Source organism: Phascolarctos cinereus, unplaced genomic scaffold, assembly GCF_003287225.1.
Source record: "Phascolarctos cinereus isolate Bilbo 61053 unplaced genomic scaffold, phaCin_HiC Scaffold_5;HRSCAF=322, whole genome shotgun sequence".
Classification (NCBI taxonomy): Eukaryota; Metazoa; Chordata; class Mammalia; order Diprotodontia; family Phascolarctidae; genus Phascolarctos; species Phascolarctos cinereus.
In genome coordinates, this window is record NW_027555958.1 from 295285041 (window position 1) to 295357129 (window position 72089).

Here is a 72089-nt window from a genome sequence, read left to right on the forward strand (position 1 = left end):
AAATATGGCATCCAGAAGATCCTATCATGGACCCTAGACCTCTGCGTTATGATGTCTTGCTCTTCTGACCTTTTAAAGAACACAAGATCAGGGCCATCTCCAATCTCCATCACCTAAAATCATGAAGGAATATACACAACAGACAGAAACAACATGCTCACAAGCCATATGGTCCCCACGGGGAGATAAAGGCCTGAGGCCTTCCCCCTCCCCCCCACTGAGGATTTGCCTCCTCATTTAATGGTAACCATGCTGGAATGAGGACCACAAAGTTACCCAAATTATTAAAAATTCCCCTCTATTGTTCCAAATCTTATCATCTTTCCAGGCCCATCTCCTTCCTGAAACCTTCACTGATCCCCTAAGCCCACAGGCATCTCTTTTCTGAACACCATTGCCCTCACTGCTCAAATCATCCTTTGAATCCCCCTGGTCCACTTCTAGACTCCACTATTTCTTCACTGTGCTAGTGTGCTCTCCCCAGTTATGCTGTGAGCTCTTGGAAGGCAGACACAATGTACAAAGCTTCTTGGTATCCACAGCACCAGAATGATTTTGCTCATTGACTTCTCAGGACAGTAGCATGGTCTCAGACTCACATTTCTCCTTGAGGGCACCGTGAAAACTCCCTTACTTTAGACTCCATGACACATGAAGAGACAGACAGTTTAGAGTGACATAATCTCATCTATAGAGAAGAGAGGCAAAACCCAGCCCCGCTTTGGAAATATTTTTCACTGCCTTTCTTTCTTATGAATATCTTTGTCCTTGAGTGAATCCTGATTTCTAATTCCTAGTTCTCTGAGCAGTCCGTGTTTTTCCTTTTAGTCTCTCCATGTCTCCGTTTCTCTCTCTACTGTATCTCTGTCTGTCTGTATCTCTCTCTCTCCCTGTATGGGGAGGGGGGGACTCTGGCTCTATATGTGATCTCTCCTTCTGTCTACATCTCTCAGTATCTCTGCCTGTATCTCTTCCTTATTGTCTCTCTTTGTACCTCCAGACCTGTCTTGTCCCTCTTTGTTTTGGTTTTTCTGCATTTCTACCTATTTGTTTCTGCCTTTCTCTGCTTCTCTATCTCTCTTTTTCTACCTGTCTTTGTCTTTCTCTGTTTCTCCTTATATTCCTGTCTTTCTCTCTGTCTCTTTGTGTTTTCCTCTTTCTCTTTTTCTTTTTGTCTCTCCTATTTATGGAGAACTTAGGTTTGCCTGAGGGCACTATATTGCCATGACTCTCTTCCTTATAGGACTTTCAGAGAAGCTCCTTGTCCACTCCTCCCATCCTATGCCTCAGCTCAAGCCGAAGCAGGGACAGCAACCATCTCTAAAAGCATCAAAACCTCTTATCAAATCTCTACCCTTGCCATAATTAAACATAGGATTGAGGACCAGGCCTGACTCAGACTAGTCCAATGTTTCAGAGTTGAGATCAGAGCAAATGAGATACACATACCACCCAGCAGTTCACAAAAGAAGGGTTTACTTAACCATAGCATGGAAAGGATTTTCAGCAAAGATACAGCATTGATTCAGTTGAGCACAGCTCCTCTGACTGTGACTGCCATTCTGAGTTACTAAGTCTTTCACAGTTTATTATCTTTATAATATTGCTGTTACTGTATAAATCGTTCTGCTCATTTCACTTTGCATCAGTTCATACAAATCTTCTCAGGTTTTTCCGAAACCATTCTTTTCATCATTGCCTCTACCACAATAATTTTCCATTACATTCATATATCATAACTCATTTAGTTATTCTCTAATTGATGGGCATCCACTTATTTTGTAGTTCTTTGCCACCACAAGAAGTATACACACACACACACACACACACACACGTATATATATATGTATGATTGCATATGTATGTACATGCATGTATATATGTATGTATATGTGTGGGTACATATGTATACAGGTACATATGTGTGTATCTATATGTACATGTGTGTGTGTGTACACACATCTGTACCCTTTTCTTTCTTTGGTATCTTTAGGATACCTAAAGCAGTATCAATGGATCAAAGGGTATATACAGTTTAATATCTTTTGGGGCATAGCTCCAAATTTCTTTCCAGAATGGTTAGATGACTTCACAGCTTCATCAACAGTGCATTAATGTACCTGTTATCCCACATCCCCTCCAACAGTTGTAATTTTCTCTTTTTGTCATCTTAGCCAAACTAATGGGTATGAGGTGGTACCTTGGAGTTGTTTTCATTTACATCTCTTCCTCTGAAAACTGCCTATTCATATACTTTGACCGTTTATCAATTGGAGAATGACTTTTAATATTGTAAATTTTACTCAATTTTCTATATATTCTAAAAATAAGACCTTTATCAGAAAAACTTGATGCAAAGACATTCTCTCAGTTTCCTGCTTTTCTTCTCATTTTAGCTTCATTGGTTTTGTTAATGCAAAACCTTTTTTTAATTTTATGTAATCAAAATTATCCATTTTGTTTCCTGTAAATCTCTCCAACTTTTGTTTAATCATGACATAAACTCTTCTTTTATCCTTATCTGATAGGTAATTTCTTCACTGTTGCCCTCGTTTGCTTATGATATCACCCTTTATGTCTAAATTATGTATGCATTTTGAGCTTATCTTGGTATATAGCGTGAGATGTTGGTCTGCCAGACTACCCATGAGCAATTAATATTCCTCCAGTTATTTAGATCTGTCTTTATTTGTGTGAAGAATGTTTTGTAATTGTGTTCGTAAAGTCCCTGTTCGTATCTTGGCAGGTAGCCTCTCAAATATTTTATATTGTCCAGTTATTTTAACTATTGTCTAGTTTTATTTTTTTTATGGAATTTTTCCTTCTATCCCTTCCTACTGGGATTTGTTAGTAATATACCGAAATTCTGAAGATTTATATGGGTTTATTTTATATCCTGCAACTTTGCTGAAGTTGTTCATTGTTTTGATTAGATTTTTAGTTGATTCTCTAGGGTTCTCTAAGTAAACTATCACATTATTTGCAAAGAATGATAATTTTGTTTCCTCATTGCTATGTTTAATCCCTTAATATCTTTTTCTTGTCTTACTGCTAATACTTAGCATTTCTAGTATAATATTGGGTAATAATAGTAATAACAAATATTCTAATTTTACCCACGATTTTACCGCAAAGTTAATTAGTTAATGCTTGCTTTTAGCTTCAGATAGATGCTACTTAATAATTTTAAGGAAACTTCCACCTGTTTCTGGGTTTTCTAGTGCTTTTTAACAGAAAGGGTGCTATATTTTCTCAAAAGCTTTTTTCTGTATCTATTGAAATAATCATGATTTTTGATGTTAACATGGCCAATCATGCTTATAATTTTCCTAATATTGAACCAGTTCTGCATTCCTGATATAAATCCATCCTAGTCATAGTGTATGATCTTTGTGATATATTGCTATGACCTCTTTGCTAATATTTTATCTAAATTTTTGCATCAGTATTATTAGGGAAATTGGTCTATAGTTCTCTTTTTGTTTTGACTCTTCCTAGTTTAGGTATCAAGACCATATTTGTGTCATAGAATGAATTTGGTAGATTTCCTTTTTTACTTATATTTTCAAACCATTTATGTAGTATTGGAATTGTTTTCTAAATGTTTGGTAAAATTATTTTTGTCAATTCATCCAGTCCTGAACTTTTTTATGCATTTATGGTTTGTTTAATTTCTTTTTCTGATATAAGATTAATTAAGTGTTTAAAACATGCCACCATTACGTGTCAAGAAGGCAGCTAGGTGGCTTAGGCACTGGGACTGGAGTCAGGAAGACCTGAGTTCAAATCCAGTCTCAGACACTTACTAGCTGTGTGACCCTGGCAAGTTACTCAACCTCTGTTTGCCTCAGTTTCCTTTACTATAAAATGGGGGTTAATAATAAGACCTACCTCACAGGATTGTTTTGAGGATCAAATGAGATAATATCTGTAAAGCACTTAGCGCAGGACCTGCCATATAGGAGGTTCTTACTAAAATTATTCCCGCTTTCGTCCGCTTCCCTTTCCCTTTCTCCTTCCCCTTCCCCGTGTGTGTGGTCTCACAAGCTGACACTTTCTCAATACTTCCATCTCTCTTGATCCTCACAACTCTGATTGCTCTGAATTATAACAATAATCCTCAAAATCTCCAAAAGAGGCACCAGGAAAGCAGCGGGTGTCTGGAACAGATTCAGTGCTCCACCTTGCCTGCTCTTCTTCCTTCCACAAGGCCAAGATGGATAGTCTGGCTTTCTCTTCACAGAATCAATCAATCAAAAAGTATTTGTTGCTTGCTTACTCTGGGCAAGGTACTGTGCTCAGCTTTGGAAATACAAATAAAAAATGAAAATAATCCCTGCCCTCAAGGAGCTTATATTCTAACAGGGAACACCAGATATACAGAATTTGGTGCCTACAGGATAAAATACAGAGTGGACTGAAGTTAGAGGGAAGGCACTAGCAGCTAGAGATGAGGAATCAGAAAGGCAGGCTGCAGAAGGTAAGATTTGTCTAGGTCTGTATCCCAAAGAGATCATACAAACGGGAAAAGGACCCACATGTACAAAAATATTTATAACAGTTCTTTTTGTGGTGGCAAAGAACTGGAAATCGAGGGGTTGCTCATCGGTTGGGGAATGGCTGAACAAGTTGTGGTATATGAATGTAATGGAATACTATTATGCTATAAGAAATGATGAGAAGACTTCAGAAAAACCTGGGTTGTATGAACTGATACTTACTGAAGTGAGCAGAACCAAGAGAACATTGTACACAGTAACGGCCACATTGTTCTATGATTAACTTTGACAGACTTAGCTCTTCTCAGCAATGCAAGGATCTAAGACAACTCCAAAAGACTCATGATGGAAAATGCTGTCCATATCCAGAAAAAGAACTATGGAGTCTGAATGCAAATCAAAGCTTATTATTTGCTCTCTCTCTCTCTGTTTCTTCTTTCTTGCGTTCCTCCCATTGGTTCTAATTCTTCTTTACAACACAACTAGTGTGAAAATACAATTAATATGAATGTATATGTAGAGCCTATATCAAAGTGCATGTAGTTTTGGAGTGGAGAGAGGGGAGCAATGGGGAGAAAATTTAGAACTTAAAATCTTATGTAAGTGAATGTTGAAAACTATAAATAAATAAATAAACAAGCAAATAAATAAATGATAAATAAGTGAATGAATGAATAAACAAATAAATGAATGAATGAAAATAAATAAGTGCATGGATAAATGAATAAATAAATAAATGGGCAGATAAATAAATAAATAAATAAATAAATAAGGAGAGAAGGTAAGATTTGAGCTGACTTTTGAAACTGGGATCCTAAGAGGCAGAAGTTAGGAATGAGAGCATTCCAGGCATGGGCGACAGCCAATGCAAAGGAACCAAGATGGAGATCGAGTGTTGTGTGTGAGGTACAGCAAGTAAGATGATTATGGTTGAATTGCAAAGTGTGTGGAGGAGAGTAATGTATTATAAGGACAGGAAATGGTCAGATTATGAAGAACTTCACATGTTAAATAAACAAGTTTATATTTGACCTTGGAGGTAATAGAAAGCCATTGTAGTTTATTGAGCAGAGAAATGACATCATCAGGGAACTCACTTTGTTAGCTGAGTGGAGGATGAATTGGAGTATGAAAGAGGCTTGAAGCAATGAGTTCAGTTTTTTAATTAATTTTTCTCTCAATCACAAAAATCTACCTTCTTTCCCCCCTCCTCTACCCCAATTGAGAAAGAAAGAAAAATAAAAGCCCAGTTGTAAGTGTGTATAGTCAAGTAAAACAAATTTCTGTTGGTCATATATATGTATGTGCATGTATATATGTATGTATATATCTATTTATATGCATGCATATATGTGCATATATACACAAATGGCTCTCTTCATATTCTCAGTACAGTACTTCTCTGTCAGGAGGTGGGTAGCACATTTCATCATTAGTCCTCTGGAATTATGGTTGGTCATTATGATTATCAGAGTTCTCAATCTTCCAAATTTGTTTATCTTTACAATGTTATTGTAATTGAATGAATTGTTCTCCTGATTCTGTTCATTTCACTCTATATTAGTTCACACAAATCTTCCCAGGCTTCTCTGAAACTATACTCTTCATCATGTCTTACAGCACAGTAGTATTCCATCATATTTATATGCCATAACTTGTTCAGCTATTCCCCAACTGATGAGTGCTTCCTCAGATTCCCAATCTTGGCCACCTCAAAAAGAGCTATAAATATTTTTGTACATCCTTTATTAGTTTGTTCTGCTTAAGACTAATCCTTTCCTTAGGGCAGCTAAACAGGGCAGTGGGTAGCACAGTGACCCAGGAGTCAGGAGGACCTCAGTTCAAATCCTGCCTCAGACACTTACTAGCTGTGTGACCCTGGGCAAGTCACTTAGCACTGTCTGCCTTAGTTTCTGTAAAATCTGTAAATTGTAAAATGAGCTGGAGAAGGAATGGTAAACTATTCCAATATCTTTGCCAAGAAAACTTCAGGTGGGGTATCAAAGAGTCAGACACGACTGAAATGACTCAACAAAAATAATCCCTCCCTTAACCTACCTCCAACTCCCCCTTTCTCACTTCTCCTCTTTCCCTCCTATTTCCCTGTTGAGAAAAGTATATTTCTATACCCAATCATGCGTGTGTGTGTGTGTATATGTGTGTTTATAATCTTCCCTCATTTGACCAGTTCAGATAAGAGTGAGGTTAAAATATCAGCTACCTGACCAAATGACAGCAACTATAGTAGAAAATCCATAGCATCATTACTGGTGGAGCAACCTCATGGGCTAGATATGCTATACATTGACTCCACTGAGATTTTGATTGTGGTCTCAGAGCTCCTAATATTTTCAACTGTGTGCAGCCAAAACACTCCAGCTGTGGATGGTAAAGAATCATTCTAGACTCCCTAATACCTGCCAGAGTTAGACTTTCCTTGAATAACTTCTTCTCAAAGTCTCTGCCTCAGTTACAATGGATCTTGGGAAGGACTCCATATACAAAGGAGTAGCTCCCCACCCCACCCCCATATTTGGATGCTTTCCTCGTTGTCGGTTAGATATGCATGTGCATACCTGGTAAAATAATCAGTCATCCCCAAAATATGACTTACATTCTTGCTAGGGATGCTTCTTCTGGGGCTTCAAAAAAAAAAGGTCAATGCAGTTTAGACCCAAAGGTTTGCTAGTGTTTATATCCTCCAAGTACGCAACCTAAGTTGGAAGGGATTTTCTTTGTACACATTAGGCATGTTTTTACATTTCTTAGTGATATCTGCTTCCATCTTGGACTAGCAAAGTCTATTTTTTCCTAGTTCCTTTCTTGACTCATATGGCCAAAGTTATTGTGTAGGACCTTCACAGTCATAGAGTAATATGCTCTGGATAATCAATCAGTTGATTGATCAATAAGCATATATAAAGTGCTTCTGATGTGCCAGGCTTCCAGACCACCACGGTAACACCATCTAGATGCTTCTAGAGCCACAACTCAACAAGGCCCTGCAGCAGGTTGGAATGGGAGCCATGGGGGGAATAGGGCATGAGGGGCCAGCAATAGAGAGGCCTGTGAGACAATGGGCACCCCAATGAGGTGACTTAGGAAGAAGAAGACTCCTGAAAAGGGAGCTGACTTCATCATCTCAGCAAATTTGTCAAAGACAAGCCCTTCCACCAAATATTTATCCAGTTCTTATGTCACAACTAGCTCTAACCCCAGAGGAGAGATGGTCATGAATTGTGGAAGAAGGAAAAGATGGGATCTCTAATTGGGGGCTCCTAGGCTCTGGAAAAAACAAATTCACCAGACTGGGAATCAGGATACCTAGGTTCTAGTCCCAGCTTGGCTACTAATTAGCTGCATGATCAAGGTCAGTCATTCTTTTTTGAATTAACCATTTTATTGAAAAATTAATACTGAACATTGATACAGCCATTCAAACTTGTCTGGTAACCAATCGCTGTTTAATTTATTTCGACGAATAAAATGTCATGACTTTTTTTCATGTCTGTCAACAAACCTTCAACCAACCATCTCTGCCCCTTACTCCCAAAACCTCATGTAGATGTGTTCTATTATAACAAAACAGCATTTGCCTTACTTGACGATGCATGTCTGGTTCTGTGCCTCATCCCTTCTCTGCCAAGGAACACAAGATACATTTCTTCCTCAGTTTTTTGAACTCATGAATGATTGCCGAGGTCATTGAGAACTGTTTCCCCTCACATTTTTGTGGTGGTCATCATGTAAATTGTTCTCCTGGTTCTGCTAACCTAACCATGCATCAGTTCGTGTAAGTTCCTCTATATTTTTCTGAATGTCTTATATTCCTCATTACTTGGGGCACAATAACATTCTATTATTTGTGTGCTCCAATTTATTTAGCCTTTCTCTAATGAATGGGCACATATTTTGTTTCCAGTTCTTTGTTGTGTGTGTATACACACACACACACATACATGCACAAATATATTGTGTGTATATATATATATATATATATGCATACATATATTGTATACATAGATGTGCTGTGTGTATAGATACACACACACACACACACACACACACACACATATCTCACAACTCCTTGGAGTATGTGCTTAAAAGTAGTATAGCCAGAGTATGCACATGTTAGTGACTTTGGGGGTATAATTTCAAATTGCGTTCCAGAATTGCTGAACCAATTCACAGCCCACAACCACTCCAACAATTATTATTTTCTTCTTTTGTCATTTTTGCCAATCTGATGTATATGAGGTGGAACCTCAGAGTTGTTTTAATTTGCATTTCTCTTATTAATGATTTTTAAAATTTTTCATATGGCTGTTGCTTTTTTTTCATCTGAGAACTACCTGGTTAAATCCTTTGACCACTTATCTATTGGGGAATGACTCTTATTCTTATATATTTGTATCATTTTTGTGTATATCTTGGATATTAGACTTTAATCAGTAACACTTGCCATAAAGATTTTTTCCAAGTTGTTTCCCTTATGATTCTTACTTTATTGTTTATTCTGTCTTTTATGATCAAATGTGTCTGTTGTTTAGGTAAGAATTGTCCCCCTGGTCATAGTTGGTATCTGCTGTAAACTTTTATGTTTAGGGCATATATCCATTTAGAGTTTATTGTGGTATATGACATAAGGTGCTAGCCTAAATTTAAATACTGTCAAATTGATTTCTGGTTTCCCCAGAAATTTTAGCCAAATTAGAAGTCTTTACCCCAGTAATTAGTGCCCTTGAGGTTGTTAAATGCAATGCTACTATATTCAGTTGCTTCTGGGTCTTATTTGCCTATTTTATTCTATTGATCCACTTTTGTATTTCTCAAGTACTGCCAAATGGTGCTGATAATTACTGCTTTAGAGAATAGTTGGCACTACTAGGCCCCCTTCATTCCTACTTTAAAACATTATTTGCCTTGAGATTCTTGACCTTTTTGTCATACTATAACAATACTAATGATTTTGCATTATTTTGTTTTGATTTATAAAATAGCCCTTTGTGATTTGATCAATGTGAAATTAAATCTGTAAAGTAATTTAGGCAATATTACCATTTTTGTTATATTCATTTCTGGGCTTTAAAGGTATTTGACTATTTCTATCCACCCTTCCTTACCCTACAAGTGATTCATTGCCTACATAGGCTTCCTTTTCTCCCTTTATCTGATCTTGGAAATTGTATCAAAGAATATATAATTTTCTCTCTCTCTCTCTCTCTCTCTCTCTCTCTCTCTCTCTCTCTCTCTCTCTCTCTCTCTCTCTCTTTCTCTCTCTCTCTCTCTCTCTCTCTCTCTCTCTCTCTCTCTCTCTCTCACCTCTGAGACTCTGTTTAGGGGTACGACTTCTGGCAAAACACATCAATATTAGATCTATGTCTCTCCTTAAGGGGATGGTTGCCCTGTTTATCTCCTCCTCTCAAAAGCATTTCCAATAAATAAACAGAGATATCAATATATGCAGAAAAAGCTTTTGACAAAACTCATCATTCATTTATACTAAAACAGTAGGGAGCATAGAAATAAATGATTTTTCCTGAAAGTGGTAAATAGTACCTATTAAAAAACTACACATTTGGTTCATTTGTAATAGAGAAGCACAAAAGGCTTTTCCACAGGAATAAAGCAAAGTTGTCCATTATCACCACTATTATTTAATATAGCTTTAGAAATGCTAGCTATTATAATAAGACAAGAAAATAAATTGAGGAAATAAGCGTTAAGAGGTAACACAGTTATCACTATTTGCAGATGACATGTTGCTTTATCTAAACAACCCTCAAGATTTTACTAAAAAATTAGTCAAATTAGTAATCAACAAAGCAGAATATAAATTAAATCCACAAAATTAAATTATTCCTAGTTGTAATCCTTTTTCTTTTGCCTTTTGGTATCTCATATTACAAGATATCTTTTCCTTTATGTGAATTTCACCAAACTCTTATGTGATCCTTTTGTGATTCCTTGATACTTAATCTTTCTAACCTTTTTGCAATATTTTTTTCTTACCCTGAAAACTCTGAATTTTGGTTATGATGTTTCTGAGTGTATCCAGTTTGGGGTTTCTTTTGGGAGGGGGCCGATTCTTTCATTTTGCCCTCTGGTTCTAATAGCTCTGATCAAGTTTCTCTTGTGATTTTTTGGAATTTGGTATCTATATTTGGGTGGGGGATTTTTTGGTCTGTTTTCAGGAAATTCAGTGGTTCTTAAATTTTCTCACCTCAGCCGGTTTTCCAGAGCAGTTGTCTTTAACAAAAATTATTGATGTTGAAGTGGAGCCAAGATGGTGGAGTAAAGGCAGGGATTAGCCTGAACTCTCCCAAACCTTTCCAAATACCATTAAATAGTAACTGCAAACAAATTCCAGAGTGGCAGAACCCACAAAAAAGACAAAGCAAATCAATTTTCTAGGTCAAGACAACTTGGAAGATTGGCAGGGAAGGGTCTGTTGCACCAGGGTGAGAGAGGAACAGTCCAGCACAGGATATTCCATCACAGACCCAGCCCTAACACCCAGGAGCAGACTTTGGGAGCCACTGAATCGGCAGTTGCAGCAGCTGTTTCCAGAGTTCTCTGCCCACAGACAGTAAGGGAGTCAAACAACTGGTCAGAAGGAAATTACAGAAGTCTCTTTGCTAGCACTGGGGGCAGGACTCTATTGCTTTGCCAAAACTCAGATCTGGGTTGCAGTCATGGGTGGCAGTCCTAGGGTGAAGAGGAGCGCTAGCATAGCAGAGCTTGAGGCCGCAGTGGAACAGGAACCCTCATCACAGTTCCAGGGCAGAAAAGAGTGATTGTGGTCACTCACAGACCAGAGCACAGGCCAGCAGAGGAGTAAACAGCTCTCCTTAGATCATACCACCTTGGAAGAACTGAAATCTTAACAGATCCCTAGAAGTATCTCTGAAAACTGTTACACAAAACTCCTGAAGCTTGGGACAGTGAGCTCCCCGCCCTGGAAGTAGAGCCCTACTTTAACAAAGACTTAAAAGTAAAGTACTAGGCTGGGAAAATGAGCAAACAACAGAAAAAAATTCTGACCATAGAAAGTTACAATGATGACAAGAAAGATCAAACACATACTCAGAAGAAGATAACAAATTCAAAGCTCCTACATCTAAAGCCTCCAAGAAAAATATGAACTGGTCTCAAGCCATGGAAGAGCTCAAAAAGGATTTTGAAAATCAAGTAAGAGAAGGGGGCAGCTAAGTGGCGCAGTGGATAGCACTCCGACCTTGGAATCAGGAGGACGTGAGTTCAAATCCAGTCTCAGACACATGACATATACTAGCTGTGTGATCCTGGGCAAGTCACTTAACCCCAATGGCCACACACACACACACACACACACACACAAAATCAAGTAAGAGAGGTAGAAGAAAAATTGGAAAGAGAAATGAGACCCTAGCATTTAGCACAGTGTATGGCACACAGCAGGTGCTTAACAAAAGCTTATTGAATGACTGACCGGTTCAAAGGATATGGACTTTTTGCTCATTTATGTTATTAAATTCCAAATTGCTTTTCAGAACGGTTGGAACAATACATAGCAGCATCAACAGTATATTAGTGTGACCGTAGGTGCAGAATATTATATATGTTGTCAGGTACAAGCACCTTGTTGATCCCTTTTGTTTAACTATTTTTCTTTGTCATAAGAGAGGTTTCAATGTTAAGGAGATATACCATGAAAAGACTGGCATAAAAACAAATGGCATCCACTGAAGTTTTAAAAAACAAATTAAATTAAGTAAACTATTTTTTAAAACCCAGTATGTTAGCGTGCCTGCTTTTCCACAACACTTCCAATATTGACTATTCCCATCTTTTGTCATCCTTGAAAACTTTGTTTATTATATTTAACTCCCTCTGTGAAGGCTTGAGAGCCTTGGGACTCTACTTCTTGGGGCACAGTTTAGGGCTGATCTCTAGAACCCTTTCTCATTAATTTTTCACTACTTTCTAAACCTCCTTCATCACTGAGTCCCAGTGTCTAGCACTGACCCCCCTCAGCCTTCCCCGGTTCTTTAGCTTGCTTGGCTCCCTGAATTCATAGATCCACCCCACCCAATGTAAAATGACCTTTCCCCTTACTCTGCCTCTGCTGCCACCTCTTACTGTCCATCTCCAGAAAATGTTTCCTTCTTCCCTGTCTGTATTCCAGTCCACAAATGTATTTTTTAAAGCACTTATTGACAAAGGACTTATTGCAAAGCGACTGTACGAAGATGATGTACAGAAAGAATATACAAAGGGAATGAATACACAAACTCCAAAATCCATGACAAATTAATTTGGAAGTGCAAATAAAATAAATCTACCCAGGCACAGACTGAGGGACACTTAATGTGTCCCAACATCCTTAATTAAAGTTTCCCAAGTCAAACTTGGCCCAGGGCCCTCTCCAGGGTCTGCCTGCCTAGAAAAGAATGGCATCTCTACTCCTAGAGCACTCCTGACAAAAAAAAAAACCCAACAACAACAACAAAAAAAACCACTCCCCCTGCTTGCTCACAGCCTATTGGGAAATTCCCTGATTGCCATAGAGGTGTTTCTGGATATTCCATTTATGCATATTGCTACAGGCTCACTCAACTAACTAAATAGCTTTCCTCCCTCTGTCCAAAGTAGAGAAGTGAAGAGAAAATATGAATTTTCATAGAACCCCTGGATTCTAATTTGTTTTCTCAGCCAATCTTGTTTTCCCTTCTTGACTCAAAGAGGTACAATATTTCACATCTCCTACAGGGATTAGGTGTAAAGACATCTCTATAGCGGTTTAACACCTCATTGCCACCTTGTGATTACATTCTACAACTTCTCTGACTACATCAACTGTGGCTGTGTTGGGGTGGGAGGGAAGGAGATCCAGTAAGAAATCCCCTCCTCTCTCCTCCTTAAAGCACAATTCAGACACCTCCTTACACCTAATACCTTTCCTAGTCATACCAGCTTTCTCTCAGTCTCTCTGTCTCTGTCTCTGTCTGTCTCTCTGTCTGTCTCTCTCCTTCTTACATAATCATCAGTAGGTTCCTCAAGAACAGGGATTTTTTCATTTTTCTCTTAGTATCTCCAGTCCCTAGTTCAGTGCCTGACATATAGGAGACATTTAATAAATGTTTGTTGAATTGAACTGAGGTTTTCTCCATCATTTAAAAAAATCAGAATTATTCCACCAGATTCATTAGTCACCAAAAAAAATTTTTTTAAAGCAAAAAAAAAAAAACCAAAAACCAAAAAACAACCCCTGATTCATTAGTCACAAAATTCACAAAAGAAAACCTTCCCACCCTACAAGACATCAGCACATTGGTGGTTCATCCAGAAAAAAAAAACTACCCTAATTCCCAGAGAAAGATTGTAGAAACCAAAATGAGACTGGGGAAGAGGCAGTCTGTGGGATCTTTTGTTTTCAACTTGGTACTGAAAGTGTCTGGGAAGCCCTGATCTAAGCAGCCTCTACTGCTCAGCCCAGATGAAATCAGACCAATCCAAGTCAAGTTAATGGAATAGAACAGGGATCTCAAAATTTTTGGTCCCAAGACAACTTCATACTCTCAAAAATTATTGAGCGTCGCAAAGAGTTTTTGCTTATGTGAGTGATGCCTATTGAAATTCACAGAATTAGACATTACAACATCTTAGTAATATCATGAAAATGATTTTGAACTTGAAGGCCCCCTGAAAAGAGCTTGGGGACCCCCAGGGATTCCCAGATGATACTTTGAGAGTTGTTGAGCTAGAGTAAGGGAATAATTGAGGTACTCAGTCCTGTGAACTATATCAACCAGTGGGCACACACACTCAAAAATTGGAATTTGCTCTTTTCCCTCTTATTCACATGCTCACATAAGCACAATTGTATACATTTCAGACATTAAATTCAACATCAACTAAGCATATCTGTGTTCAAGACACCCTACTAAGTTCTGGGAATACAATGATAAAATTTGGAATAGTTCTTACTTCCTAGGGGCAGTTAGGTGGCCCACTGGATAGAGCACTGGGCCAAAAGTCAGGAAGACCTGAGTTCAAATTCAGCCTCAGACACTTAGTAGCTGGGTAACGCTTGGAAGTCACTTAACTTCTGTTTGCTTCAGTTTCCTCATCATCTGTAAAATGGGCATAATAACAGCACCTACCTTGAAGAGTTGTTAAGAGGATAAAATGAAGTAACAATCGTAAAGTGCTTAGCCAAGTGCCTGGCACATATGAAGCACTTTGTTGCTGTTCAATTGTTTCAGTGGCATCCAACTCTTGGTGACCCCATTTGGGTTTTCTTGGCAAAGATACTGGAGTGGTTTGCCATTTCTTTCTCCAGCTCATTGCACAGACAAGGAAACGGAGGCAAACAGGGGTAAGTGACTTGCCCAAAGCCACACAGCTAGTAAGTGTCTGAGGCTAGATTTGAACTCAGGGCCTCCTGTCTTCAGGCCTGGCACTCTGTCTACTTTCCCACCCAGCTGCCCTTATGTTAAGCACCGTATAAATATTAGCTATTATTATTATTAACAAGATCTAAATGAGAAGCTGAAGGTGGTAGTAGAGATAGAGAAGGAGAAATTCAAGGGGTAGGAGGAGAACAAGAAAAGAACAATGTCTTGAAAGCCAAGAGAGGAGAAGCAAGGAAGAGCTGGTCAAGGGCTGTAGCTGCTACATTGTAGTAATGGAGGCTGAGTACCAAGAAGAAGCTGGGGCAGCTAGGTGGCAAGGTAGATAGAGCACCGACCCTGAAACCAGGAGGACCTGAGTTCAAATCCGCCTCAGACCAAACACTTGACACTTACTAGCTGTGTGACTCTGGGCAAGTCACTTAATCCTGATTTCCTAAAAAAAAAAAAAAAAGAAGAAGAAGAAGCAGCAGAAGAAGCTATTGGATTTGATTGGATTTGGCAATTAGGAGGTCATTCATGAACTTGGGGAGAGTAATTTCAATAAGGTGAAGGGAATAGAAGACACATTTCAGAACACAAGGTGTGAGTGGGTGTTAAGAAAGTAGAAGTGTAGACTTCTTAGTTAAGCCATGAGAGTGAGAAGAGAGATAAGGGGATAGCCTGAGATTAGTAGCAATATCTAGGAAAGGCTAGAGAATTTCTGTAGTCAGAAGGAAGGGAGCCAATAGAGAATTTCTGGTTCGATTGTTGAGAAAGTTTTTTTTTTTAATTTTTTTAATTCACTGAACTCCTGAGTGTTCCACAGATGAGACACTTCATCTCCTGGCTCTGGGCATTTTTTTCTGGCTGTCCCCCATGCCTGGAATGTTTTCCTTCCTCTGCTTGGACTATTGACCTCTCTGACTTCCTTTAAGTCCCAACCAAAATACTGCCTTCTACAGAAAGCCTTTCCCAACACCTCTTAATTCAAGTGCCTTTCTTCTCCTAATTATTTTCTATTCATCCTGTACATAGCTTCCTTGGTATATATTTGTTTGAGTGTTATCTCCCTCATTAGACTGTAAGCCTCTTGAGGGCAGGGACTATATTTTTTCCTCTTCTTGGCCCCCCAAGGCCTAGCACATTGTAGACACTTAATGAATGTTGATTGATTAATTGATTGATTGATTTTCAGTTCCAAATTCTCTTCCTCCTCTATCCTCTCCCTAATCCCTTGAGAAGGCAAGAAATACACAATCCATTACAAAATTGAAGCCATGCAAAACAAATTTCCACATTAATCCCATGAGTTAGGCACAGTAAGAAAAAGAGAAGGGGAAATATGCATCAATCTGCACTCTATCAGTTCTCTGTCTGGAAATGGATAGAATGTTTCATCATCTGTCTTTTAGAATTGTGGTAGGTCATTGTGTTGCTCAGAGTTACTAAGTCTTTCATAGTTGATTGTCTTTACAACATTACTATTACTGTGTACATTATACTAGTGGCTCCACACATTTCACTTTGCATTAGTTCATGCAAGTTTTCATAGTTTTTTTTTTCAAAACCATCCCCTTCATCATTTCTTACAGCACTACTTTCATACACCATGATATATTCATTCATTCTCCAATTGGTGGACAACCCCTCAGCTTCCCATTCTTTGCCACCACTACTATAAATATTTTTATACATATGGGTCCCTTTCTTTCTTTGATCTCTTTGGGATATAGACCTAGTAGTAGTAGTAGTAGTAGTAGTAGTAGTAGTAGTAGTAGTAGTAGTAGTAGTAGTAGTATAGCTGAGTCAAAGGGTATGTACAGTTTAATAGCTTTTCGGGCATAGTTCCAAGTTGCTTTCCAGAATAATTGGACCAGTTCACAGCTCCACTAAAGTGCATTAGTGTACCTATTTTCCCACATCCCCTCCAGCATTTTTTCTTTTTCTTTTTTCTTTTGTCATCTTAGCCAATCTGATGGGTATAAGTTGTTATCTCAGAGTTTTAATTTGTACTTGTCTAGTTATTAGTGATTTAAAACATTTTTCATATACTGACGTCTTTCTTCCTCTGAAAACTATCTAGTTATATCCTTTGACCATTTATCAATTGGGGAATGGCTCTTGTTCTTAGAAATTTGGCTCAGTTCCTTACATATTTTAGAATTGAGGCCTTTATCAGAGAAACTTGCTGCAAAGATTATTTCCCTTGGGAAGGTTTGGCAGTGAGAGAGAAAGAATATTGTTAATGAATTAAATTTGTGATAGGATCAATTTCTCCCAGGGCTATCCCTCATCTTAACATACAAGTTAGGCTAGTTCTCGCCTTAAAAGGCAAGGAAGCTGTACTCAAGACCTGATTAGCCCATGGGGGCCTAAGGCTCAAGCAAGATGGCAATTGAAGCAACTTCCTGATGGCTTCAGTCCATGTCCTCATAGATCCTAGTCATCTTGGGGCACAGAGATGCTCACACACAGTTGGGGCCTTTCAGCCTTGGCAGATGTCCCAAAGTGGTGGGGGAAGGAGTCAACACATCCTGCCTAGCTGTCCAGATACTACCTAAGCTAAGTGCTACATCCGCGTTGAATATTGCTTCTATGCCATGGCTAAGTAAACCTTCTTTGGTTAACTGTTGAATGATCTATGAGTATCTTATTTCATCCCAATATCAGACCTAGACTACTAATGGACTGACTTAATCTGGCCCAGTCCACCATAAAAAAAAAAATCTAGAAGGAATTGCAAAAGAACGTTTTTAAGGACACAAGTAGATGAGGCAAGGAGAAGGTCATGTCCTTCTCTGAAATTTTGAGGAAGGAGAAGATGGGTAAAAATAAGAAAATATTTTGAGATATGGCAGAGGGTTGATGAGGGAGCTCATCTACATAATAGCCTCAATCTTTTTAGTTAAATAAGGTAGGAGGTAAGGTCATCTGCCAAACGAGGGGAGTAGAAGAGAATCGGGGGCTTGAGGAAAGGAGAAAATTTTTGAAACAGCTCTTATGGAGAATGTAAGCTCCCTGAGGGCAGGAATTGTTTAATTTTTTTTCTTTCTAGGCCCTACCACACTGCCTGGTATAAAAAAGGCACTCCTATCCTGGGGTGCCGTTGTTCTGACTGGGATCAAGATGGTATGGGGGAGAATGTGCCTAAAATGTTTAACTTTTCTTCTTGCCATATCATCTCAATAAATATCCATTTGTAAAAGCTTATTGATGTTAATTGGTTAAATGATACCAGGGTGCTAATCACTGGGTAAATCAGTGATATAAAGGAGAAACTAATTACAAATGGTGATTGATATTGGGAAGAATATACCAGAATGAAGACTAGAGCCAATAAAATTAGATGACACTCCACAGCCTCTCAGGATTACCCCTAGATGCTTGAAGTGAAGATGTACTAGTCAGGCTTGCTCTGGGGGACCCAACTTGTCAGTGCAAGTGGCAGTTAGGATAAGGACTTCCAGAGTTTGTAAAAGGGTTACATGCTGGGAAGGGTGAGCTCATACTTAAAGCATTTGCTACAAAGCATTTGCCCCATCAAGTTCACATCCAAATATGACATAGTCAAATAGATGGAGTTGATCCCATGCTGTTAATAGGACAAAGAGGCTTAGAACCAATCTACCAATTAGCTGGGTCAAGCAGGTTCCTCTTCACTACCTTCCTGATGCCTCACCTGGCTTGGCTGCTGGCAAACTAGAGTTCGGAATCCAGTTCCTGGAGCCCTGATGGTTTTCCCAACCTTTTGAAGCTCACTAATTTGAAACCTGAGACTGTTCCATCTCTAATACTGCTTCATCTAATAGCAGGGGGAAAAAAAAAGGCAAAGAACAGAAGGGGCATCCTGGCAGCTTGGGTGGGGAAATAGGCAGCCTATACCAGGAGGCTACGGCCACCATTGATACCATCTCTCTCCTCACCCAGAGGCTTACTTGGTTCTGGCTCATCAGGCAGCTGAAGATGCCTCTCTTTACAGTATGGCAAATGGGCAGAAAATATTCATAGAATATCTGTGCATGTTCATAAGGACTGGCTCCCATTGACCATTCTCCTGTTTGAGTCAATCAGAAAGGAATGGAAGGATTGTCATTAAATACACAAATAAGCTCTTCCAACAGAAATCAGCTTCTTGAATATGGGGACTATTCCTTTTTTTGTTTAATCTTTGTATCTCCAACACCAAATTCAGGTTGGGTTTTTTTTGTTGGTTTGTTTGCTTGTTTCTGCATATAGTAGACATTTAATAAGGTTTTTTTTAACTTCATGAAGCACTTTTTAAAAACATTTATTTTATTTTACTTTTTTGAAAGTAGACAAGCATTTCCTCTGTTCCACTCCCACTTCATTGAAAAACAAAACCTCTGTAACAAATATGTATAATCAAACAAAACAAATGCTTTCATTAGTCATGTCCAAAATATGAAGAATTTTATATAGTTCTTCTCAATTAATCTTCACAGCACCCTCGTGAAGGTAGGCTCACCAGATATTGAGTCCATTTGACAGATGAGGAAATTAATGTTCAGAAAATTAATTGGCTTAACCTTGGTCACACAACTAATGAGGATCATAGGCAGGATTTTAATTCAAGTTCTTCTTGACCCTGAGTCAAGCACACCATTTACTATATCATGCTGCCTTGTGCCTCTCTAGGGGACATAATATTTAAACAGATCTTTTTCCCTGACTCCACAATTTAGTCATGTGTGTGCCCTGTCTGGAGATAGAAAGGCTCTTCAGAAAGCTTGAAGATTTCCCTTTGGGCTGGGGTTTTCTTCATTGCTCCCACCCCCTAGCATGAATGAAGCCATGTTTGTAACCATCATGGTTGGCCGAAAGACAGAAGTCAATTTCACTGTCATTTGAGGTGTAGGTGGGTGGGTGAAACAGTTTCTCCATGGGCCATCTCATCCAATCCCCTACCCCTAGGCAATATTAAATCAATCCAGTGAGTAATTGTTAACCCAAGGGCCCAAGGGCTTCAATCTAGATAGGGGGCTTCAAGTCCCCACTGCAACTGGACTTCCTCTTTCTCTCCATTTCTGTTTTCTTTGTCAGTTGGTTGCTTTGTGTGTGTGTGTGTGTGTGTGTGTGTGTGTGTTTGCTTACCAATCTCCATGTTTGAGTTCCTACCTTGCTAACTATGCCTTTCTCTCCACTGTTCTCTCTGTTTCCGAGTGTTCATCTCAGAACTTTTCTCTGGGTTTTCCATTTCTTTGTCAATGTTCCCTTCTGTGAATAAAGTCAGAGATAAAACTAGCTTCTCTGTCTCCCTCTCTAACTCTCTGCCTCCCTCTGTGTATCTGTCTCTAGATCTGGGAGACTGTGGGAGTGGAAGTAAACACTAGGTGAAACTAGGGACTAAAGAGAGCCCCTGTCCCAACTGTGTCCCTCCCAACAGGCAGAAGGGAACTTTAGACACCAAGCAGAGTATGGAGAAATGTATAGCTTATGTAGATATATTCAAATGAGAATGCAAATGTAATGTTATGGTTGTATGAAGAGGGGGTGCATTGGACAGCTCTTGGGTGCCTGTGGGCATAGTGGGGGCCCCAGGAATGTCAGCCTGCCTGTTTGCCCCAGGAGACTGGGATGGGGAGACAGTGACAAGATACCTGACAGTAGAGGCCTGTCCCACACAGACATAGCTGGCATTGTCAGCCAGTTGGTGTTGGGACGTGGTTATTGTTGTTGTTTTTATCATTGTTTCTCGAGTTGATTGAGTGCCAACAATGCCCTAAGTGCCCTCAGAGCCCAACTGAGCTCCCAGGGTTTGAAGACTGAGCAGCCCCTAAGAGGAGAGGCAGGGATTAAGGGAAAGTGAAATTGCTTCCCGAGCAGTTGGGTCTCACAACCTCCAACATCTAGGGGCCAGGCCCTCAAGTGACCTTGAGAAGGATCAACACTGTTGGGAAAAGAGCTAAAGGAAAAGACCATGGAAGAGGGAAAAACAATGGATGAATTGATAGTGATAAGGGCATAGCACACAGGATGTAGTGCAGAAGAGGGAAGGTGAGAAAAAGATCAAGGAGATATGGAGATTCTATAGGGTTTATAGAAAGGCACATTAGGCTGTCAGAGGAGTCTTTGTGGTTTCAGAACCAAAACACCACCCTAAGAGGGAGATCTAGGAAACAGAGTGTGAGGGAACCTAGGATGTGGGAAAGAGTGATCAGCCTTGGAGACTGGAGGAACCAAGGGTGGGGTAGACAGCTGTCCAGATGTGTGTCCTCGATAACTCTGTTTACTGGGCATTGGGCTGAAGTGGGGCGGGGTAGGGGGTGGGGAAAAGGGGCACCCAGGGCCCATGGGCGGGCAGATTAGGAGGTGGGGGCATGAGTCAGGGGTTTGTGAGCTGCCCCAGGGTGCGGGACAGAAGGCCAGGTACTGTCAGAGAGGGTGTGAGATTCAGCTAGTCTGAACGGACACCTAGCACCCCAAGATCTCTCCAAGGAAACCTAGCCAGCAAAATAGCAGGTAAGCAAAGTGGGGAAGGAGGTGGGAAAGATAATGGGGTGGGGGTACCATGTCACCACTGGCCCCAAATGGTTCTGGGTCAGAATCCATGTCTTGGCATGACTGAATTGATCTCTAGCTAGCATAAGAATGCCCCTCCTGTTTGGGACCCCAAGGAGATATAGAGGAGACATCAAACCATCAACACCAATGATACCTCCATGCCTAGATATCTGCATGGATCTGAGATTGGGTGGTACTAGGGAGGGGGAAAATTAGAAGATAAGTATGCAGCATTGAAATTGTGGGGTGCATGTATAAGAAGAAGGGGTTGTAAGGACACTCCAAATTCACTATCTCCCCTCACCCTAGGGCAGGGCAATCATGCTTGAGACCTCATTCAATAGTCTCTCTGTCTCCAATAAGGATTCTGCCAGCGTGGTGGTCATGTCCCAACCCCTCTCTCCTCCAGTACTTCTCTCTCAAGGGAACACTAGTCCCCTCAATAGACTTTGGGGACCACAGATCACCTCCAGTCAGCTCCCATATGGCTGCTTCTGGGGGGTTAACTCTACTGTACTTGAAAAAGTCATCAGCTGGTGTTATCTCCATCCTTGGGCTCGTCTAGGGAGGGAGCCTGGAGTCCCTCACATCCCCTAAGAGAGAGAAGTTATGGAGGGAAAGGCTCCTCTTGGCAGCCCCAAGCATCAAGTCTCTTCATTCAGATAAACTGTAATGGAAATGAGTCAGTGAAATGGGATGAGGGTCTCAGCATGACCAAGTCTTGGGCTGGGATACTGGAGCATCCCTGAGTGTTCAAGGCAGGCTTCTCTGGAAAGAATCATCATAGAGTCATAACAGCATAGGTTTGGAACCAGAAGGAACCTTAGAAGCTATTCTCCTTATTTTATAAAGGAAGATGCTAAGGCCTATTGGAGGTAAGTGACTTACCCAAGGTCACACAGCTAGTATCCAAGACAGGATCTGAACTTTCCTGAGTCTAAGTTCATTACTTTATCCACTCTACTGGGAGCTCTTAAACTGGAGCCTACTAATTTTGCTTTTAAAAATTTTTGATAATTGCTTTTTAATATAATTGTTTCCTTTGCAATCTTATATTTATTGTATGCATTGAAAAACATTCTTCTGAGAAGAGATCCATAGCTTTCACCAGCTTGTCAAAGGAATCCAGGACACACAAAAAAGGTTAAGAACTCTCGTCATGACTTAGAGATGGAAGGGACATTAGAGATTATCTAATCCATCTCCCTACACTCCATTTTACAGATGAGGAAACTGAGGCCTAGATAGGTCAAGCAACTTGCCCAAGGTCCAAAAGGTAGTATGAGATTTGAACCCAGAGCCTATGACTCCAAATGTAGTGCTCTTTCAATTATGCCACACTGCCTCCCCTAGGAAAGGGGCTCCCTTGTCATACATCCCCTCCCCTTCATTATAGACACCTGCTAGATCACTTCCCACCATTGCCCAGAGAGGTAGACTGCTCAGTGTCAAAAGTCTTCCTGCCCTGAAAACCTCAGACTCATCCTCTTATCTGACTTGGCCCTGTGGGTTTGACTGTCTCAGTGCAGGGAGGTGGGGTAGGGGTATTGACAGGAATAGGGCAATGATAGGGGCTGGGAGGCAGCTTATCTTCCTAAGAGCAACAGCTGGGGCCCCATGGAGTGTGGCAGGATAGGGGAGATGCGGAGGAGAGAAATCTCATTCTAGAGGATGAAGGCAGCTTGGCTGAGCTCAAGCCCAGAGCTGGGGAGAAGTTTACCCTGTCCTCTCAGACTCACAGAATATCAGAGCTAGAAGGAATCTTCCTAATCATCTCATCCAACCAAGCCCCTCATATTAGAGATGAGGAAAGTAAGTCCCTAAGAAAGAAAGTACTCAGCTGCAAGTACAGTTAGAATTAGAATTCAAGTCTTCTTATCCCCTGTCCAGAAATCTTTCCACTCATCACAATGCTCTATTTTAGCTCAGAAAAAAAAATGCTGGTGTGTTATGGGTGAGAGGCAGAAGGACGGAGTAATGGGTGATCATTTACGGAGGGACAGTGCCACTCTGGGAAGTTTCTAATTTGGGGCCCAAGACCACGACAGGGAAAGATTGTCAGTGTAAAAGGGATGTACCCAGGAGTAATCAAGATCAGCATTGTTCAGGCCATCATCTCCACGTCCCGCGTCTGGATAGAAAAGCCTGGTTATGCCTCACTGGATAAGGGTTCTGCCACTCTACAAAAATAATTGCTAGCTTTTATAGATAGCACTTTAAGGCTTTCAGAATTACATATAATAGCTCATTTGATCTACACCGTAAACCTAAGAAGTGGGTACTATCCTCATTTTACACAAAGGGAAACTGAGGCTGAGAGAGAAAATGACTTACTTCGAGTGGATAGTATCTGAGGCTTAAGATTCAAGTTTAGGTCTTCCTGACTCCAAAGTTCAATACTCTTTCCACTGAGCTACCTCCAAACAAAAGACATTCAGTGGAAAGAACATTGGACTTGGGGTCAGGGGACATGGGTTTGACTCCCATTCAGAGGCTACATGACTTGAGTAAATCATTTCATCCCCTTAAGCCTCAGTGTCCTCCTCTGTAAAATGAGAATAACAGTTGGACTACCTACTTCACAAGGGTGTTGTGGGGAAAGTGCTTTGTTAATCAACCAGTAATTTTGTTGGCGGGTGGGGAGGTCAGGACCTGTAATTTCATCCGGGTGATGGAACTCCTGGGGTAGAAACTCATTCTAGTGATACAGGTCACCAACTCTCATCAACTCAGGATTTATTGACAACTGTCTGTAATTTATTCCACGGAGGCACCAAAAAGTTAAATGAGGTGCCCATACCCACATAGGTCTTATATGTGAGACAAGACTTGAACCCGGGTCTTCCTGACATCAAAGCGGGAAGGCTGGCTATCAACTCTCCCATGCTGCATGTCCCAATTGTAGATAAGTGTGAGTAATTGCTGTTATCACCCTCCCACCAGCCTTAGGAGATCAGTAGGGCAGGGTGGGGATTGTCTCTATATTACAGATTTGAAAAATGGGGCAGAGAAAGACCAAGTGACTTGCCAAAGGCCACACTGCACCCTTTGGAGGGGGCCCAGAGTCTCCCAGCCCTCTAGGTGACTAGTGATCTCTCTTCCCTTAGGCCCCCAGCAGGGGTGAACTAGACTGGTGGATGCCACTAGTTGGTCTGAAGTATAAGCAAAGGATGTAAAAATAGAAGGGGGAAGGAAGAGAAAAGAAGATGGAGAATGGGGAAAGGGAGATGATAGGAAAAGTAAAAGAACAAAAGAGAGGAAGAGATAGGGGGAAAAAAGAGAAGGAAAGAAGTTTGTGCTGTGATTCCCTGAGCTTTTTGGAAAAGTACAAACTGATGACCCAGGGGTTATGCAGGTCATTGCACAAATCTCCCTTCCGAGGATTCCCTAATGAGACAAGCCCCAAGGGGATCGACAAAACATAGCCCTTAAACCAGCTGTTTCTAGGATCTAGAACCTTTCTTAAGATCATCTTGTTCTTTGGGGGAGGCTTGATAAAGGGGAGAATGTATTATCAACGCTACTATCTCTTCTTCCCAATTCAGAGAGTAAGCTCCTCTTGAATTTTTGATTTGTTCATCACTTGCCCTGTACTGACACAGTCCTGAGCTTAGGTTTGATGTTGTCCCACCTCCATACTTTTACCTCCTAAGTTTGTACTCCAATAAGGAATATCCTTACCCAGATACTACCCAATCTTCAAGGTCCTGCTTGTTCCACATTCCCCAGGGAAATACAGCTCTCTCCCTCTGTTGTCCATTTGACACTTGGCTCCATACTGAACTTCTTATACTATTGTCTAGCTCATTCTTAAACATTTTTTTGTCAGTTTATGTCCTATTCTTCTAAAGAGACTGTAAGCTCTTTGTGGGCAGGAACTATATCTCCTACTTTATTTTCTCCATAGTACCCAGAACTAATGCCACACTCTTAATTTACATTTGATATATATTTGTGAATCAGATGCGAAATGGTCTAACTTTAATCAGTAATTTCAATCTGTTTCCTTTGATCCTGTCTTTGGGGTAACCAGAAAAAAATGAACTTTGTTGGCCCTGTTCTTTGCTGTTCTCCTCTGACCACATGATGCTATTTCCCCGAGCTGATATCTATTATCTGGTTTCTGGGGTTCTCTTATCCATCCTTCGGCATCCAAACAGAAGGGTTTCTTTTCAGATCAGTGCCCCTTCTCAGCTCCTCAGGAATGAGGATAGAAGAAACTGAGGTCTGGAACTTGGCAGAGTCAAACCCTGGACTCATTTTCTAGGTCTGGCTCAACCACTGATTTGCTATGAATTTGGACATCTCTTGTTTGTTAGTTTCCTCCTCTGTGAAATTAGGATTGTAAGGGGTTAGATGATCTAAAGTCCCTTCCATATAAGATACATAGGGAAAATAGAAGAGGAAGGGGATAAGAGAAGGGGGGAGGGGTGATAGAAGGGAGGGCAGATGGGGGGAAGGGGCAAATCAGAATGCAAATCATTCCCTCCAGGGAATGGGGTGGGGGAGGGGAGAGATGGGGAGAAAATTTGGAATTCAAAATTTTGTAGAAGTGAATGTTGAAAACTAAAAATAAATAAATTAATTAAAGTATCTTCCAACTCTGATGTTATATGGGTTGATGCCCATGGTGCATGGGCCCTAGAATAATGGCACCTGCTCCTACAGTCTCAGAACTCATGTGGTTACCCTCCAGGACCCCAATACCACGACACCCTCCTCCATCCTTAGGGAAATGGGAAATAGGCCTCTGTGAATACATGAGACTCATCCTTTCCAACTCCCACTCTACTACCTTTGACCCCAAGATCCCCCCAAACTCCTCTGTATGTATGCAGCTACTTTTTTGATCAAGGATAGGGGGAGAAAAGTAGAAAGATTTCTAGGGTCCCTTATCAATTGGAAGATGCTTCTATTTACCTTGAGACTATTTCCCTTAATAGGTACCCCTCGCACGGGGTATGCTGGGGCCGAAGCTGACGCTAGAGACTTGAACACCTAGAACCACACCATGGAGGTGGGTCCCTTCTACCTAACCATCTGTCCCCCCCCCGTCCTATGTCCCTAATAGGTTCAGAGGACCTTTGGCTGGGACCCCAGATTTCTATGGTGGGGATTGGGGGAAGGCACCAGAAAGGGAGTGATACTCACTACATTCCCCCAAACTCCCACTGGCAGATAAACGAATTGGTGTTGGAGGAGAGGCTGGAGATTGAGGGCTATGATGACCCTGGGGCCCCTCCTCCCCAGGAGATTGTGGAGGAACAAGCAGGTAAGTTACCCCTATGCTTGAATGTCTGACCTCCCTCCATCTCCTTCTACTGCTACTCACCGTCTGCTCCCTTCTGCTCAGTGCAACTCGATGCTATGGTAGCACCACATATGGGGAATGTGCTTCTCATCTCACCTCCTCCTTCCCCTGACCTTCAATGACCACTTCTCCCCCCCCAACCCCCAATTGAGATTGATTGAAGGGTAAACAGAACTTTGTTTGCAATGACCACAAGTGAGGGGGAAGGAGAACAGGGGGCTATTAGGGGGAGGGTCAGTCACCCGTGGGCTTTTAGGTGTGTGAGAGGGCAGCCCCAGGGATACAACACCCTCTTTCCTACCTAAGGTGAGCATGTGTGATAGCCTCACTAAGGGATTAAGGAATATGGATATGAGCCTATCTGCCATCTTTGCCTGTCCAGTGATGGTTTCCAACCTGTGCACTGAGACCTGCACCTGAGATTGAGAGCTAGGGAAGTCTAGCGTCTATCTCTTAGAGGCACCATCAGTGTGGGAGACTAGAAGGGAGGGAAAGGTTAGGGCAGTGTCTCCCTATATTCGTTGGAGGGAATGATTTGCCCTCCACTCTTTCCACACACACCCCCAGCCCTTGATGTGGGGAGAGCGGAAAGGGAAAATTGTCAAGGGCACAGAGATCCAGCATCCTCAACCACACCCTCTGCTTAGCCAAGGTTCCAAGTGGAGGGGGCAGGGCAGGTACCTGTTTACTGTCAATGAAACTTAAGTGCCAGAAATTTTTAGTAAAGACAAGGGGCCCCAGTAAGTAAGTGGGGTCCTTGGGCGGGGGGGAGAATGAGGACAGGATATAAGCAACTGGTCCTGTGGTTCCCAGAGCTTGGTGCAGAAGGTGGTAAGAGGCAGGTCTTGGGTTGAGTGAGGGGTAGGGTGGGGATAGGGGTCAAAAGGGTGGGAAATATGTGTGTTAGGAAGACAGCATCTGGTCAAATCCCAAGAAAGGGAGTAGGGGGTAAAGGTCACTCTGATAGTGACTATTCAGTGATCTCTAAGCACCTTAGATTACCTACCTCTCCAGTCCAAAATTGGAATCCAGGTACCCTGGTCTAAGAACTGGGCATCCCTGGTGGATGTCCCTCATAGATGTCAGCTTGGAAAATTGTTGGAACTTAAGTATTAGAGTAAGAAGGTATAATGACTGTCCTGGGTCCCCAAGCAAAAGTCCATCAGGTGAGTGTTGCGGTGGAGCAGTGGGTAAGGCCTTTTCTGAAGTCTTTGGTTGCTGGGCAGAGCAGTGAGTGAAGGATCCAGAGGGCATCCTCTAAGTGTAAGAGGGCTGGGACTCTGCTGGACTCGGTGAGCAAAATCCACCTATCTTTGTTGTCTTTAGATCACGAAGAGCAGCCGACAGCCGCAGACTACCAGACCACATCAGACCCAGGCACCCACGAGGTGAGCAGTCCCAGTCTGAGGGGCCTTCCCAGCCCCTTGTGAGGTAGGAGCTCCACACATTCTCTCCCCTATCGTGGGAAAGGAGGTGAGAGGTGAAGGAGGAGGGGGCAAGAACACCTACCCCAGAAAAGCAGAAAAATAAAAGAGGAATATGTGAGTGGAAGGGGAGAATGAGACACCAGAAATCTCCAGACAGGTATATGAGGAAAAGAATCAAGCAGAGAGGGAGAGAAGACCTCTCAGAGACATGGGGGAGAAGAGAGGGGAGGAGAGGAGAGGACAGGAGAGAGGAAGGAGAGGAAAGGAAAGAGAGGAGAGAAGAGAAAAGAGGGAGGGGGAGAGGCAGAGGGAGAGAGGAAACAAATGCACCACTCCTTTTCTCCTCTCCCTGTCCCAAGAGGTTGACAGAGGAAGAGAAGAAACCCCAGGGAATGGAGAACAGGTCCTGGTTTCCTAGGCCATGAAGCCCAGAACACCTTCAGGCATAGGAAGCTTCCACATTGCTTCTGATTAGGAACCAAGGGCTTCCTTCCTCAACCTGGCCAGAATCAAGCTATCTGTACTTCCGCAGCCCAGGACAGGAGTAGGCCAAGGCTAAGAGAATTTTGTCCCTTCTTTTTCCTTTCTAGCTTGGGGCAGATCACCCATTTGTTGTGATATTTGATCTTGTCCCAGTCACACCCAGTTGAGAAAGCTGGTTCTTAGTTTTGGACCCCAGCTCTGCTAGGTTCCCCCAACACTTACCTTGGGGTACCCAAGAAGGCAGTTCAAGGAAGGGAAGGGAGACACAGAGCTATTGTGTGCATGCGCGCGCGCGCGCACACACACACACACACACACACACACACACACACACACACGAGGATTGCATACATACATTTTCACTCTTGTTGGGTCCCAGTCACAGTTGGATGCATACACACATTCTACTGGCAGACTTGAACGTGGAGACAGGGGAATGAAGCCCCTGACCTCTTCTTACTCCTCCTTTTATTCCAGTCCTGATTTCCCCAACCTTAGGTCCTTTTTCTTCTACCCTTAGTTCTTTCTCTTCCTTCTACCGGGCTCCCTTACTTCTACCCAATATTATTCTTTTTTTTTTTAATTTAAATTCAATTTAATCACCCACTGCTTTTATTGATAACAACCTCAATACCCCTCTGGCTCAGGATAGGAAGATGATATGGGAAATCCTTTTTGCCACAAGGATATCTGATTACCTTCAATGGTGAGAGAAAGGGCCAGATTTGCTCCTTGATCAGGCAGCGACCTTGAGAGTAGGCAGATGAATAGAACTAGGGGTCCAGGATCCCTCCCCAAATATTTCTCCTACTGCATTCTTTCTTCGTCACCCAGTCCAGGTAACATGCCCCCTCCCCACTTCCAGCCTTCTCCTTAGACCTATATTTCTCATTTCTTTTTAATGCCCACGTTTCCTCATGCCTGCCCTTCCTAACTCTAGAACCCAGGTTACCTCCCATTTTCATTTACCCAGTCCCTACCATGAGCCCAGTCCCTGCCATGGCCCCATTGTTCTGCTCTCCCCAACCTGCCTACTACCCTGGGTCCCTATTAGGTCTATGTAGAGCTGCAGGAGCTGGTGATGGATGGGAAGAACCAGGAGCTTCGATGGATGGAGGCGGCACGTTGGGTTCGACTGGAGGAGAACCGGGCTGAGGCCGGGGGTTGGGGTCGCCCCCACCTTTCTTGCTTAACCTTCTGGAGCCTCCTGGAACTACAGAAAACTTTTAAAAAGGGTGAGTAGGGGTGCTGGGTTCCGATTCCACTTCCGTTGAGAACCCCTTCTTAGCCAGCTCTGCTAGAAATGCTGACTGCCCTTTTGCAAGGCCCATCAAGGTGGTGCTTTGTGATCTCCACAAAGGGATGTTGATGAGGAGATGGAAGCAGGGCCCATGTTTTCTTTTTGTTTATTTGTTTGTTTGTTTTAAGTATTCTTTTGTTGTTTTGAGTTCTAAATTCTCTTCCTCCCTCCAGTCCCCCCCTCCCCAATAAAAAAGGGTTATATGATACCCATAAGCATGTGAAGTCAGGGCAGGACTTTTCTTAACTCTTAAGTAGAGGGAAGAGAAACCCTGAAGAGAGCCCCTCTCAGTTTGATTAGTGTCCCTGTCCCCCACCCTGATCCTGCCATGCTGCTTCCTAGGCACTGTGATGCTGGACCTGTCTGAGACCACCCTGCCTGGGATTGTCAACCAGCTTCTAGACCAATTCATCTATGAAGGTCAAGTGAGGCCCCAGGACCGGGATGTGCTGCTCAGGGCCCTTCTGGTTAATCACAGGTAACCTTACCTCTCCCCACCACATATGTATTTACACATGCATCTTCCTAGCACTTGGACCCTGATCTGTAACTAGAGTGAATCCATCAGAGCTCTGCCCCAGGATGGAAAATAAGGGTCCTGATAGCACCCTCAAGGGACATTTTTCTCAACCCCAGCTCCTCTCTTGCTTACCCAGCCCCTGGTGGAAACCTCAATCTGGAGAACACTTCCTCCTGTTTCTGGCACAGAAATTTTATTTTATTTTTCGTTTGTTTGTTTGTTTGGAGGCAATTGAGGTTAAGTGACTTGCCCAGGGTCACATAGCTAGTAAGTGTCCAAGGCCCGATTTGAATTCAGGTCCTCCTAACTCCAGGGCCAGTGCTCTATCCACTGCACTATCTAGCTACCCCAAGCATGGAAATTTTAGAGGGTGGATACAACACCATCCAGAACTTTCTCTAGAGTTAGCTGACCGTAAGGAGGTCCAGGACCTGAAAAGGTTATTCATCCATCTCTCTGCCTCCAGGCAGTACTGTCTCCAGCATTTCTGACAGAACACTATCTACCAAGATCCTCAAACTTGATGGAGTAGGAATCTGTGCCCCCTCTCAAATCATAGGCTTTAGAGCTGCAGGGGACCTCAGAGGTCATATAGTTACACTCATATCCACCCTCATTTTATAGAGGAAGAAGCTAAAGTCCAGAGAGATGGACTTGCCCCAGTAAGTTATAAATAGAAGAGCAAGGATTTGAACCCAGATTTTCTGATGCTTCTAATTCTCTTTCCACTGCACCAAATGCACTACTCTGATTTGACCACCAGGATATCCTACCCCAGGGTAGCCACTACAAAGCCTCTTAACGCAGTGCCTGGAGTAGAGTATGTACTTAATAAATGCTTTTATCATTCAACCCTTCATTCATTCTTTCACTCATTCATTTATTGTGGAAACCTTAGGGAATAGCTCACTTGTCCCTTGGTCCCCATTTAGCTCCTGACCCCTCTTTGTCTTCCTTAGCCATGAGGGAGAGTTGGAGGCTCTGGGAGGTGTGAAGCCCACGGTGTTAAACCGCTCAGGAGAGCCCTCTGAGCCCCTGCTGGCCCAACATCCCTCTTTGGAGAACCAGATCTACTGTGAGCAGGTATGGCTGGGGAGAGGGCCAACAGGAAGAATTGGAGGCCCAAGGAGGCCAGAGGGTCCTGGGGCCTAAGAGGTTAGCAGAGTTTGAGCTGGAAGGGATAGAGGAAAAAGAAATACTTTGGGGAGAGACTAGAAGTTCAGATTTCTTGGGTCCAGGGTATCCAGGTGACACACCAATCTGGGGAAGGTGAGGTAGTGAGGAGGCCTAGAGGGATAAGATGGTGACTATAGCTCAGAGCCCCCCATCATCATCCTTTCCCTCTTGGTAGGGAGAGGGTTCCTCAGACCACCCAGGGCCATCTCACATCCTGGAGAAGATCCCTCCTGACTCAGAGGCCACACTGGTATTAGTGGGTGAGTTCTTTGTACCTCCTCCCAGATTCCTTGCCCCTATCCTGGCCCCAACCCAGGCCCCATATCCAGCCATTTTCTCTCTGCCAGCTATGCATCATTGGATTTCCTATTTCTTCTTCTTACCTCCTCCCCATTGCCTTCTTCTCTCCTTCTCACAAGCCCTCCTCTGTTCCTAAACCCCACCCCAGCCCCGCCATTGCTGCCTCACCTGGCTTCCTAACGCCTCCTCTCCTCTCATCCCTCAGGTCGTGCCTCCTTCCTGGAACATCCCATCCTGGGTTTTGTGAGGCTTCGGGAGGCGGCCAGGCTGGAAGCGGTGGACCTTCCAGTGCCTGTCCGCTTCCTCCTGGTGCTCTTAGGGCCTGAGACCCCTCACGTGGACTACACCCAACTTGGCCGGGCTGCTGCCACCTTAATGTCTGAGAGGGTAGGTGTGCATTCCTAGAGAACATGAGAAGGGGCTGGTGGGAGAGCTAGGCATAATCATTAGCCTGACTGGCCTTATTAATCCAGTCTTTCCAAGTTTGATCTAGTTTAACCAAAACTGACCTATTCAATGCAGTTTAGTCTATTTCAGTCTATTTTGGTTTCATTTGACCTGGCCTGGTTCGTTCTGCTTTGACCTGGTTCAAATATTGTTGTCATTGTTCGGTTATTTCCGCTGTGCCAACTCTTCAGGACCCCCTCTGGGAGTTTCTTGGCAAAGATACTACAGTGGTTTGCCATTTCCTTCTCCAGCTCATTTTTTTGTAGGGAGGAAACTGAGGCAAATAGGGTTAAGGGACTTGCCCAGGGTCACACAGCTAAGTAAGTGTCTGAAGCCATATTTGAACTCAGGAAGATGAGTCTTCCCGACTCCAGGCTCAGAACTCTATCCACTGCAGCACCCTACACATATATATTAAGTCCCTACTATGTCAGGCACTGTGCCAAGTCCTGGAGATACAGAGACAAAGATGAAATGGTCCGTGTCCCCAAGAAGTTTATACTCTATGAGGGAGGCATCACGTACGCATATAGGTACACGTGAAATAAGTATGTGCAAAGGTGATGGGGTAAAGAGGAATCAGGGAAAGGCCTTATGTAGCAGGTGGGCTTGGAGCTGATTTTTGAATGCAGCTCCGGATCAAGGTGAGAAGTGTATCCATTCCAGGCGCGGAAGACAGACACAGTATAGCCTGGTTTGGCCCAGTTTGACTTGGTTCAGCCCAGATTGGTGCGGTTTAGACTGGTTTGGCCCAGTGTGTTTTGATCTGGCCTGTTCTGGCCCACTTCAGTCTGGTTTGGATTAGATCAGCTTGGTTCAGTTGGTTTTAACCCCAGCCTTCTGATTTAACTTAGTCCAGTCTTCTTCAACCTTTCTTGCTCCTTCTACTATCCCCTTTGGTCCTGAAATGAGGCCCTTGCAGGGGCGGGGAGGGCAGGATGTGGAGGGGAATGGAAAGACCCTTCAATTTGGTGTCACTGAGCCTGAAATGGAATCCCAGCTTCGCTTTTTTTTTGGGGGGGGTGAGGCAATCAGGGTTAAGTGACTTGCCCAGGGTCACACAGCTACTAGGGTCAGATTTGAACTCAGGCAAGAACTCTATCCACTAAGCCACCTAGCTGCCCCCCAGCTCCACTATTTACTAGCTGTGTGAACCTAGACAAATCATAGCCACTCTAGGCCTTCCTTATCTTTTTAGTTTAGTTTTTTAATTTATTTTATTTTCAATTCAGGAAACAAAACAAGCATTTCCATAACATAGTACAAATAAAAAAAGATGATTGCCCATGAAACTGCAAATCTACTGTGTACAACTTGCTATTCCCTCCAAATATGCCATAGTTATCATGTAAATTTCCCTTTTTTCCTTTTTTTCTTTCCTTCTCCTTACCTCTGCCCTAGAGATAGCTACCATAGTACACAAATAAGCATATGTATGTAAAATTATTCTATACATACTTCTATTTATCAGTTCTTTCTCTGGATGTGAATAGCATCTCTTTATATGTCCATAATTTTCCCCTCTCTGGTTCTTCTTTATCTAGAAAGTGAGCTTAGACCAGATGACCTTTAAGACCCCATCCAGCTCCAGATATATGAGCCTATAAATTTGGGGAAAAGCCTGCTCTTAGGGGTGGGGATGGAGCTAACTCAAAAGGTTCTGAGTTACCAGAAGCTTAGGAATTGAGACTGCTTGGCCCCAGTGGGGGTCTATGCCATATTCACCCCTCTTCCTTTCCTCCCCAGGTGTTCCGAATGGACGCCTACCTAGCCCATGACCGCAAGGAGCTAGTTCAGTCTCTTGAGGGTTTCTTGGACTGTAGTGTGGTACTGCCTCCCACGGATGCACCCTCAGAGTCAGCCTTGCGCACCCTGGTACCCATGCAGCAAGAATTGCTTCGAAGACGCTACCAGCTCAGCCCCTCTAAACCTGATCCTGACTTCTACAAGGGATTAGGTAGGCACTGTGAGATCGTATCCACACTCCTAGCTTCACCCTTCAATGTCTCCCCTAAATACCGCTGTCCTTCTGCCCCTCAATTGATGGAGTCAAGAATACTGACTTTGGGATCAGAGAACTCAAGATTGAGATCTTGACTTGACCACTAATTCTCTGTGTGACCTAGGGCAAATCATTTCCCCTCTGTTCCAGCTAAATATTCTTCCTCTGTAAAATGTGGGGTTTGGGTAGGAGCTTCTAAATCCTATGAACCTCGCTCCCCACTCTTCATTTTCCTCCTTCTCTCCAGGGCCCCCCTACATCCTGCTAGATAACTCATTCTACAGTTTCCTGCTCTCTTCAGCCCTTGGACCTCTCTTCTTACCCCCAGACAACTCCATCACCTTAGCCACTTCCAACCCTGCCCTGCCCCATCTCCCCTCCAGGGAGCTAGAGGAGGAAGAGTGGGGGCCTGAAGTAGGGAGAGAGAGGTGTCTCTGAATGAAGTTCTCTCTCCCTTCTCCCTTCAGACTTGAATGGGGCTCCAGTGGGCCAGGATGACCCCTTACAGAGGACAGGCCACCTCTTTGGGGGTGTGGCTCGGGACGCTCGGCGCCGGTACCCCAAGTACCTGAGTGACATCACAGATGCACTTAGCCCTCAGGTCCTCGCGGCTGTGGTCTTCATCTACTTCGCTGCCCTCTCTCACCAGCCATCACCTTTGGTGGCCTCCTAGGTCAGTGCCACCCATCCTCGGTCTTCCTACATCCAGAGGTCCTCTCTAACAACACTACCATCAGGGCTCAGAGCCATGGCCCTGACCTCTGACTTATTCCTAGCAACTCTGGGCCTCTTGAACTGCTGGCCTCGTCCCAGCTTTTACTTCTGTCTGACTTCTGATTTTGCCCCTCAGGGGACAAGACTCAGAACCTGATGGGGGTGTCAGAACTACTCATCTCAACAGCAGTACAGGGCATCCTCTTTGCCCTGCTGGGTGCCCAACCTCTGCTTGTGCTTGGCTTCTCAGGACCCCTGCTTGTTTTTGAAGAGGCCTTCTTTGGGGTAAGAATGCACTTTCCCCATGACCTTGCCCCATCCCCTTTCCTGCACCTATGAATCACCCCTCATCCCTCCATGATGGAGCCTATTCTTTTCAACCTGACTCCACATGGACCCTCAGCTCTTCTTCCCCCAATGCTCCCACTCATCTCTCTGCTTCCCCTTCCCCATTTCACCCCATTCCATCCGACTCATTTCTGTGCCTCTACCCCACAGTTCTGTGAAAGCAACAACTTCGAATACATCGTGGGCCGGGTGTGGATTGGCTTCTGGCTGGTGCTGCTGGTGGTCCTGGTAGTGGCCTTTGAGGGAAGCTTCCTGGTGCGCTACATCTCTCGCTATACCCAGGAAATCTTCTCCATCCTCATCTCTCTCATCTTCATCTATGAGACCTTCTCCAAACTTATCATGGTCAGGGCACTCTGTGTGTGTGTGTGTGTGTGTGTGTGTGTGTGTGTGTGTGTGTCACTGTGGCCTGCTTACATGGCTGTCTTTGCACCAACCTTGGGATGCCACATGCCCCTGGATGAGGTGTGGCCAGTGGCTGAGCACATTGTGTGTGTGCCTTCCAGCCTCTTGTCCTTAGATGGGCAAGTATCTACCTTTAGACTAAAACCACCCATGCTCCCGCTCAAATCTCACCTTCAGGAATCCTATTGGCATCATCTCCTCTGAGATGACCTCCCATTTATACTGTATAGATCTTATATGTACACAGTTTACATATATAGTCTCTCCCGTTAGAATGTGAGCTCCCTGAGGGCAGGGGCCAAGTTTTTGTCTTTCCTTGTATCCCTAATGCTTATTTTAACGCCTGGCACACAGTAATGTTTGTTGACTGTTTTTTGGTGTTCAGTTACGTTTTGACTCTTCATGACCCCAGACCATAGCACACCAGGCCCTTCTATGCTCCACTATCTCTCAAAGCCTGCCTAAATCTATATTCATTGTTTCCATGACACCATCTACCCATCTCATCCTTTACCATCCTCTTTTCCTTTTGCCTTCAATCTTTCCCAGCGTCGGGGTCTTTTTCCAGTGAGTCCTGTCTTCTCACTATGTGGCCAAAGTATTTAAGCTTCATCTTCAGTATTTGACCTTCCCATGAATAGCCTTTATCTATATGTATTGATGGATTTGATCTCCTTGCGCCCAAAGAACTCTCAGTGTAGATACCAGCAAAAGCCTAGGGCTTGGGGTGGGGGTTGGGAGTATTTTCGAGGGTTTTAAGCCACTGCCTTCCTTTACTGTGTTTTCCTCCTCTCCTGTTTTCTTTGCTCATCTCGATTAGGATTGTGACATAGGGAGTGTCTGTGTGTCTCTATCTCTACTTCCCAGTTTGCTGTCTGGAGAATGGGGCTAGATGTCAAGGTGTCTCTGCTGCTGTCTGAATACTTCTTTTGAGTGGGGTGGACTCTTTCTGTTGCCCAGTCTTCTCTGAATTTCATCTCTCAACTTGCCACATCCCCCATCTTTCATCTTCACAGGCTTTCACCCTCCCTAGCCCACTCCCCACAACTTAACGATGAGGGGGAGGGAAGGTGGGAACCAGGATGCCCCCAGCCATATCCTCCCCCTCCCTAAAACTGAGCTGTGAAATCAGGAGACCCACTCTGTTACCATGGTGACCAAAGGAGGGAAGGAGGGATGGATGTGGGGAGAGGGGCTGGGCAAAGAGGGCCTGGAAGGAACCCAGGGCAGGCCTGGAAGCTGAAGGGGGAGAGGGAGGGGGAGAAGATACTCTGAGCTGAGGCCCTCCCTTTTTCTTTTCCTACCTCACTCTAGATTTTCCAAGAACACCCACTGAAGAGAGACTATACCTACAATGTGAGCTGGGTCCCCAAGCCCAGGGAGGCCCTGCCCAACACCGCCCTCCTCTCCCTCGTGCTCATGGCTGGGACATTTTATTCTGCCATCACATTTCGCAAGTTCAAGAACAGCTCTTACTTCCCTGGAAAGGTCTGCCCCTGACCCAGCCCCCTCACCATCTGCCAGCTGTCATCTCCTCCCTAAAGCTCCCCTCCTGCTCTCCTCTCTACCTTAACTAGATTTGTTCCTCCGTTTCTATCACCTTCCCTGCTTTGCTTCTTATTCTCCCATCCTCTCCACTATCACCCCCATTGCAGCCCACCTGGCTCCCCCTGCCCTTACCCTCACCCCTCTGGAGCCCCATAGCCTTCAGATCTGGCTTACCACTCCTGGGCTTTCTAGGCCTCCAGAGCCAGGAGAGGGGCAAAAGGCAGAGAATCTTAGAAAAGGAAAAATACCTTTGTGCAGGGAGAAAGGGTTGAGGCTTCTGTTGGGAAAGGGAGAGGGAGGGTGTGAAGGGCTGTCTGAATCCCCAGAAATAGCAGGAACCTATAGAAACAGCTGATCAACAGGAAATAGGGGAAGGGGGGGAGAGAGAGAGAGAAGAGAGAGAGAGAGAGAGAGAGAGAGAGAGAGACAGAGACAGAGAGAGAGAGAGAGAGAGAGAGAGAGAGAGAGAGAGAGAGATGAAGAGAGAGAGAGAGAGATGAAGAGAGAGAGGGAGGGAGAGAGAGAAAAAGAGGGGGGAGAAAGGGAAGGAAGGAGGGAGGTAAAGAGAGAGAGAGGAGAGAAGAAAAGAGAAAGAGAGAGTGAACCCCACAAAGACATGAAATGGGGGAAAATAGGGTCTCTGGGCCTGGAGGGGCTGAATTCTGACAGTCTGTCTATCCATCTACCCCCATAGCTACGCAGAGTAATTGGAGACTTTGGTGTTCCCATTTCCATCTTCCTTATGGTCGTGGTAGATATATTCATTAAAGACACCTATACCCAGGTGAGCCCTTTTCCCCAACATCCCCCCAAATGCTCCCCAAGACTTTATTTTCTTCAGTTGTCCCTCACCAAGCCTCTCTTCATTTTACTAGAGTTTGATGACTCTTCATCAGATACCCCACCACAAACTATACCCCTTCTGCCTCTTCCAACTCCCCAGAATTCCCCCAGGATTCCTCAGTCCCATCCCCCCAATACACACCCTTTTTGCTGGATTTCCTCTCTTGACCCAGCACCTCCCCTGCCCATTCCCTATACCTCAGTCCCCTCAATATCTCCTACAGCCTCCTTCTTAACACCCCCAATAGTGTAGCCCCTGGGCTTTTTTTTGCCCAAGGACTCCCACCTGCTTTGTGGATGCCCAAGGCCTGATTTCTCTTCCCCCTCCAAAGATGCCAACTTCCTATCCCCTTTCAGCTGTAGAGAGCTGAATTCCACAATCTCAGCGGTCATGATTTCCCTCTTTCCCTCTTCCCACAGAAACTCAAAGTGCCCAAAGGCTTTTCAATCTCTAATGAAACTGCCAGAGACTGGTTCATCCACCCCCTGGGCTTGTACAAGATTTTCCCCCTCTGGATGATGTTTGCTTCTGCTGTGCCAGCTCTGCTTGTCTTCATCCTCATCTTCCTGGAGACACAGATCACCACGTATGAGCAGGAGCCAGGGGCAGGGGGCTGGGGTTGAGATAGGAACTAGGAGCTAGGGGCTGGGGTAGGGACAAGAGGCTGAGGCAGGAGCCATGACCTAGGTCTAGGGGCTAGGGTCAGAGGCTGGCTCAGAGGCAGGATTGGGTCAGGAGTTAGGGGTGGGACAAGGGTTGGCCTATAGCAGGGAAGCTAGGGAAGAAAGGGTGACAAATGACAGAGCGAAAGTGAGAGAAAACAGAAGAATGATGGAGTCTTAAGAAACCTGGACAGGGGCAGCTAGGTGGCGCAGTGGATAGAGCACTGGCCCTAAAGTCAGGAGGACTTGAGTTCAAATCCAGCCTCAGACCAAACATTTCACATTTACTAGCTGTGTGACCCTGGGCAAGTCACTTAACTCCAATTGCCATTAAAAATAAAGCCTAAGCTCTGCCATTAACTTGATATTATAGGACATGGACAAAACATTTTTCTTGCATAGGTCATTTAACTTTACTGCTCCTCCATTTCCTCAACTGTAAAATGAGGGAGAAATGGACTAGATAGCCTAAGAGTGTAAGGTCCTTTCCATTTTAGGAGCTATGAGAATAACAATAATAGCTAACATTTTTACAGCATTTTAAGGCTTTCAAAAATACTTCACACATATCATCTCATTTGATTCTCAAGACAGCCTAGGAGGTAGTGCTATTATTATGCCCATTTTACAGAAGAGGAAACTGAGGTTAAGTGATTTGCCTAGAATCACAAAGCAAGGTAATGAGTACATGAGATTAGATTCAACTGAGGTCTTCTCGACTCTAGTGTGCCATCTAGTGGCCCCTAATCCTATCATGCTTCAATCTTCCCCTCTGTAAAATGCAGACATGGGCGCTTCTTGACAGAGTGGTGATGGCTTGAAAGGGAAGAATGAGACACATATTTTTGGACAGGGCCAATGCAGGACTTTGTCTCATTTGACTATGCATATCTGTTACCAGGATTTTGGTTTTCGTTTTCTTTTTCCCCTGGGTGAGGAAGGCGAAAGAGAGAAAAATATATATTTTTGTTAATTGAAAAAATGAAATTAATGTTTTTTTCTTTTTAATGAAGGGATTAGACTGTGACCATTAGAGGTGATCTCTAAGGCCTTGACTCTGTTTGGTTCTAAAGAGTTAGAGCTAAAGAAAAAGAGAGGGTGTCTAGGAAATAGGGACAGAAACATGGGTGAGAGAGAGAAGGAATGAGTAGGGGCTTGGTGTAGGGAACAGAAAAAAAAAAGAGTGGGGAGAGACTGGGAGACTTGCAATATTATTCAGGAGAGAGTAGTAGAGAGAGACAACCAAAAGCGAGACAGAGATACACATACAGGACAGAAAAATGGACGCAGAAGAATCAGAAAGGAAATCAGAGGGGCAGAGAGATGCAAAGACAGAGACTCAGGAGAAGGGCGAAGGGAAAGCAGTGACAGAGAAAGAGGAAGGAGGCAGGTTTAGAGGGGGCTAGTAGAGCTACAGGGAGAGATTAACTGCCTCCGTCATTCATTCATTCCCTGATCCCCCTCCCAGGCTCATCATCAGCAAGCCCGAGCGGAAGCTGATCAAAGGTTCGGGTTTCCACTTGGACCTGCTGCTGATCGTGGGTATGGGCGGGGTGGGCGCCCTGTTTGGGATGCCCTGGCTCAGTGCCACCACTGTGAGGAGCGTGACCCATGCCAATGCCCTCACTGTCATGAGCAAGGCCAGTGCTCCCGGCGATCGGGCTCAAGTCCAAGAGGTTAAGGAGCAAAGGCTCAGCGGACTCCTGGTCTCAGTGCTTGTGGGTGAGCAATATCCCCCGAGGACGGCTTCTCCTAAATTCTGTCTCCTCCTGAACCTTTATTCCCTAATCGCTATCCAATTCCCTGCAGTTCCAACCTAAATACTCTTCCCCCTACCCCCAACATAATTCCACCGATTCAAGAATTCCTGCAGGTTAGCAGCCAGCGTGAAACCATGAAACCGTGGAATTTGCTTTTCTTTGTATCCCCAGCCCTTAGTACGGGCTTAATAACTTCTTGTTGACTAACTGAATTACAGGTCATGAGATCTAGGCTCCAGCTCTGACTCTGCTACTAACTTGCTCAGGCTAATCATTTCCCTTTTCTGGGCTCAGTGTCTTTTTCTGTAAAATCGGGAGGCTGAACTATATAGCAATCAGCAATATATTACATACTATTTAGCATATTACTAAATATTTTATTATACTGTTAAACAAGCATTTAGTAAACATTAAATTATTAAATACAAGATTAAATTATGTTAAAATTTCATATAAAATTTTATTAAAGATCACTAAATAACATTTAGTGTACATATACATATTTAGTAATATATTAACCATTATTATCTAGTTCAACCCCTAACTGATTAATATAGAATGCATTTCATATTCAAAAAGCACTTTACACATATTATCTCACTTAAACCTCACCACCACCTTGTGGGACACCAGGGGGTACTCTGAGTGTCAGAGGCAAGATTCAAACCCAGGTCTTCCTGATTCCAAGGGATGCTAATCACTGCACCAGACTGCTTTTTTGAGTGCTACAGTCCCTCTTGGCTCTTAGATGCTATGCTTCTCTGCTTCTGTCTCATCTGCACTGACTTGGCACTGTAATGGATCCTGAAAGTGTTAGGTGGGGTTCCTTACCTCAAGGAGATTATGAAGACAGAAAGGGCCCACATAAAAAAAAAACAACCAGCTAATTCTATGGGGTAATAAAACTAAAAAGAGAGGTGTAGACAGTGAGGGCTATGATAAACTCAGAGGAGGGAGAAAGCACTGAGGGTGAGGGGGATTAAGGAGCTAGGGGGTAGAGGGGGAGTGATGGGATATCTCTCCCAGCCTCTTTCTCTTCTCCCCTATTTTTCCTCCAAGTCCCAACTCTGTCCGGTTAGCCTGGCTTTACATGGAAAAGCATTAGATAGATCTCTGCCTCAGCCTTCATGCCACCTGGGATTTAGGTACCTGGTTACCCTTCTTCCTCCTCCAGACCCAGGAAGAATCAGTCAGTCAGTCAATCAACAAACATTTGGGAAGCCCATATATTGTGCCAGGCACTAGGGATACAAAGAGAGATAAAAGCTGTCCCTATCTTCAAGAAGCTTACATTCTAATGAGGGATACAACACCGTGCCCATCTAGGTATATACAAGATGTCTACAGGGTAGATGGAAGATAAGTTCAGAGAAGAAAGCATTAGTAGCTGGACATTCCAAGGAAAAGTGGCCTCCAAACTGTCTTGAAGGTGAGCAGGGAAGCTAGGTGATTCAGAGTGTGAGGCCTAGAGTCAAGACTCATCTTCCTGAGTTCAAATCTGGCCTCAGATATGTACCAGCTGTGTGACCCTGGGCAAGTCACTTAACCCTGTTTGCCTCAATTTCCTCATCTATAAAATGCCAAAAAACCCCAAAAGGGGTCACGAAGAGTCAGACACAACTGAAAAATGACTGAACGATAACAACAGGGAAGCTAAAAGGAGGAAGCTAAGAGAGAGGGCATTCCAGGCACAGAGGATAGCCAGTGGAAGTGTGGTAGGTCATATTCAGAGACCTAAATCCATAAATCTGCCCAATCCTCCTGCTCAGCAACTCCCTTCTCCAATTCTCTCGTTCCTCATCAGGTGTGTCCATCTTCATGGAACCCATTCTGTCAAAGATCCCCCTGGCTGTTCTTTTTGGCATTTTCCTATACATGGGAGTCACGTCCCTGAGTGGCATTCAGCTCTTTGACCGAATTCTGCTCCTCCTGAAGCCTCCCAAATACCACCCTGATGTGCCCTATGTCAAGCGGGTATGAAGGGGGAAAGAAGACCGGTGGAGGGGAGGGGGAGGTGTCACGAGGGAAGATACCAAGTGTGTTGGGGGGGAAGATCTCCAGGGCCCTGACTAGGCTGGTCTCTTGCCCCTCAAACCTTCCAGGTGAAGACTTGGCGTATGCACCTGTTCACTTTTATCCAAATCATCTGCCTGGCAGTACTGTGGGTGGTAAAGTCGACACCGGCCTCCCTGGCACTGCCTTTTATCCTCATCCTCACCGTGCCCCTGCGCCGATTCTTGCTGCCCCTTATCTTTGGAAACTTGGAACTCCAATGTGTAAGTGGGACTGTGTGGGTTAGGATGAGGGCTAGTCTCCAAACTTCTTCTATGGCCCAGCTGAGGTAAGGAGAGGAAGGGGAGAAAAGAGTCAGATCAAACTTGTATCAGGAGGTGGGGACTGGGAAAGTAAGAATTTCTGCACTCCTTCCTTCCTAGAGCAGTGTAGCCTATCGGAGAGTATTGGTTTTAGAGTCAAGACATGTGGGTTCAAATCCCACTTCCAGTATTTACCAGCTTTGCACCCTTGGACTCTGTGACCATGGATAAATCATCCTTCTGAATCTCAGTTACTACTGTAAAATGAAGACAATAATTTTTTCACTACCTACCTCAATGAGTCATTGTGAGGAAAACACTTTGCAAAGTACCGTAGACATGTGAGTTATTATTTCTGAGGTTGGATGGAAGAACCAGGCCAGAATTCTCTCCACTATAATTGCTAGAGTGTATTATACACTGTGGGCTATCTTAACAATTTGAGGTTAGATGGGAGGGGATTTGAGAACAGTACCTGAAAGTATGGTAGGGAGGATTGTGACTCAAGCACTCAGCCACTCTCAAGACCCTTTTTTCCCTCTCTCATCTCCTTTGACTCCAGCTTGATGCTGATGATGCTGAGGTCACCTTTGATGAAGAAGAAGGCAGAGATGTGTATGACGAAGTACCCATGCCCGTGTGAGCTGGGAAGATGAAGCTGGATCCAAGATTGCCCCAGACATTCTCCCCTGCTCTCTCAGGGCATGGACATCTCCTTCATTGCCACCGGTGTTAGGGAAGTCCATACCTATTCTGGATGGAAACAGGGGACCCTGCACTGGCAAAGCACTCCCTTTGGGCCCAAGATGACTGCCCATTGCTAGGGTTGGGGAGCTGAAGATACGGGAGGGGGTAAGGAGGAACTGCTAGGGAAAACTATTATTTATAGGTTTGTTTTGCTACTTGTATATTGTGCCCCAAGGAATTAAGAGCGTCAGGGGAATCTCTCTGGCCCTCAGTTTCCCCATCTGTAAAATGAGGGAATTAGACTAAATATCCTCTAAGATTCTTTCCAGCTCTTAGTCCTGGGATTCCTCAATTTGTGTCCCTTTAGCCACACATTCTTACACACACACACACACACACACACACACACACACATCACTGTCATACACACATACACACATGCAGATACACACCTTCTCACACCTTCATACAATCATAAAAACATGGACAATTAAGACTGGAAGGGACCTTAGACAGCATTTCATTCAAATCTCTAATTTTCTAGAGGAAACTGAGACCCAGAGAAAGGTACTTATAGTTAGTTCATGGAAGAACCAGGCCAGAAGCCTGTCTGCTATTATTGCCAGACTCCAATTATACACTGTGGGGCATCTAAACAATCTGCCAGCAGCTGCTGTGTGGCTTGGGACCAGACAGGAGTTGGGTAAGGGGGAAATCTTGGCCTTCCTGCATTCCTGTTTTCCCAGGCCTATGCAACCTGGAAACTTCCTGACTGTCCATCCCATCTGATGAACTTGGTGCTAAAAAGGCTTTGCCCCACATCCGGGGGTGGGAGAGTTGGAAGGAGTGATCAGGGCAAGAATTTAGAATGATTTCACCACTTTCCTGCACACACTCCAGCAAAAAGTTAACTGAGCCTCCTCCAAGTAGCCTCAGTCAATAGGATTTAAGTGTGTGTGTGTACGTGTGTGTGTGTGTGTGTGTGTGTGTGTGTGTGTGTGTGTGTGTTGGGGATGGGGGGGTAGGAGGGAAGAGCGGGGAAAGATTTAGCCTTTGGGAAGAAAGAAAATTTGACTAGGAATAGATGGTCAGAAAGAATAGCAAAGGGGAGGTAGGGTTTGTAATTTATTGTGTATTTCATAAGAAGAGATTTAATCACATTTTAGCTTTAACACCTGGGGAATCAGGGACCTACCTCATTCTCCTCAGCACAAACTTTTGGAAAGACAAAGAATTGGGTGAGGAGAGAGTAGGAATTCCCCCAGGAAGTAGGGAGGGACAAATCTATTTTTTTACAAAACAAAAATATAAAAAGAGTCAGAAGAACCTGTAATTGGGGAGAAGGGCAACTCGGAAGAAAGACACAGTGACCTGGGGATGATGATGATACATTTGGCTTCCATTCCTGGAAGCTGAGCCCTCCTCTTTCCCATCCCCCTTTCCCTGCTACTGCTGGGAAAAGGTGATGAGGGGATTACTCAAAGAAAACAACGATCAAAAAAACATCCTCTCCCATTGCTTGTAAATTTGTTTTGCCAATAAATCCATTTTTTACTGCCTCTGAAGAATGCCCACCCCAGGTTCTTAGGGCATGGACACCAATGCAGACAGCACTGGCTGCCTGGGACATGGTGCTGAGGTCAGACTCTGCTTCTGGTGTTGGGGAAGGCCTACAGCAGATGTCTAAGGACACCCCCCCCCCTTGAAATGGGGGAGAGTGATGAAAGGAGCCAGAACAGAGATGGAAATGGGACCCAGATGAAAGAAGCCAGGATGTAACTAACACCACGGTGTCTCCAGCTTCAACGCTCTAATCCCTTTTTAACCAGGCTCCTCTTTTTCCTTAAACCAGGTTTCAGAGAATTGGAAAGCTAGGCAGGGCATTAAAAACCCATAGTCTAGTCTATCTCTTCCATTTTACAGAGAGGGAAACCGAGATCCAAACCAGGGAAACGGCCAGCAGGGCATTGTCGAAGCTGGGACTCGAACCCTTGTCTCTTGACTCTTGGCCCAGGATTCTTTCCAGTATTCTGTGTCATGCCTCTGTGGATTCTAAACAGGAGATGTGTCTATATAGCTCTGGCTAGCAAACTGGATTCTCAAGAGCGGCTAGACGGTGGGTCGTCCTGTTCTCCTGAATGAGGCAGCAGGGACACCAGTTCGATGTCCTCCGCACTCAGCCCTCCTTCCCCCTGCACCAACCCTCCCCTCCCTTCCTGCAGAAAGAACCCAGGACAAGGCTGTGGCTGCCTGGCTTCCTTTCCTCCCATCTATATTTACCAGCTGTTTTTGTCCCCAACTGACCCCTCCCTAGCTAGGGCTGTCTGCCAAGGGGTCTGGGAGAGCCAGATGCAGCTTGCAAGACTGTAGCTCCCTTGGCTTCTTCCCTTTCCCTCTACCCCTGCAGCTGCTCCTTCCCATCTGGACCTGCCTTTGGCCCCCTGCCCCACCAGGGTCAGACACTTAGTTATGACTCCATCAAGCTCTGCCAGGCTAGACTGCAGAGTGTCTAGCAAGGGCTTAACTCACTTTGGTTCCCTTCCCCCTCCCCCATTGCTTCTTCTATCTGGACCTCAGTTTCCTTATCTATAATATAAGAGAATTAGAATAGACAATTTCTAAGGTTTCTTGTATTTCTAAGATTCTATGAGTCCATGAGAGTGGGCAGATGCCCTCAAGGATCAGGCCCTATGGGCACCTAGGGAGGGCAGGCAGGTGACTTCCCTGGGAAAGGAACTCCCCACCCCCTCCACCCCTTCCCAGTTCTTCTACCCAAAGCCCTATTACAAAGCAGAACAAAACAGGAATTCTGAATTTCATGGGCTTCAGGCCTTCCTTCAGAAAAAGAAGGGGATGATTTAATCCTTGATGCTTGTTTAGACAAATTGTTTAACCTCTGTGGGACCCATTTTCTTCATTTGTAACAAAAAAAGGTTGAACACCTCAACAATTCTTAGCCTTTTTTTGTATCATGGACCCCTGTGGCAGCCTGGTGAAATGTATGGCCCCCTTCTCAGAAAAATGTTGGCAAATGCATAAAATAAAATGTGTAGGATTCCAAAAGGAAACCAAAGATATTGAAAAATAGCTATCAAAAATGAAAAATTCACAAACTCCTGCTTAAGAACCCCTCATAGATTATTTCTAAGGTCTTTCCCAACCTTAAATTCAGGTCGGTGAAACAGATATTCACTATGAGTAGGGAAAAAAAGCCCATCCTTTCCCAACCTGGGAGAAACTCATTTTATGTTTCCTTGTAACTTAAAGATGGGCTCCCTGTCTTTGCCTGATGAGAGCGAGATAAAAGAGATCTCTTCAAACATTTATAAGGCTGTCTATAGAAGAGGACCCAAAAGGCATAGCCAGGAGTAGTGGGGATGTAGGGGGTGATGAGGGTAAAGCTGAAAGGGAGGCTAGACCCTTAGGTGTCTCCCTGAACCATTGGCCCAGAGCACAAACCCCCCAAAAAGCAAGAAATACAGGGTGGAAGAGGGAAGGGGGAGCACTATATGACTTTCACCTACTTTTCAAGCTTTGGCTCTTACCATCTCAACTACCCTCCCCTATAACCAGATTGGAATATTTGCTATCCCTGGTACAAACCCCTTACTTTCTTACCTTAACTGACATTCTTTTTCTTGGGATGTCTTCCCCCCCATCCGTGCCTGGCAAATTCTTACCCACCCTTTCAGGGTCATGTAGCAAGGTACTGGTTTAAGAACACTTTCTCTGACTGGGGAGTCACAAGACTTGTATTCAAATCCTGCCTCTAACATTGACTGTCTGTGTGACTGTGGGCAAGTCACTTAGCTTCCCTGGGCTTCAGATTCTTCATCTGTAAAATGAGGTATTTGGATCAGATGGCCTCCAAGGGCCTTTTTAGCTGCTCTAGTCCCTGGCTTCCTTTAAGCCCCAGCTAAAATCTCACCTTCCCCAACATCCTTTAATTCCAGTACCTTCCCGCTTTTAATTATTTCCTATTTGTCCTTTATAGCTCATCTTGTATATGTATATGTATGTGTGTGTGTGTGTGTGTATATATATATATATATATATATATATATATATACATTTACAATATTTGCATGTTGTCTCCTCCATTAAATTGTAAGCTCCTTGAGGGCAGAGACTGTCCTTTGCCTCTTTTTATATCCCCAGTGCTAAGCACAGTAGGGGCTTAGTAAATGTTGACTGATTGAAAGTCCTACAAGTAGAATTCTTCGCAATAGAATGTAGGGGCAGAAACTTTTATTTTTGTGCGAGGGTTGTCCCCAACATGTAGCATGGGGGTGTCATTGTGTGGCTTAGAAGGAAGTAGAATAGACATCTTTAGCATCTCCTCCCCTGACCTTGCTCCAGGAGACACTAATTCCTGCCCGAAGGGGAAGCAGGAGGTTTAGCAGGAACTAAAAGGTACTCTGTTCTCTCCAGAGAGAGGAATTACCAGGCTAGAATTTTATCTACCTGCTCCCTTAAATAGTCTAGGAGATGTGATTTTCAAGTTCAATCTAACTTCTGATCACTGTTTCTTAATGGGGAAGCAGAACCCCACGATTTACAAGCAAAGTTTGATTCCACTCTCACTGAATTCCAGTTCCATAACGAATAAACATAGCATTTACCAAAGAGCCCTATTTATCCCCTTGGACAGCAAAACAGAAGTCAGAAAAAGTGTGCGTAGGAAAACGTATACCAGACAGCAGAGAACAACAAGCTCTCCCATTGGGAGCAAGGTAACTCAACTGAACTGAAAGGCAGCGTCCTGGATCTCATCCAAGGCAAAACTCCCCAAAGTCTCTAGGGTAGCAAGCTGGGGACAGGGCCATGATGGAGACTGCCAGCTCCTCTCATGTCAGCTTCTTCCCAGAGTCTTTCCTTCAGTAACCTGAAGTGGGGTTGGCAATCTTCCATCTTCTGTCTCAAACCTGGAAGCCAGAAGTGCCCAAAAGAAAAGAAAAAAAAAAGGAATGAAGAGCTCTTGCCAATTCTGCCCAACCCCTCACTCAAGCTTGGAGCATTAGTCTCTACCAGTAAGGAAAAAGTCCCATACCAACGGCCTTTGAGACTGGGGTTACATTTTCACTTGTATTCCAGTGCCTTCCACATTGCCTGATAAGTGTTTATTGAATTGAACTGGAGTACTACCTCCTCCATGGATTGACCAACTGAAAGTGATGGCTTCTCTTCCTGAATCTCTCACCCTGAGGTCTGATTTCTCCCATGTACTTATCACAGTCTAGCTGGAAGAATAGCTGGCTGCTTGTACACATGTCTTATCTCCCTACAAGACTGAGGGCAACAATTACGCCTTTCTTGCCTTTCATCTTTGTATCCCATTCTATCATGCCTAGTGTTGCACTCAACTCAATGAACGTGTATTAAGGTCTAATAAATGTTTGCTGAATTGAATTGTTTAATCACCAAAATGGGCCTCAGGAATGAATGCTCATATGGAATCACCAAATCTGAGGGTTAGAAGGGACCCCAAAGACCACTTTGTCTAACCCCTACCTGGATAGGTTTCTTCTCTGAAGCATCCTCGGCAAGCAGCCTTTCAATTCTGCCTGAAGTTATCCAGGGATAGGAAGCCTACTCCCTCCTGCGACAGCCCATTTTATTGGTAGATAGCTCTAATTATTAGCTAGTTTTACCTCATGCCTAGTGAAAAATTGCTTCCCTGAAATGTGCAATGATTGCCCCCTAGTTCTGCTCTTTGGGGCCAAGAAATACATATCTAGGCCCCAAGGAAGCAAGCATTTATTAAGCACTTACTATGTGCCAGTCACTATGTTAAGCACTGAGAATACAAATATAAGCAATAGGAAAGACAGTCCCTGCACTCAAGGAGCTTGTATTCTTATGGGAGAGGATAACATACGAAATGGAGGTAGGGGAGAGGAAAAGTACCCTAAGTGAGGGGCCTAGTGTCAAAGTCCAGAAAGCCAGGAGGGGAATAAAGGTGGGCCAAGATGAGCTTTCTCCAAAATGGAGGTCCTGGGAGGAACTTGTCAATGGGAAGATGAGGCAGGCAAGATGGAGGGATGTTCCAAGGGGAGGAGACCCCAGTCACTGAAGGAAGTTCCAGGGTGAGATGGCAACTGAGGCATGGTACAAAGTCTGGGGCAACTAGATGGTGCAGTGGATAGAGTCAGGAATTAAAATCCGGCCTCAGACACTTACTAGCTGTGTGACCCTGGGCAAGTCACTTTACCCTGTTTGCCTGAGTTTCCTCATCTGTAAAATGAGCTGGAGAAGGAAATGGCAAATCACTCCAGTATCTTTGCCAAGAAAACCTCAAAAGGAGTCACAAAGAGTCAAACACAACTGAAAAAACTCAACAACAACAAAGTAAAGTCTAGAAAGTCAGACGCCAGCCTCTTCCACATGAATGATGTGGTGTCTCCACTAAATTATCTCTTCTCCACTCTAAATATCCCTACTATTCCTTCAGAGGCAGCTGGTGGTGCAGTGGCTAGAGTGCTGGGCCTGGAGTCAGGAAGGCCTGAGTAAAATATTGCCTCAGACACTTACTAGCAGTATGGCCCTGGGTAAGTCACCTAACTTCTGTCTGCCTCGGTTTCCTCAACTGTAAAATACAGATAATAATAGTACCTGCCTCTTAGGATTGTTGTGAGGATCATATGAGACAATATTTCACAATGTCTGGGACATAGTAGGTACTTAATACATTTTTGTTTCTTTCTTTCAACCAATCCTCAACATGATTACGAGGACCTTCATCCTCCTAGTTGACCTCTTATGGATGCTCTCATAAAATGTGGTACTCTGAGCTGAACACGATGCAGAGGCAGTCTGACCAGGTCAGAACCTCCTTAGCTCTGAATATTCTTCTTTTCTTAAAGCAACCTAAGATCTAAATCCCTCTAGGATTTTGCATCTTTCTTTTGGTTCTTACTCCTTTATATAATTATTATTTTGCCTAATGTGCTCTGACTAGACTGTAAAGTCTCATAAAGACAGCTTGTCCTTCTTTGCTCACCCACCACATCTAGTATAATGTTTTGCAAGAAGTAGGTAATCAATAAAGGAAGGAAGGAAGGAAGGAAGGAAGGAAGGAAGGAAGGAAGGAAGGAAGGAAGCAAGGAAGGAAGGAAGGAGAAAGGAAGAAAAGAAGGAAAGGAATGAAGGAAGGAAGGAGAGAAGGAAGGAAGAAGGGAAGGAGGGAAGAAGGGAGGAAAGGAAAGAAGAAAGGAAAGGAAGGAAGGAGAAAGAAAAGAAGAAGGGAAGGAAGATGAAAGGAAGGAAAGAAAGAGGAAAGGAACAAAGGAAGGAAGGAGGGAAGGAAGGAAGGAAGGAATTTGTTCCAACAGCCCTGAAGGCAGCTGAAGCAGGCACTGTGGAGTGCTGAGAGCTTGGTCAGACATTGAAGATACCAAGGTCATCCATTGCATTCTGGGCCATCACCAGTCATCTTGACTTTTGTCATGCCACTGGACTTTGATGACTCTGCAAGAAAGAGTGAGGCTGACTCTTGGTGCAACTCTGACACACTTAAATCCAATTCACAAGTGAGTCCAGACATAACCCTGTGATGTCATTGGTCCTCTTCGAAAACAAAGGACAAACAACAAAATAATAGAAATAGCCAAACTGGGAGGTAAACACTTTGCTCTACGTACTCATTCAGTCCCCAAAGGAGAGCAGACTCAAACTTAAAGTGATTGCTACAAAACAATTCTCCCTCCCTAACCTGGAGGTACTTTCTGGGCCTGGGAATCCCTTTCTTCTTTTACAGAGGCCTTACTAAGTTCATTTCTGTGTGTGGTGTAGCCAATGGACCAGTCACTTACTAGCTCGTGGACATGATGTCATGGCTGCCAGGTTGATTCAGCAATGACTCTTCACCAAACACGGCTGCTACCAACGCCTATTGGCGGACTTCCAATGGTTCTTCCAACCATTTTGACACTCAGATGCTTGGTTGTCACCTGGTTGGTTTTGACTCATTTACCTAAGACAAAGAAGAGAAAAAATAAACAGAGGTGCCAGGCTTCTGTCTTAGGAATATCACTTTGCTTTTACTAGGTAACTGGAGAGGGGTGGAGGTATGAAAAGAAAGCAATGCAAGTCCTACACAGCACATAGAACAGGAATTAAATTAAGTTGTCTTCCATGGCCTCCATGTCTTCCATGCCTCCCAGGAGGCATGTGTGCGAATGGGCCTATGGGATCATCCCAGGAAGCATGCACCAGAGCTTCCATGGAAGCTTTCTAGGGCTCCAGGGATGTGTACTCTTCAGCACTGAGGGGCTTTTGCTTTAAGATGATTAAGCAATTTCCTTATTTGACGATGTGCAGGAAGAGCCAATGACTCAATGGATCTTTTAAAAGGGAGAGAACTGCCATTTGAAAATCCACTAAACTACTTTGCAAGTAGCTTCATTTCAACAAGGGCAAACATTTGTGAAACATTAAGACTATTACCCTGAAGACAAGTCAATTTATCAGCTTTATGTTCTATTTATTCTTCCTATCAGTTTATTTTGTAAAGTGGCCCAAAATATCATTCAGCTCAAATATGCAGAAAAAAAAACTTATTTGTAAAATATCAGTGTTTTTTTAATATCAAATGGTTGCATTTTCATTGCCTAAATGATTCATTTAATGCAACATTCACGTTTTTTAATAATTTAATAGAACATTTATAATTTGCATTTCAATATTTATATTAACTTAAAACTTGACACTACTAGCTTTCTTTTAGCAGATATGTTTTAAAGTAAATTTGAAGCTTTTTCAATTAGGACAATTATGCTTCGAACTACCACTATGCTGTGCAAATACTGATAAGAGAAAATAATATTTTAATTGTGTTTAATGAACCTTGATAATAAATACATTTTCTTTAAAAAAAAAAAAGGGGGTGGGGGTGGGGGTAGTGATCTGTCTCTCTTCCTATACACAGATCAGGTCAGTACTATTTGATACTATCCCTGGAGGGGTTGAGGGAAGGAGGCTGCCACCCTTAGCCCCAGCCCAGCAGCATGACAATTGCTTGGGATGGCCTGTCAGGCAGAGGCGCTCTACCAGGCAAGCTTGGGCTTGGACCCCGGCTGCATCCTGTATGTATTTTTGCCTGATCATGGGCGACCAAACAGCAAAAAAAATTCCAGTATGGAAGTATCTGGTCTTGGAGGAAACCTTATGAGTCTGAGAAACTGGGGATGGTAGGTTCCTCAGTTGAATCTGATTGGCAGCAAAGGGAATTTCTTTATAGAAGAAGATGACCACTAAGAAGCCCTGATCAGACTTAGAAGAAGACATGGGCATGGAAGGATTTGTTTGGACAGTGAAGAGTCAAGGTGAAATGTAAGATATCTAGTACTGCCAAATCCTTTATGCTTTGAGGGTTTGAAAACTCCCAAGAGGGCCATAGAGATCTTCCTGTGGCCTATTCCAAGGAACTCTTCTGAACACGACTCCTGAGACACCCCAAATTTACTATCTTTCCCCTCCCCCCCTCCTCAAGAAAGCATATGCATCTACTTCTCCATTCATTGTAAAAGCATGATGTCATGGACTAGGTCTGACTCAAGTAAATCCCCTGGTGGTTTGGGTCTAAAATTGGAACAAAATGAGAAACTCATAATCTAACAGCTAACAAAGGGAGGTTCACATGGTCATGGCAGGGGGAAGACACTCAGAGCAGGGAAGGAATGTTAATCCAAGACAAATCATTGATTCCACTGAGCATAGCTTCCCAGCATTGTTCTTGCTGGTGGGCTATGGTCTGAAGCCTCAGGGAAGAGTCCCAGCTTCTGGTGTGCTAGATGTTTTGTACCTACATGATCAGTAAGCTATGTCAATGGCCCAAACCTTAATCCTCTAAGCCAATCAAATAGAAAGAAAAACTTTCGATATCTATTCAAGAAAAACTAGCCTAGGTTGCAAGGTGGGGGAAGTGTCTTGGGCTATTGGCCCGTGTGTTTCACCACATTGCTCTCTCACACGCAATGTGCTGTTTTGGGCCGTCATTTCTTTACATCCAGAGTTACAAGCTTCTACCCAATGACTGCCGTAACAAGTCAGGCGATACATTGTTGTTGCTACGGCATTTTTTCAGTCATGTCCAACTCTTAGTGACCCCATTTGGGGTTTTCTTGGCAGAGATACTGGAGTGGTTTGCCATTTTCTTCTCCAGTTCATTTTACAGATGAGGAAACTGAGGCAAACAGGATTAAATAACTTGCCCAGAGTTACACAGATATTAAGTTGTGTGAGGCCAGATTTGAGCTCACAAAGTTGAAGTGATACATTAACTCATAGCAAAAAGTCATTTAATGAAAAAGAATAGTAAGCGATACCCCTCCATTCATTTTCCCCACTTCCCTAACATGGAGGGGAACGGATATATCAGTTCAAATGCGTGGTATGAGTCTGAGCTATGCTGCCTAATCAAGTTACCTTCACTCAGAGCTAGATAAAGTGGGAAACAATGTCACTGCCATTGATTTTTGCTCACTACATCTACCTCATGAAATTCCCCTTACTGAGAATGCCAAAAGAATTCATACCCAATTAGAATTAATGTTAAATGAATTTCCCAGCACTGCAAAGCTCAAACAAACTCCGTGGGCCTGATCCAACCCACGCCTTTCAATCCCATTTCCACATCATAACCAGTGCTTGCATTAAGATGAAAGTTACATACATTATCTCATTTGCTCCTCAGAACACCCCAAATGGACAATATTATTTTACCACTTTGTGTGGACTCAGGTTAAATGAGCGATTTGCCACAGTCCCTGGACTGAGATTGAGATCTAGGTCTGCTAGGTCATAGGGCAATATTGCATGCTGACACTAATCCTGTTTTAGCTCCCAGATTCTTGCTACCTTCTTGTCTTCCTTGCCAACCAGTATCTTCCCCAGGAATCCTGACACTGAACAACTTTGTCTCTTGAGACTTCCGTGGTTTGGTCTTTCTGCCCTAGCTGAACAAGCCTTTTCATTATCTCTGTCTCACCCTCTCCAGCCTTAGAATCATTAGCCCATCTCCTGTCTTCCCACACTTTTTCCTCATCTTCCTTCCAACCCTGTTCATTTTAGTCCAAGAAGCATTTATTGAGTGTCCACACCATTGGTTAGCTCTCACTATACCCTGTACTCTTCTTGGAACCCTGGGATGTCAACTGGACCAAACCAGCCTCTAACCTGTGGATGGCCAGAGCCCAATAGAGCAGGCTAGAGACAGAAGAGTCAGGAATCAAACAAAAGTTTAATTTCAAAGTGAGGGAAGTGGCTTGCAAGCAGGGACACCTGTGCCAGGGCCCTGCCCCTAAAGGTGCAACCTGAAGCAGTGTGGGGAGGTCTCAATACTTATACCAATGGCTACTCAGAGAGCTGTAGCCCAGAAGACGAGGGATAACAGTAACCATGAGACAAGTTTGATTCATAGCAGAGCTTCATGACTGGAACATGGATACAGCAGGTGCGTGTCCAAGCTCAGAGAACACCTGGTGCTGGTCAAAGCAGTACAATAATTGTATGATTTGGCAGATGGTGAGCACAAAGGATTGTTGTTATGCCAAGCTCAATGCACAGATTGCTTGTTGGACCTTAGCCCTGGAAAACAGAGTGTCTCCTAATATCTTGACAGGAGATACAAAAGAAGTATGAGATATGGCCCATATCCTAAAGAAGCTTATAATCAGTTGGAGAGAAATGACTGGTATCCACAAGAGGATCAGAAAACCAGAGAATACTATAAATAGGAATAACCAAAACACATCAATAATGTCTGACATGATGTTCAATACTTCCCACCTCTGCAAAAAAAGGGAAGGAAGCATATTTTCTCCACTATTCCCTGAGATTGAGCTTGTCCACACTATAAGAATTTGGGGGGCACAGCTAGGTGGCACAGTGTATAGAGCACTGGCCCTAGAGTCAGGAGGACCTGAGTTCAAATCCAGCCTCAGACACATAACACTTATTAGCTGTGTGACCTTGGACAAGTCACTTAACCCCATTGCCTAGCAGAAGAAAAAAAAAAGGAATTTGGGAGTATTTTTATTCCCATTTATGTTGTGGTAATATTGTGTATACTGTCTTTCTGGTTCTACTTACTTCACTCTGAATCATTTCATATAAGTATTCCAATGCTTCTCTGAATTCCTTTTATTGTTTCATAGTAATATTCCCATATATTTATATACCACAATTTGCTTAACCATTCCCAATCCATGGGCATCTCCTTTGGTTCTTTCTCAGTACACAAAAAGTGCTATTATAAATATTGTGGTATATTTGGGACTCTTCATTCCATTTCTGACCTTCTTGGGATTATATGATATGCCTAGAAGTAGGAATTCTGGGTCGACAGGTATGAACATTTTAGTCATTTTTTAACAGCATAATTCCAAATTGTTTTCCAAAATGGTTAGGCCAATTCGTAGCTTTACTAACAATGTATTAGTGTATCTGTCTTCCTGTAGCTCTTCCAATATTGACTATTTCCATCTTTTCTCAATTTTCTGGGGACTAAGTGAAACTTCAGAATTGCTCAGATTTTAATTATTTTATCATTAGTGATTTGGAACAATCTTTTATGGGATTGATAATAAAAGGAACTATTAAGAACTGGGTTTTTTTTAATAACCTTTGACCAATTATTCATTGGGAAATGGTTCTTGGTTTTATGTATCATGTTAGCTCTCACTATACCCTGCATATCAGACCTTTATCAGAGATTTTTAATGTGAAAGTTTTTCTTAATCAACAACTTTCCTTCTTATAACCAATACACTATATTATTTTGTTAAAATCCTTTAAATTTCACATAATTGTAAAACTGAAAGTTGATTTTAATTCTATTTTGCTAAGACTTAATAAAGCTATATTTTTCATGGTTCTCCTTATAAACTTCACCCACTACCCATATCCCAGAGAAACTTGCCTAAAGGTCAAGCTTTTGTTTAGTACTTAACTCCACCTTTATAACCTCATCCATCACCCACTTTCCAGAGAAATTTGATTAATCTAAAAAGTCAAATGTCATTAATTTAAACTACTCCCATCCCCTGAGAACTTTTGTCCTGTGTTTGTTGTTTACTCCTGTCCAACTCTTTGTGATCCCTTTTTGGGGCTTTCTTGGCAGAGATACTGAAATGGTTTGCCTTTTCAAGCTCATTTTACAGATAAGGAAACTGAAGCAAACAGGGTTAAGTTATACAGGGTTATACAGCTAGCAAGTCTGAGGCCAGATTTGAACTCAGATCTTCCTGACTCCAGGCCTGTCACTCTTATCTATTGTACCACCTAACTGCCCCTTTAGTCTTGTGATTAGAATCAAATGCCTTGGCTGTGGTTAAGGAGGTTTCAGAAGGGGTGGGGGAGTGTCCAAATGATGTAATCTTAATCTGACTATGGCATTAATAGCCAATTACAAGAAGGCATCTATGTTGCCTGAGATTTTGCTCTGTCATCTTGCTTGTAAAAGACCCTGTCTGCCCTCACACCAGGTCTTTGGTCATCAAGAAAGGCCACTGACCCAATTTATTGGTTACTGCTAGCCTAATTAATAAATTGATCATGCCCAGAACTTTGTCTCTCAGAATTTCTATCGTAATGTACTCAATATTATCTATTTTATCTTCCGTGATTATCCTCATTTCTTTCTTGGTTACAAATCCTGAAGGAAGAGGAATATATTCTCACCTCTCTTCTGGAGTCAAGGTCAGTCAATCAGTATAACTGCACAGGGCTCAGTTTTGTGTTATCATTATTTCCATATACATTGTTGTATTCTTTATACATATTGTTTTCCTAGTTCTGCTTACTTCATTCTGCATATTTCATACTTGGATGCTGAATATCTCTCCAACTATTTAAATCTTCCTTTATTTTTGTAAAGAGTGTTTCAAAGTTCTATTTCCCTAAGTCCCATGTTTGTCTTAGTAGATTAATTCCCAGATACTTCATGCAGTTTGTACTTATATTTAAAATAATTGCTTTTCCCATAAGTTCTTTCTGGATTTTGTTAGTAACATATAGAAATACTCATAATTTTTATGGACTTATTTTGTATCCTGCTACTTTATTAAAACTATTAATCCTCGTGATAAGGGATTCAAGGGATTCCTAAGTAAGCCAACTTCTTGTATGCAGATAAGGATAATTTTGCTTTCTCTTTGTTAATAGTTATTTCTCCTAATTCTTTGTCTTGTGCTACTGATACACCTAGCATTTCTGACACTGGTTCAAATAATAGTGTAGAATTTATCTACAGCTAAACTTACTAGGGGGGCAGGTAGGTGGTGCAATGGATAAAGTACTGGGCCTGAAGTCAGAAAACTCATCTTCCTGATTTCAAATCCAGCCTCAGACACTTACTAGCTGTGTGACCCTGGGCAAGTCACTTAACCATGTTTGCCCCAGTTTTCTTATCTGTAAAATGAACTGGAGAAGGAAACGGCAAGCCACTGTAGTACCTTTGCCAAGAATACCCCAAATGGGGTTACAAAGAGTTGAACACGACTGAACAAAAACTTACTGGGACAGCGTCCATTGCTTCTCTCATGCAAGTAATGCTAATTCATGGTTTTAGATATGTTCTTTTGATGAGATTAAAGGATCCTTCCATGCTTATGTTTTTTAGGATATTTATCATATATGAGGATTGTATTTTGTCTAAGGCATTTTAATCATGGATTCTCTAGAATTTATTATTTATATGACTAATTATGTCAATTGTTTTCTTAATATGGAACTTTGATTGCATCCCTGATATAAATTTAATTTGGTCACAATGAATTATTTTATATATTGCTATCATCTCTATCCTAAAATTTTGCATAAAATTTCTACATCAAAATTAATTAATGATATTGGCCTCATTATCTGCTTTATCCTTTCATTGTTTGGAAATCAGGACCACATTTATCTCATAAAAGGAATGTGGTAGGATAAGTTCTTTAATTTTTAGAACAATTTATGTAACTAAGGATTAATTGCTCTTTAAGGATTTGCTAGAATTCACCCTTAAATATATCTACCTAGAACGTTTTTTTTTTTCCTTTTGGTGGTTCATTTATGTCTTGCTCTGTTTGTCTTTCTGAGGCTAGGTTCAGGATATCATTTCCTATTCTGTTCATTTGGATATTTTAAATTTGTGGTAAATATTGTGGAAGAAAACAATTAACACTCTATCTTAGAAAAACCTATCAGACTGTTAACTAATATGAAAGCATTTCTGCTTAGAGGAGATCCAGATAGGCAGAGTTCCATCGCTAAATTAAGAAACCTTCTGTCCCAAGCAACTCCCAGCTTGCAATTTATAGGAATCATGAAGTACAAAATGAAATTACCCAGCAAAGTAAAAGAAAGTTACACATGCAGAGGAGGAATCAGTCAATGAGAACTCAGTCCTTAGGGCATGTGTAATATTTCCCTGCCTGGTGCTAACCCATGTGAAGGTTTAGTGAGCCTCTGACTGTTTCCTGTAATCTTACTCCATGGTGACAAAAAGGATTTTATTTGGCTGTTGATCCAGAGCTGAGAGTGTCTACAAAGGATCCAAGCAGACTGTCTCTCCTTATGGCAACAAAGAAAGAAAGAATTGTGATGAGATCCCATGTTGGGGGATCCCTGCCCTACTTGGCTGCAATATGGTCAAGAAAGCATGGTACCTCTGTTTACTTTGTCTTGTGTTTATTTTTTTCCTGATATTAGGAGAGATGGGGTCCACAGAGAACCAAGAGGTTTATTAATTTAATTTTTAAAACTAATTTGATATAATTTTAATATAATTGATTTTCTTTATAATCATATGTATTTTATTTTATTCATTTAAAAACATTATTTTGATAATACATACATGGGCTTTGCTAGACTATGAAAGTAGACCATGACACAAAGAAAGACTATACTCATTCACCATGTCTTAGGTGAAAGAGTATCTGGAGAGAGAACAGATAAGAGTATAACCTTGTGAGCTTTGAAAGGCTGGAAGAACCATCGATAGTCCAGCAAGTCCAGGTAATAGTCTGCTGGCAGCCACAGAGGCTGAATTTGGTGAGGAGCCAGTCCAAGGAGCAACCTGAGTGACCTAGTCCAGCAATAAACCAGTCCAGCTAAAGACAGGAGTGACTTATCTGCTCATCAGCTATACCGCATCCCAAACTAAACTTGGTGAGGACTACATAGGTATGATTCCACATCATTTAAGTTTAAGAGTTTACCAAACAGAGCAGTAATGTTAATTCCACACACTCTTGGAGAAAATCTCTTCTCAAAACCAACCACTCCCTCTAAAGAGTCTCCTTTTACTATAGTCAATGATACACAAAAGACACCTCTCTTAATTAGATTAATTTAATTTTAAAGATTTCTTTACAACTTTTTTAATATTTCAAATTTAATATGGTACTTACAACACTGTCTTGCTTGTCTGTGTCCCCCTCTGAATTTCCTTCTGCTCTCTTCCATGTTTAATGATTTGTCGATATTCTTTTCTTTCTAAAATTAAGCTTTATTTTTTGCAATTAGCAAAATTTATTTTCTCTCCCTCTCACCTTCACAATTAAAGAAAAGATAAATGAAATCCTTGTAACAAATATGCCTAGTCAAACAAAGCTAATTTTGATATTAGCTATGTCCAAAAATGTATATGTCTTAAACCATCACTGAGCCCATCACCTTTTTGTCAGGAGGTGGGTAGCACATTTCATCATGTATACTTTGGAATTGTGGTTGATCATTGCATTGATTAGAGTTCTTATGTCTTTCAAAATTATTTGTCTTTACAACGCTGTTGTTGTTGTATAAGTTGTTCTCTTGTGATTTTTATTGCATTGTGCTTGATAAAGGATGTATTTAATAGTTCTGCTTTTCTGCATTTGCTTATAAGGTTTTTTCCATTGACATATGGTCAATTTTTGTAAATGTGTTATGCTAGCCTAGAATATGTATGTTCCTTTCTATTCCCATTTAGTAATTATCAAATTGTCATTTGTAACATTTCCAAAATTATATCCATATCCATAACTTCTTTTTCATTTATCTTATTAGATTTGTCTAGATCTGGGAGGAACACACTGAGGTCCCCCAACTATTACAGTTTTGCTGTCAATTTCTGTCTGTTCAGTGATTAATTTTTTTTCTGTCAAGTATTTAGATGATATGCCATTTGGGTATGTGGATAGATATAGACATAAAATATTGACATTATTTCATTGTCTATGGTATCTTTAGTCAAAATGTAGTTTCCCTGCTTATCCTTTTAACTATGCTTGTTTTTACCGTTGCTTTGTCTGTGATCATGATTACTACCCCTACTTTTTAAAAAATCATCTGAAGCATAATAAGTTCCACCCCGGCTCTTCATTTTAATTCTATGTGAATCTTTATGTTTTAAATATTTTTCTGCAAACAACATAGGGTGAGGGAAAAGAGAAGGAATCTGACCAAAACAAGTAATCTATAATTAAAACATTCTATTCCTATTCCTCTCTCACTCTACTCTTTGCCAAGCTCAAACCCCAATCTCTGGTTCTTGTACTTCTCTCTTTTTAATCTCCCTTTTATGATCAACCCTCTGAAGTTTCAGGTTTTTTTTTTTTTACTTCTGACCATGCCTTCCAGTGGGCAGAGTACCAGGCCTGGAGTCAGAGACTTCTCTTCCCAAGTTCAAATCCAGTCTCAAACCCTTGCTAGCTATGTGACCCTGAGTAAGTCACTTAACTCCGTTTGACTCAGTTTCCTCATCTGTGAAATGAGCTGGACAAGGAAATGACAAACTACTCCTGTGTCTCTGCCAAGAAAATCCCAAATGGGGTCACAAAGACTCAGACACAACTGCAAATGACTAAACAGTCATAACAAAATTCCTTCCCTGACTTTACTGTCCTTCTTATACATTCCTTTCCCTTTTTCCTTATCCCTGACTGTTTCTTGTTGAATTTAATGTTTATTTACACCAAACTCTGTGTGTGTGTGTGTGTGTGTGTGTGTGTGTATCTGTGTGTCTATGTGTCTGTGTTTTGTGGGGGAGTGGAGGTGGCAGCTAGGTGGTATAGTGGATAGGCCTGAAGTCAGGAAGACCTGAGTTCAAATCCAGCCTCAGGCGTTACTAGCTATGTGATTCTGGCCAACTCACTTAACCCTGTTTGCTCAAATGCCACAAAGGGGAAGCATGTGTCAGGAGCAATATCCCAAGGCCTTTCACCACACAAACAAGGCTAGTTTTTCATGAAAAGGCGTTGAAACTATCCTTGAGACTTAATTGGCCCAGGTTACAAAAGCTCAAACTATTGATGCAGCTTCCTGGTGTCCTACATACAAAAACTAATGCATGAGGGGTCAGGGGGTCCTTCCTGACCCTGGTTCACCCCCATACCAAATACACAGAAAGAGAAGCTCCACCCATCCAAATCAAAGCCATGTCCTTGCTGAGCACCCTTTCCATGCTATGGCTAAATAAACCTCCTTCTTAGTAACTATTAGATAAGTCACTAGCTGTGTGACCCTGGGCAAGTCACTTAACCTCAATTGCCTAAAAAAAAAAAAGTACTCTTAGTAACCACGAGATGGCCTACAAGCATTTCGTTGTATTCCCATTCTGAACCTGAAGACACCAGGCTAGCCTGAATCAGACCCCCAACACCCCCAAAGTATCCAAGCTCCAAGCCAACACAGGTGATTGGCCAGAAGCCAAAGGCAGGATGTATCTACATATACTCTGTTATACTTACTTTCCCTACTCGATTCTCCAGGCCATCATCTCCCTCCCTGCAATATCAGAGGTGAGAAACTACCCAGACGTGACTGAGAGCCTATCTTCTCCCTGTAAAACCCATGACGCTAATCTGCCCTGGCAAGTTACCCTGTTGTGGAGGCGATAGGACCACAGCCATTCCACATATCAATTTGGAGTAGCATTGGCAAGTAGCCCAAACACCGTCCCTCTAGCGGCCTACCACTGATCCCTCTCTTTTCTTCCTCCTGTTATTGCCGCCTGAACATCATTATGTCCAAGGGTCCAGTCACTTTACTCAACGTATCCTTCTTTGCTGTTCCCTATTCCCCCACTCCCTGAGGTCACTTCTTGTCCTTAACTATCTCATTTTAGGCTTGGGTATGATATGCTACAATAAATATTGTCACATGAATTTCTGGCCTGGCTTATTTGCAAAAACCTCTCATTAGTTCTAAAACTGCTAGAACACACTAGAACAACTCTATACCCCTTGTGATTATAGAGAATAAGGAAAGGCGAAGATGGTGGAGTGAAAGCAGTGACTTGCTTGAGCTCTCCCCCAAACCCTAAATACCTATAAAAAATGCCTCTAAACAAATTCTAAAGCAGCAGAACCCACAAAAAGACAGAGTGAAACAAATTTCCAGCCCAAGACAACCTGGATGATTGATCAGAAAGGTGTATCATGCCAGGCTGTAAGAGGAGCGCAGTTCCACATGGGCGCGCAGGCCTCAGTAAACCTGGAGCAGGCCTCAGATTGACTGAATCACAGGTAGCTGTGGCAGTTTCTAGACTTCTTAACCCACGAATGCCAAAGACAACTTAGAAGGTCAGTGGGAAAAGTCTGTTTCTGAGGTGCTGAGAGAGGAACGCAGGGTCAGCTCCAGTTCCCTCAGAGCGTGGCCCTGGAGGGGCAGCTGCCTCCTGAGCTTCTGCCCCACAGACTGAGGGGGAATCCAGTGGCTGATCAGAGAGGGATCTCAGGGATCTCTTTGCCAGTGCTGAGGCAAGAATCTCTTGCTTTGCGCGTGCTTAGATCTGGGTCACAGTTCTGGGCGGAAGTCCTGGGGTGAGGAGGAGCGCTGGTGTGGTAGTGCTTATAGTGGCTGTGAGAGCAAACCCTCCTCACAGTTACAGGACAGAAAGGAGTACTTGTGGTCACTAATAGACCAGAGCACAGGCCAGGAAGGAAGTAAACACCTCGCCCCTTATCATACCACCCTGGAAGAACTGAAAATTTACAGGTCCCTACAAGTATCTCTGAAAACAGCTGTACAAACCCCCAAAGCTTGGGACAGTACATTCTCCACACCGGAAGCAGACTCTTACTTTAACAAAGAGTTTAAAACTCAAGTAATTGGCCAAGATCATGAGCAAGCAGCACAAAAAGAGTCAGACTATATTATCTTACTTTGGTGACAAAGAAGATCAAAACATACAACCAGAAGAAGACAACAAAGTCAAAACTCCTACATCCAAAGCCTCCAAGAAAATATGAATCAGTCCCAGGCCTTGGAAGAGCTCAAAAGGGATTTTGAGAAGCAAGGAAGAGAAGTAGAGGAAAAACTGGGAAGAGAAATGAGAGTGATGCAAGAAAATCATGAAAAACAAGTCAACAGCTTGCTAAAGGAGACCCAAAAAAATACTGAAGAAAATAACACCTTAAAAAATAGCCTAACCCAAATGGCAAAAGAGGTCCAAAAAGCCAATGAGGAGAAGAATGCCCTAAAAAGAAAAATTGGCCAAATGGAAAAGGAAGTCCAAAAGATTATTGAAGAAAATACTTCCTTAAAAATTAGAATAGAGCAATTGGAAGAGTGACTTTATGAGAAATCAAGACACTGTAAAACAAATCCAAAAGAATGAAAAATAGAAACAATGTGAAATATCTCATTGGAAAAACAACTGACCTGGAAAATAGATCCAGGAGAGAGAATTTAAAAATTATTGGACTATCTGAAAGCCATGATCAAAAAAAGAGCCTAGACATCATCTTTCAAGAAATTATCAAGGAAAACTGCCCTGATATTTTAGAACCAGAGGGCAAAATAGAAATTGAAAGAATCCACATCTCCTCCTGAAAGAGATCCCCAAAGGAAAACTCCTAGGAATATTGTAGCCAAATTCCAGAGTTCCCAGGTCAAGGAGAAAATATTACAAGCTGCCAGAAAGAAACAATTCAAGTACTGTGGAAACACAATCAGGATAACACAAGATTTAGCAGCTTCTACATTAAAGGACCACAGGGCATGGAATATAATATTCCGGAGGGCAAAGGAGATAGGATTACAACCAAGAATCACCTACCCAGCAAAACTGAGTATAATCCTTCAGGGGAAAAAATGGTCATTCAGTGAAATAGAGGACTTTCAAGCATTCTTAATGAAAAACCAGAGCTGAATAGAAAATTTGACTTTCAAATACAGACTCAAGTGGAACATGAAGAGGTAAACAGGAAAGAGAAATCATAACAGACTTATTAAGGTTGAACTGTTTACATTCCTGCATGGAAAGATGATATTTATAACTCATGAGACCTTTGTCAGTATTAGGGTAGTTGGAGGAAAAAAATTATATATGTATGTATAGATAGATAGATAGATAGATAGATAGATAGATAGATAGATAGAGGCACAGGTGAGTTGAAGATTAAGGGGTCATATCTGGAGAATAAAATTAAGGGATGAGAGAGGATTATACTAGGAGAAGAAGAAAGGGAGAGGTAGAATGGGGTAAATTATCTCACAAAAAAAAAGAAAAGAAAAGGCTCTTACAGTGGAGGGGAAACGGGGGAAGGTGAGAGGGAATGAGTGAATCTTATTCTCATAGGATTTGGCTTATGGAGGGAATAACATACACATTCAGTTGGGTATGGAAATCTGTCTTACCCTACAGGAAAATAGGGGAGAAGGGGACAAGAGAGCAGGGGGATGATAGAGAGGAGGGCAGATTGGGAAAGGGGGTAATCAGAAGCAAATACTTCTGAGGAGGGACAGGGTCAAAAGAAAGAATAGAATAAATGGGAGGGCAGGATAGGATTAAGGGAAATAGAGTTAGTTTTTCACAACATGTCTACTATGCAAGCGTTTTGCATACCTGCACATGTATAACCTATATTGAGTGGCTTGCCTTTTCAGTAAGGATGGGTGGGGAGGGAGGAAGGGAGAAAATTTGAAACCTAAAGTTTTAAAAATATATGTTTAAGGGGCAGCTAGGTGGTACAGTGGATAGAGCACCGGCCCTGAAGTCAGGAGGACCTGAGTTCAAATCCGGCCTCAGATCAAACACTTGACACTTACTAGCTGTGTGACCCTGGGCAAGTCACTTAACCCCAATTGCCTAAAAGCAAAAAAAAATAAAATAAATAAAAAATAAAAACATATGTTTAAAAAAATGTTTTCATATGCTACTGGGAAATAAATACAGGGAATGGGGTACAGAAGTCTATCCTGCCTTACAGGAAAATAGAAGGGGAAGGGGATAAGAGAAGGGGGGGAGATAAAAGAGAGGACAGACTAGGGGAAGGGATATTCAGAATACATGCCATCTTGGGGTAGGGGAGGGGTGAGATGGGGTGAAAATTTGGAACTCAAAATCTTGTGGAAATAAATATTGAAAACTAAAAATAAATAAATTTATATAAGAAAATAAAACAAGACAACAAAGAAAGAAAGAATAAGGAAAAGCTAGGATTAAAATCTGGACTTAAATAATGAAAATGATGATTTTGATAATGATGAACTACTGCATACTTCTGCATTCTACACTTCCATATGAATGAATGAATGAATTAAAAGTCATTCACTAAGGACTTAATCACGTATAAATCAGTGCAATAGTGCTGTAGATATAAACATAAAAATGAGATAGTCTTGGCGGTCAAAGACCTCACATTCTATTAAGGGAGGTAACATATATGAGAGGGCTCGGAAAGGCCCTATAGTCCAAAGGGCTCTATAGTAGAGCATGTGTTATTATTATAATCATTATCATTATTTAGTATTATTTTATTAGGGCTATGGACTAGATCAGGGGTGGGGAACCTTCAGTCTCAAGGCCCCATGTGGCCTTCTAGGTCCTTGGGTGCAGCCTTTTAACTGAGTCCAAGTTTTACAAAACAAATCCTTTCATTAAGGGTATCTGTTCTGTGAAGTTTGGATTCAGTCAAAGGGATGCACTTGAGGACCTAGAGGGCCACATGTGGACTTGAGGCCGTAGCTTCCCCACCCCTGGACTACACTTACGGTTTCATTGAGATAGGGAACTCCAGGTAAGAAAACTCCATCTACCAACGCAGGCTGGTGCCTTGGCACTTTGGCACCTTCTCTCCAAGTCTTAGAGAATCTCGAGTCTTAGAGAATTTCCTAGAGCATTAAGAGGTTAAGAGACTTGCCCAGGGTCACACAGCCATGATGTGTCAAAGGGAGGACTTGAACCCAGGCTTTCCTACCTTTGAGAACAGCTCTTTTTCTACTATGTCATACTACCTTATTACTATTATTATTAATTATTATATTATAGAATTTGATTCGTATGATAGCCCAAAAAAGTAGGTAGTATATTGTCGTTGTTGTTGTTGGGTCATCCTAGTTATGTCCAACTTTCCGTAACCCATTTGGGGTTTTCTTGACAATGCTACTGGAGTGGTTTGCTATTTCCTTCTCCAGCTCATTTTACAGATGAAGAAACTGAGGCAAACAGAATTAAGTGACTTGCTCAGGGTCACATAGCTAGTAAGTGTCTGTGGCCAGATTTGAACTCATGATGATGAGTCTTCCTGACTCCAAGCCCAGCCCTCTGTACACTATGGTGCCATCTAGCTGCCCTATTTAAAACATTGCTCTCTCCTATGTCATAGGATTGTAGATCTAGAGTGGGAAAATCATCCATTTTCTGCTCCCAGCCATTCATGGTCCTCAGTGCTCTGTCCTAGCCCTTCTCTTCTTTCTCTCCACTTTCTTTGTTGGTGATTTCCTTAGTTCTTTCGGGTTCAGTTATCATCTCTATGCAAATGACTCCCAAATCTATATATTCAACCCTGGTCTTTCTCCTGATCTCCAGTCCTGTATCACTCAGCTGCTTGATGGATATATAAGCCTAGATGTCCCATCAGCATGTCAAACTCAGCATATACCAAATGGAACTCATCATCCCCTCCCACCACCCAACATCCACCCTTCTTCCCCAAAACTTTCCTATTTATTTTGAGAATATCACAATCCTTCCAGTCACCTGGGCTCACAACACTGGAGTCATCTTTGACTCTTCACTCCCCCTCGCCACCCACAATAGTCTATCAGTTGCCAAGTCTTATCAATTCTCCCTCCACATCATCTCTCACATCCATCCCCAACTCTCCACTCACCAGCGGCTCAGCTCTAGCCTGCTAGGGTCAACTCTCTCTCAACTTCTCAGCGCGCAGTTGGATTCCTATATAACAACGACAACAATAATAGTAATAACCTGATTGATGTTTGAAATAACAAATTTTGATTTATGAACTTCTTCACTTTTTTTTGCTTTTTTTTGGTGAGGCACTCAGGGTTAAGTGACTCGCCCAGTGTCACACAGCTAGGAAGTGTCTAGTGTGTGAGGCCATATTTGAATACATTTCTTTTAAGACTTCTTTTAAGACTTGATCCTCTCTAAGCTAAAATGCTTAGATTAAAATAATTTAGATTAGTAAAAATTGTTTCTGAAAGTCTTGTGCCTTTAAAAAAAAAACAACAACTTTAACACCTAGTTGTATCTGTGTCATGTCTGTTACCTTCCATAGCAGAATTCCATTAAGTGAGCTGAGGAGAAATTCAAATTACCAGTGGTTCCTTGATCAACCCTACTACTACATTCAAAATAAATATAATTTTGAGCAAAAGTCCATACCCTGCAAACTCATCAAATTGATTAGAGAATTCATTAAATGAGTGGACTCCCTTAACCACTCCTTACCCTGATATGTGCAATAAAAGAAACAGTGAAGAGTCATATCCCAGTGCATACCGAATTGAGACTACTCTCATCCTTACTCAAGGACCTGTGCAATCTTCCCTCTGTGTTTCTATGATTCTCCTTCATTGGCAGGTCTTTTCTGGTCACTGCTCCCTAACAATGATCAGTTGTTCCAACATCCTCTATCCTTGGCAAGTGACACGGGTCCTTCCCATTGCTGTCCAGAACTCCCTGCAGGCCTCATGATGCTCTGTCCTCTTCTCTGTTTCCTTGCCTCTCTTGTCATTGATGGTGTTAGTTACCTTATTTCTAGGGCAACCCTTATTTCTAGAGCTTCAGCCACCAATGTTGTAGCTTCTTCATGACCAAAAGGCCCAGAATAGTGCCCCTGGCTCCTTTAAAACCTTTGTTGTTTTCCACCCTGGTCCTACAGGCCACCTTCCTCCATACAAAGGGGCCCTTCACTTGGCTGTGGCAATATCTCTCTCTCTAGTGACTCAAATGGGGCTTTGTTTTCTATTCTAGGTTGGCTCATGTCGATTCTGCAGCTATTTGCCTCTTTCCTCTTCAAGTTCTTTGGATTCTGTGCATTGTGTCAGCACCTCCCACTGAGGCTTTTGGAGTTCAGAAAGGCACTCTGGCTCCCTTTCTATCTCCTGTCTTCCTCAAGAGAAACTGGGAGCAGTTATTCAAAGTACCTTGGGTTATGCCCATCAATTGGGGAATGGCTGATGATTGTGATGGAATATAAGAAATGAGAAATGCTACAAGAAAATGGGGAATGATTGTGTATTATTGTGATGGAATACTATTATGCTATAAGAAATGAAGAGCAAGATGGTTTCAGAAAAACCTGGGAAGACTTGTACGAACTGTTACAAAGTGAAGTGGAGAGAACCATCGTACATAGTAACAGCAATATGGTAATGATGATCAACTGCGATCAACTACTCTGATCAAGACAATGATCCAAGACAATTCCAAAAGACTCATGATGAAAAAAGTTATCCACCTCCAGAGAGAGAACTGATGAACAATGAAGATTGAAGCACATTTTTAAACTTCATTTTTCTTGGGGTTTTGCAGCATAGTTAACATAAAAATGTTTTGCGTGACTTCACATTATAATTAACATATTGTTTGACTTCTCAAGGAGTGGAGGAGGGGTAAGAAGAAGGAGGAGAGCATTTGAAACTCAAAATTTTTAAAAAATAAATGTTCAATTTTTTACATGTAATTGGGGAATATTTAATGAAATATATATTCATATTTAAATTACCCTTGGTTGTTTCTTTGACACGTTCAGAATGGGAAATGGGGGAAATAAAAGGAGAAGATGGAGTTAGAAGCTCCCGGCATCTGTTTCTAGCACAAATGTTTATGGCTGAGAGGGGCAATCCCCTCCCTACAGCAATGCATTTCCTAAAACGTGGCACTTGATACTGAACGCAATATCCAGATGTAGTGTTTCCAGTAGCATTATTATTTTCTTCATTCCAGACACTAGGCCTCTCAGTAAAATCTAAGACTGCATAAGATTTTTGTGGTCGACATATGACTCCATTTGAGGCAGCTAGGTGGCACAGTGGCTAGAACACTGGAACTGGAGTCAGGTGGACCTGAGTTCAAATGTGACCTCTGCCCCCCCTTCCTAGGGGTATAAACATGGACAGGTCACTTAACCTCTGCCAGCAGTTCCCTCATCTGTAAAATGGGGATGATAGCACCTACCTCCTTAGTCATTTCAGTCTTGTTCGATCCTTCATGACCTCATCTGAGGTTTTCGTGGCAGAGACACTGGAGCAGTTTGCCATTTCCTTCTCCAGCTCACTTTACAGATGAAGAAACTGAGGCAAACAGGGCTAAGTGACTTGCCTAGGGTCACACAGCTAATAAATATCTGAGGCTGGATTTGAACTCAGATCTTCCTGACTCTAGGCCCAGCACTCTATCAACTGATTATCATACTTAAAACAAAACAATGCACAGATCATTTTTATATGAACTTTCCTAGCTGATTTTTGAAATTCAGGTGTCGTATTTTGTATTTATTTCTATCAAGTTTCACCTTATTAGATTTTTCTCCATCTCCTTTTTTCTCACACGGTAAGACCTTTTTAGATCATGACTCAGTCATTGAACATTCTAGATTTCCCTCCCACCTTTTTACCATCTGCATTTACACAAATCATTTTCCATTTCTGAAATACACTCCCTCCTCATCTCCATGTCTTAGAATACTTCTCTTCCTTCAAGCTTTTGCTCAAGTGCCCCTCCCACACACACATAATTGCTAGTGTTCTCTCCTTCCTCAAATTATGTGGCTTTATGCTTATCTGTGTACCTGGTATACAGGCCTACCTTGGAGATATCAGCACAGCAAAAAAGTAAAAAGGCAATAAAGCAAGTCACACAAATGTTTTGGTTCCCCAGTGCATATAAAAGTTATGTTCACACCATACTGTAGTCTATTAAGTATGCAATAGTATTATATCTTTAAAAAAACTATGTATATACCTTAATAGAAAAATACTTGATTACTAAAAAATGCTAACCAACATCTGAGCCGTCAGCAAGTCGCAATCTTTTTGCTGGTAGAAGGTCTCATCTTTAGGGTCTCGCTGCTGACTGATCAGGATGGTGGTTGCTGAAGGTTGGGGTGGCTGTGGCAATTTCTTAAAATAAAACAACAATGAAGTTTGTCACATGGATTCGCTCTTTCTTTCACTTGAACACTTAGAGGTCATTGTAGAATTACTAATTGGCTAATTTCAATATTGTTGTGTCTCAAGGATTAGGGAGGCCTGAGAAGAGGAAGAGAGATGGAATGAAACAGTCAGAACACGTACAACATTTATCAATTAAGTGCACCATCTTACATGGGCACGGTTCATGGTGCCCAAAAATAGCTACAATAGTAACATCAAAGATCACAGATCACAGATCAATGCTAACACAGTGATCACAGATAACAAATATAATAATGATGAAAAAGTTGGAAATATTGCAAGAATTACCAAAATGTGACACATTCACAATGTGAGCACATGCTGTTGGAAAAAATGGTGCTGACAGATTTGTTTGTCAGAATCAACACAAACGTTCAATTTGTAAAAAACAACAATGACAACAACAAATAATTTAATATCTACGAAGGGCAATAAAGCCAAGCACAATTAAAGGAGGTATGCCTGTATCTTCCCAATAGAATGTAAGCTCCTTGAGGGCAGGGATTGTTTCTTTTTTTTCTTTACATCCCCAACACCTAGCACAGTGCTTTGCCTATAGTAGGTACTTTGGGAATGTGTGTGGAAATGAATCTGCAAATTTGATAAACACGACACTTATGCTTAAACCTTGTGTTTTCTCATCTGTGAAAGGAGGCAGTCCTACTAGACCTTCCCATTCCTCCATAGCTCCAGATCTAATGACGCTAAGTAAATGGTGGAAGTATTCAGCAGCAAAGAGCTAGGTATAGAGCTCTATGGCCAGATTCAAACTCGGGAAATGCTCTACCCACTGTGCCAACTAGCTACCCCAGCTACTGGCATAAGGCCTCACTAATCAACAAAAACTTCTGGGAAAATCAAAAAGCAGTCTGACAGAAATTAGGTTTAGACCTACATTTCATACCACATACCAAGATAAGACCCAAATGGATACATGAGAACCACACTCAGGATCACACAATATTTAACACCCACAATTGTAATGGAGTGGAGTGTGGGAAATACAACATTCTAAAAGGATATAGAATTAGAACCAAGAATAACTTA

General features: G+C 42.6%; 1 protein-coding gene across 1 annotated transcript; it reads left to right on the forward strand.

Moving 5' to 3' along the window:
• The first annotated feature begins 21205 nt into the window (after positions 1 to 21205).
• SLC4A1 (solute carrier family 4 member 1 (Diego blood group)) lies at positions 21206 to 45214 on the forward strand. Its single transcript, XM_020997278.2, is given in 21 exon segments — positions 21206 to 21355; positions 26341 to 26414; positions 26576 to 26669; positions 28035 to 28096; positions 29673 to 29853; positions 30261 to 30396; positions 31398 to 31521; positions 31790 to 31874; positions 32120 to 32301; positions 34108 to 34318; positions 34831 to 35000; positions 35003 to 35036; positions 35214 to 35362; positions 35576 to 35770; positions 37145 to 37318; positions 38073 to 38162; positions 38642 to 38808; positions 40353 to 40606; positions 42449 to 42618; positions 42747 to 42920; positions 43522 to 45214. Coding segments are annotated over 20 exon segments (2739 nt in total). The 5' UTR covers positions 21206 to 21355; positions 26341 to 26408; the 3' UTR covers positions 43603 to 45214.
• The last annotated feature ends 26875 nt before the right edge of the window (positions 45215 to 72089 follow it).